The sequence below is a fragment of the Physeter macrocephalus genome, chromosome 11 (genome assembly GCF_002837175.3).
Source record: "Physeter macrocephalus isolate SW-GA chromosome 11, ASM283717v5, whole genome shotgun sequence".
NCBI lineage: Eukaryota > Metazoa > Chordata > Mammalia > Artiodactyla > Physeteridae > Physeter > Physeter macrocephalus.
Genome location: NC_041224.1, coordinates 5,944,338 through 6,003,713, shown reverse-complemented (window position 1 = coordinate 6,003,713; position 59,376 = coordinate 5,944,338). Strand labels below are relative to the sequence as shown.

At 46.9% G+C, this 59,376-nt stretch overlaps 2 protein-coding genes across 11 annotated transcripts in view; both read right to left on the bottom strand.

The window, feature by feature from the left end:
• Nucleotides 1–4,499: 4,499 nt before the first annotated feature.
• BAMBI (BMP and activin membrane bound inhibitor) lies at nt 4,500–11,288 on the bottom strand. Of its 6 annotated transcripts, none has more exons than XM_055087709.1 (4): nt 10,449–10,520; nt 8,425–9,716; nt 6,918–7,205; nt 4,500–6,489 (listed from the first exon to the last, which is right to left on the bottom strand). In XM_055087709.1, exons 2-4 carry the CDS (start codon nt 8,480–8,482, stop codon nt 6,071–6,073), a joined length of 765 nt encoding a protein of 254 aa, XP_054943684.1. In that variant the 5' UTR covers nt 8,483–9,716; nt 10,449–10,520; the 3' UTR covers nt 4,500–6,070. The 6 variants fall into 6 exon arrangements, with proteins under 6 accessions (XP_054943684.1, XP_054943685.1, XP_028351366.1 ...); XM_055087710.1 differs by having other exon boundaries at nt 8,425–8,782; nt 10,449–10,517; XM_028495565.2 differs by lacking the exon at nt 10,449–10,520 and adding an exon at nt 7,301–7,374 and having other exon boundaries at nt 8,425–10,288.
• A 34,532-nt stretch (nt 11,289–45,820) lies between these two features.
• Nucleotides 45,821–59,376, bottom strand: part of WAC (WW domain containing adaptor with coiled-coil) — an 86,474-nt gene continuing 72,918 nt past the window's right edge. For all 5 annotated transcript variants that reach the window (XM_028495772.2, XM_028495771.2, XM_024116420.3 and 2 more), the window contains 7 exons: nt 57,455–57,700; nt 55,943–56,065; nt 54,917–55,065; nt 51,961–52,079; nt 50,168–50,354; nt 48,831–48,958; nt 45,821–47,270 (listed from right to left, as the gene is read on the bottom strand). In XM_028495772.2, the coding sequence (XP_028351573.1) occupies nt 47,201–47,270; nt 48,831–48,958; nt 50,168–50,354; nt 51,961–52,079; nt 54,917–55,065; nt 55,943–56,065; nt 57,455–57,700 (1,022 nt within the window). In that variant the 3' untranslated portion in view covers nt 45,821–47,200. The remainder of the gene's footprint in view (nt 47,271–48,830; nt 48,959–50,167; nt 50,355–51,960; nt 52,080–54,916; nt 55,066–55,942; nt 56,066–57,454; nt 57,701–59,376) is intronic.

Here is a 59,376-nt window from a genome sequence, read left to right as displayed (position 1 = left end):
TCTCAACCACCGCGCCACCAGGGAAGCCCAATGCTTTTACTTTAAAAGTCAAGGGCTTCCCTGGTGGCGCGGTGGTTGAGAGTCCGGGCCTGCGCGTCCGGAGCCTGTGCTCCGCGGCGGGAGAGGCCGCAGCGGTGAGAGGTCCGCGTACCGCAAAAATAATAATAATAATAATAATAATAAATGAAGTAAAAGCATTTTCAGATGAAAATGCTAAACGTTTGAAGGGGGCAGGTAATTGATTTATAACTTTTGGTGTGTCCTTGAATAAAAGACACAGCAGACTATTCTTTGCTTTTATTATAGCATCTGTTCAGAGGCTCATTTCCAGGAGAAGAAAAAGAATTCGCTCAAGTTGCCCCAGTGGGGCTGAGACAGGCCATCGAAGATGAAACAGTGTATCCGCCTGCAAGTTCCAGATCCGCGAGCTGCGGTGAGCACACCCTCAGGCGCTTACTCTCGACTCCTCAGAGAAACCATATTTGATGGAAATCTTGGATACTGAAAAATACTAAGATGAAAGTACAGCTCTTGGTTTCATGGTGGGGGGAGGATATACTTTTTGGTGAGGATCCGTTTCCTTCAATTAACCTGGAGGCTGTGCTAACGTTAAAAGGTGGCTGAGCGGATTGGGCCGCGCCTCAGTGGTTGCTCCCTTCACTAGCAATCTGCTCTCCTTCAGGCTTCCCGTAGAAAAGAATTACACATCTGGGCAACAGTAGTTTGGGGTAGAGAAACAAACAGAACGACAATGTTTCTTTATTTACTAACAGTCTAAATTCGGATGCCTGTTGACAAGAAGCCTTGACCTGGCCTTCATCGCACTCTGTCCTTGGACTGTGGAAACCTACAGAGGTGACTGACGCTAGCTCCTCCCCACTAGGAGTTCACAGTTTAATCCCTAAATCCAGGTGAGAAATACCCCATTTGCCGAGGCAACAGTGAGTTCAAGTCTATGGTATCAAAATTACATCCACTGCACGTAGTAAAAAAGGTTTCCACCTGAACGTCTAATGCTTGAAAAGGCAGAAGCGGCTTGAAGTGTGGTGTTTCTCCACTGTCCCAAGTCCTTAGTCCCCAGGGAAATTCCAAGGGCAAGAGACCAGGGATAAGGAGTTTTCTGTATGCCTCTGGGTTTTGACTGCTAACACAATTTTTGTCCCGTTAGGTTTGTAACGTGAGATCTTTGAGAGTAAACCCACACGACAGCCTCTGACTTGATTAATTCATCACAACTAACATAGCCTTCAAGTGTCTAAAAACAAATCACTGACAAATTCCAACATCTACTTACACGCCCCCCTGAAATTTGTTAAATGTAAAATCATTCCAGGATTACAAAGGCCGTTTGGCTGGCATGGCCTGTGTGTATACATATGGCGTGTGATAAATAGTTATTGACTCCTCTTCCCAGGGCTCTGCTCAGGCTTAGTCCAATAGCAATCTACTCTGCAAGATACAGGCAACGAAATACAATTTGAAATAGCCCCCAGAGGCCATCTGGCCGCTGGCGACTAGGTAGACGGAATCTCCCTGAAGTCTTGAGGAATCTCCTAGATGCCTTGAGATGTTACCTAACTGCCCATTCAAAATAGCTCCAAGATTCCTCATCAATACCTATCTGGCTATCCCTGTTCATATTCACATAAAGGGGAACGTTTGCAGCTGTAAGGTTGGTAGCCCTCCCCTAGTAACAAAAACTTCTAAAGGCTACAAAGCAGAACCACTGGAAAACTGCTGCCTTGCTGTAAGTAAACCCTACTATCTGGTGAAACTCAGCTCTGTCCCCCTTCCCAATTCTATCTCCAGATTTCTGGAATGGCAGACAAGTGAACGATACCACCGCACTGCAGAACCATGCAGTGTTAGCAAATTAACAATTAGAGGCTCTAAGATTGTGGTTAGTCTAGAACTGTACCTCCAATAAAGAGTTGTCAAAATTTGCAAGAGCATTTAATTTCATTATTGCATTGGATCTCAAATTCTCAGATCGAGGGTCTGTTTTTTGTCAGCAGAGTGAGGGCAACATCCGCAGAATGAATTGGGTGGAAGGGAGTGAGTGAGCTGGTGTTGCAGCAGTCATTCTTCTCATGAGGGCTGTGACCCACAGAGTAACTAACTAAATTAACTTCATCCAGGGAAATTCAGTAGATTGTTTACTAAGTAGGGTGCCCCCCCGCCAAAATTCACAAAGTCCTCCAAACCAGTGGAACCACTGTATTTTGTCGGGAACACCTATGGGGCAAATTGTAATTGATAGCAGCACTTGCTCAGAATGCATCAGACACAAACTGTTCTAGCAATTCTGACTCTCTCTGTCACCTAACTTGGCTTTTGTGGTTTTCTCAATGGATTGACCACCTGGAGCAGCTGAAACTCTAAGAGAACTTCCTTCTGTCAAATATGCAACGGAATAGGTACACACAATGAAAATGTTCTTATCAGTAGCCATCTAGATTATTACAAAAGGAAACAATTACAAACCGACATGATTTGTAGCTAGGAGAGGCTACAAGCAGTCAACTGAAAGTGAATATTTAAAAAGTTAAATCCAGTCTGCAGGCAACTGAAGGGCTTGCACACCTCAAATATGCAAAGATCTGAAATACTAAAGAGTAAAATAAAAATATCCACTGTATAAATAATAGGTACCAGTTCTCCAATTTTGAGGATTTGGGGTGGGGGGACTTGAGTTCATCCAAGACTCGTGTATTAACAGGAATACCGCCTCCTACACCTCCTCACAACAATCACAATAAAGTGTAATCACAGCCCCCCCTGTGTGGGTAACGGAACTGAGTATCCAAAGAGCCTAAGTAATGTGCCCAAGTTCCCAAGTTCACACGTCTAGTGGGAACAGAGGAGCATAGGAACCCAGGCTGTGAGACCCCCAAGTGCTCTTGACTGCTACTTGGATGAGTTCAACCTCATCACACCACATAGCTTTTGTATGTTCAAAGTTATGTGGGCTAAGAGACACAGAAGAGGAACAATTAGAGGCTCTAAGGAAAAAAAGCTGTCCTGGCCCCAAAAAGGCTAGTTCCAGACTCATGATACTAGATGCCACTGCTTTCAAGCTTTTAGTCTATAATCAAGCCATATTGAAACCAGATTTACAAGCTCTTCAGAGGAGAGCTTTGTGATTTTCTAAAGCAGACATGTTTGGTATTTTAGGAGGGAGGTCAAACCCCCTATGGTGCAGTGTTTTTAATAAAATCAGTTCAGCAGAAATTAGAGACACACCAGTCAATTTCTAGGAAGCCTCTGAGCCATTCAAAATAAGGGAGGAAAAATCACATAAAAGATGTAACCACGGACAGATCAATTTTTTCAAAAGGGGCAGAATGTTTAAGGGGTGTACATACAGAAACATCATGGCAAATTTGGTCCCATTTGTCTCTGGTTTGGGCAAATTTCCACTTAGAAAGGGAAAATTACTTTTGGGGGTAGTTCTATGTCAATATTAAACAAGGACCGTTCCTGGTAAGCCCAGCCGTGTCCTGACACCTCAGAGTAATGGCAAACATCTCTATGAGGGAAAGACAAAAATCCATCACCATCCTTACATCACCGAATCAGCTAGGTCATTATTTCATGAAGGGTCCTTTATCTCCGCTCTTGGCAACCTCTACACTCTCGTAGGAAACCAAAAGTAGACACTATATTTAGTTCTTAGAAAAATCAAAGTGGAGAAACCTGCAATATTTTCGTCAAAAGTCCAAGTTATGCGCAGATCCGACTTTAAAACTGGTGGCAAGAACGTGTACAAATACTAAATAAAGAGATAGCAAAGGAAGAGGGTTCGTTATTACGGAAAGAGACAGGTCCCGCCTATTACGTGGCTACAACTTGAGGACACCCTGAGCACAGAGCCACCGTCCCACCAACAGGGAGGTGTAAACAGCCTCCTTTACGGAAGAAAGAACCGGAAGCAGCTCAGCCCAAACAGAACCACGTGGAGACACTTTGTATTCACCTGCCACTAAACTTCCGTGACCTCAGCACCAGCCCAGACGCAGGCCTTCCCGGAGGATGGAATTCACTGATTTCAAAGTGTTTCCAAGAGTATAAATTTCAATCCTTCACTGTTCTATTTATTTCCTAATGAATTCCTGAGTTCCTAGTTAACTGGTATTTGGAAGAAATGGGGTGAATAAAGAATAAGAGCAGGGCAAGCAAGGGGACAGGCCGCTTCAGCATCATGGGACTTGCGTGACGCGCTCCCTGACACGAGAATGCAGAAGGGGCAAGAAGTCTTTCAAAATTAGACTTTGTAGAAGGCTACAAAATTACTGTAATTTGATCTAAAGCTTGGAAGAGGCGGTGAGGGTGGAAATTTCACCAACTGGCCATTTTGATCCATTCTCTTCTCTTAGGTTTGGAGAGTTAGGCCCCAAAATTCTTTGGCTCCCTCAAAAATCGACACACATAAAACTTAATACCTTTTATAAATTGTAAGTCATGCGTGCAAGAATTGTCAATCTCAAAAAGCACAATACGAATGCCATTTATTAAAACGCATATTTATTCCATAGCCTAATTTGTTTGGGGCTGTGGTCCATTAGTTACTAAATAACCTAGGTATTCATTTTTAGACTAGTCATTTCAACTCAGATTCTTCCATCAACTGGGCGACTGCACCTGTCTTCTTAAGGGACCCAAATTATACTGATCATAAAATATCCCAGAAAAAAATGCAAAAAATCCTTTAACATTCGTAAAAGAAAACCCCACATGTACTCAAATATGCAGGCTATAGGTTAATTTTTAAGCAAAAGTTTCAAATATACAAAAGAACTGAGAAAAGAACCTACAAATTATTCTCACATTTAAGATAACAAAGACCCATCTGGGGGGAAAAAGTAAACAAATGTGGCATGGGTTTAAATTCAGGCTGGGCTATATTGCCGAAGTCCTCCAGGAGTGGAAACACTGTTATATAGTGTGTTAGTGGCTAAAATCAAGTCTATTTGATTATATTAAGAGAAGACTCATTTGGGGAGGAAATTGTTATTTAAATCTCGATATATAACGTTCACTCTTGAAACTCTTTCTAAAGATTGAGAAGTAAAAAAATAATAATAACACTGTGCGGAAGGAAGGCTTAAAAACTAGGAACATGGTACCATCATGTTTGGCTAATTTGAGGTCCAAAATATTTAATTAGGTTTGAGACAGAATAAACTGATGAATTGAGAAGTAAAAGTAGACAGTGACCTACTTTACCAAAAAAAAAGTTTCATTTAGTAAGCTTTTTTTCCTTTTTTGATTGGAGGTAGACACATTTAAAAACATATTCCAGAGCACCTAGATCAAGTTGATAAATACCACTCTTTGCTAAGGCAACTTCAGAAATTGATCAGTGATATCTGACCTGGTATAAATAAGTTTCTGATTTCTATTAGATGAAAGTTAAAAACCAGCATTATCCTAACAAAAAATTGTGGGTAAGACACTGAACGATGGGCAGTACACATTTAGAAATTCTCCACACTGTAAGAAAATGACACACGTGCCATGTAAGAAAAAAACAAGATCTTGGTCTTGTTTGAAAAAACAATAAAAATAAAAAAGTTAAGCCAAAATCTATAGTTGAGATCCTACTCTGGGCAATGATAGGTCTTCATTTGTATAATTAACATGTAGTTCCTTACCTTTCCTGCTTAGTTTTTAACTTATGACAAGACACTGCTAGATTTCAGACTATATATATATATATATATATATATATATATATTTCAATCTCTGTGATAAATCAAGATGTGGGAGCTTACATAGAGCACACTTCCTTTTATTTAGGTACTCAATTCCAGCTCCCTGTGGATGCAAATAACCCTGGTAACAGTGTACAGAGTCTTCTCTTTGCTTTTTATACTTTTAAAGCAAATAATACATTTTGACTGTATTTAAGTCTGTGCAAATAATCCTTCAGAAGAACTATCCAAGATTCTGTTTGCAGAGGTCATTCTATCCCTCGAAGGTCATGACGCGAGTTTGTTTTTCTTCAGATAAAGTGCTCCTGTCCAGCAGAACTCAAAGGGTCCCAGAAGGCCAGTCCCGTGAGGCCCCGTCATACGAGCTCCAGCTTCCCGCGCCCACTGTACACGCCCCAGTGCACAAGCGACAGGATCCGGTCGTGGCTGAGATCAGCCTGTCTCATCCTGTCGCAGGTCCGACAGCAGTTCTCATGGCCGCGCGCGGGCACCATGCACTCCAAGTCTAGCTTCGCCGCCTGCCCCTTTCTGGAGTGGTGCCCGTGAAAGCTGTAGTGCAGGCGGGACAGCATCTGCTGCCGCTGGCTCTGCAGCCTGTTGTTCTCACTCCGCAGCATCCTCAAGGCCAACATAATCAGCAGCACTAAGACCAGCCCCCCCGCGACGGGAACGGCAATCACTGCGGCCCGGAACCACAGCTCTTTGGAGGACGCCAGCTCCTGCACTTTGCTGATGAGGTTCCCGCTCCCTTCATGCTGGTACCCGCTCCCTTGTCCTAAAGGAACACAAGCAAAATCATCAAGCCCTCCTGGAGATATTCGCGAGCAGCCCTCCGTTTTCAACGTGGCATCCCATTAAAGAGCAGCTTACAGTTCAATCAGTATTAGAACAGAAACGTTGCCAGTGTGGCAGAGAAGCTTCCCAAAACATTTGTTTACCAACTGTCATTACCGATTAGTAATGGTCTCTTAGTGGCTTCGAAATGTTGGAAAAACAGGCAAAACCCATTATGCAGACAGACATCTAACGCTCACGCAGACACGAAAGCTCCCCAGCAGAGATGCTCCTTTGCCCCCAGCCACGCTTCTCCCTCTGCTATATCCCTAATTACACTAACAACAAAATCAGCAGCAGGCAGGCAAAGTCACGGCTGTCACAAGCCTAGAGACCAGGCAAGGGTTCGGTCAGAGGGCTTCTGCCTACCTGAGGCCTCCCCCTTGGGAGGGGCAAGGACGTCCTGCAGCCCCCTGTAATTGCACATGTCCTCGTGGCAGCACTCCAGCGTGGGCGCAGTGCTGCCAGAGTGGTTGTGGAGCTGTCTGGCTTGGCAGACATCTGCTGTGCTTGCGAGAGAGTCCAGGCAGCCATGCGTGAGAGGGGAATTTGTGTTCTGAGGATCAAGAAGTCTGGAGAAGCAGGCGCTCAGCTCAGATTTACACATATAACCAGTAGCCACGCAGTGGGCGGCATCGCAGTAGCATCTGATTTCACCTGAAAACAAGGGGAAACTGCATCAAACTGCTTCAGAGGCCAGATAAGGCATCCACTTAACCAACTGCTAAACCCTCAATCTCAAAGACACTCACTTTAGAGAATATTCAGCTGAGGGCTTCGAAGGGCAGTCCACGTGGACGGGGAAAGCCCTTTGTGCAAGCCGGTGCTTGAATCCCAAGCCAGGGAAATATCATGTTAGAAATGTATTAATCCACGTAGCAGAGAAAAGTTCAATTTAGGATAAGTTAGCAAATAATGAAAAATAACACTTTTGCTTCTGAAGCAAAATAATCATCCCCATAATTTCTCCTACCGTAAGGTAAATTACATTATTTACTCATTTAATCCTACCTGACCGTACAACATGAAACGCTTCACTTTTAGATTCTGTCAGTGTAAGTATTTGATCGCAGCTGCTGCATTGGTTACTACCTCAAAGGGCTGCACCGAGATGTAAGAGCTTTAGCTAACACCTCATAAAGCTACTAACTAGCAACACAGCAATCTAGAAGTTGCTCCGGTCAGGGGGTCTGAAAACTATGGAACTGGGTAGCTATTTGCAAGCTCTCTAGAAAAGGCAAACTCTGCCTATAAAGATCTACGCATGCAGGGGAGCTTTCAGTCAGTATATTGTAAAACAGGAACTAGGCAGTTTACAATTAGTGGTTTGCTTGCCAAAGTCAATTTCTTTCAGCCCAAATGGAAAGTCATAAAACTGGGAGCAGGCAGGAGGGGGTAAAACTGCAAGGCTCCCCACCCCCCACCCCCCCCCCCCCCGCCACCCCCGGCCTTCTCCCGCCCCAGGCTCCCCAGTTTTATGTGTAATTCAACATGGGATCTAAAAGGGGAAACATTGAAACGGAAAAGCCTCTGCTGCTTGAATGAAAAATCCTTAAGGAAACCTCAAATTTTTCTACAGGAAGTGATTAAAAGTTTCCTTTATAAAACTTAGTTTGTGAGTTGAAGTCACAGCTCAAGATCTGAGGCTTCCACGTCAACTTCTCGTTGAAATTCTCTGGCTCTGGGAGCGCTCGCTCACACGCTATGTGACCCGGTGGACCGCGGCCACTGTCACCTGCCACGGCTGAAGCTGCTGTGAACTGAACTCGGGTACACACCTCTCCCCAGCTTCCTCATCTGAAGTTCGGCCTGGTTACAGAAACCGCCGCCCTGAAACCGAACACCAACACCAAAGGGGCACTATGGCTTTACAAACCTCTTGCCAGCCTCGCCTGTCTCCCTCCTCCCATGAATGCCTGAGTAAGAGGTCTCATTTAACTATCCGTCCAAATTCCAGGCCACCGGACCGAACGCTCAGCTCTCACCAGCATGTGCTAAGGCTTCAGGTCTAAAAAACCAGCCAACTACACACAGATCTTCGGCAACCTGAGCGCCACCACGCAAAGCCGGGGGTCTTGCTCCTGTCCTGGTCCGGGCCCAGGTCCCTTCCCCAGTAAGTAGGACCTTCCAGTCAGAAGCCTGCTTTGCAGAAGTCCTCTACTCCTTCCAAGCTTGCTTGCTCCTTCGCATAAAGCTCACCGGTCTTAAGTGGAGATGACTGCAGACCCGTAAGTCTGACAATTTCCACATGCAGATTGAAGGCAGACATAAAACAGATTAAAAGTCAGTTTTGATCCCAGTCACTTCAGACCCCGTGCAGAAAAAAAAGCTGAATACAAGGAGAATGCTGCTTCAATGTTTACGAGAGCCTATTTGAAAGACGGTATTTTCAGTGACCTAAAACAGTCTAATAAAATTTTGACAGGTAACTAGGAAAGCTCTAACAACTTTTTTTTTTAATTGGAGCCACATTTGAGCAAGTTGAATGGACTTTTGTGTTACTGTATTAAAACTCTATTTCTGCCGTTTCATGAAGTTTCTTCCTGTGGCACGTGGAGGGCCAGGAGGGGACTGGTATTTTGAAACAGGGAACAATGCTCTTCTGTCTGCCCCCCTTTCTCGTTACTGTATGCGGTGATTACACAAAAATGTCTGCTTCAGTCCGGACGGCTACAGGAGAGACTGCGGGCTTCTTCCAAAGCTTTTGAAGTCCGCAGCAGTCAGAAACCTCTGATCCCCTAATTATATCATTATCAGGCACATAGTTTCGGTATCTGCGACTTATGTCAGCCGCAGTCCGGCCCCGTTCGGCCGGCCTTTGATAGGGCCAGGAGGCTCCCCTCTGCACGCCGCGAGGGCTGTTATTTAGGGTTGATTACAGCCTTCCTTGCTAAGTAAATAAATACTGTAGCACATCATCCTCGCTGGCCTGGCTTATCCTTCAACCTCATGCCTGCTACATGGCAATTAGAGGAAAGGGGGCGTGGGATGCGGGGTGGAAAAAGCTAAAAATGCTTCCTATTTTCTAAAAAAGTATCTGTTCGAAAAAAAAAAAAAAAGTATCTGTTCGCAGAGCAAACAGCAGGGAGAGTTCCTGGCGACCGAGGCTGGGGGACCTTGAAACCCAGAGGCAGTTGTTTGGGTTATTTCGACCTAAACGGCGAAAGCCTGCAGGGAAATAAAGAAACCGACCGCTGCTTTTTTTTTTTTTTTTTTTTTTTTGAGTAGCGTTTATAAAATATGAGGTGAGTGGGAAACACGACCGCTGACAGAGCCCACACCTCCCAACCCCTGAGAAGCAACACAGCCCACACTCCTGCACACACGCACACCCCTCGGACGGCACACACGCTCGCGGGCTCACAAGCACCCTCGCTCGGAGACACACACACACTCACGGACAGAGACACTGAAATACAGAGACACACACTCACGGACAGAGACATTGCAATACAGACACGCACTCGCAGCAGAGACACACTCAAATACAGAGCCGCGCAGACCACCGAGACACACACTCACGACGGAGACGCGCACACGCGGGCACAGGGCGACGGGGGCGGGGTCCGCCGTCCCTCCCGGCCGCCTCCGCCCCACACTCGGGCCCCGCTCCCCGGCTGCAGCGCTCGGAAGTTCACGACGGGCCGACCTGCACAAACACTGACAACTACTCGCCCGCAGGCTGTCACTCCACCTCCGCGCGTCAGGCCCGGGACACCCGGGGACGGCCGCGAAGCCACCGCCGCGACATCTAAGGACGAGCAACTTGTCGCGACCTGCGGGTCCCGCGCGGGAGGCCGCCTCTCCCGCCGCTAACAAAGCCCTGGCGGCGGGCGCCCCGGGATCCCGCGGCCCTCCCCGGGGAGCGCGCGCCCCGCCGGCTGGCCGGCGGGCACCCACCTTTGGTGAGCAGCACGGCCATGGCGCAGAGTTCGAGCTGCAGCCAGATGAAGATGTAGCTGGAGTGGCGATCCATGGACGCCCCCCACGGCCGCGGCGCCCCCGCCGGCTACCGGAGCCGCGGCGCAGCTGCAGCCTACGGCTCCCGGCGCGCGCAGGGCATGGGTGCTGCCCGGGGCGCGGGGCCGGGCCGCGGCCGGAGCATGGAGCGCGGCTGGAGGGCGCGCGGGGCAGGGTCCGACTCCGCAGGGTGCGCTCCTCCGCTCCTCCCGCTCGGCGCGGCGGTCGGGGTGGGCGCCCGGCTCCGCTCCCTGCGTTCGGCCGGCCACTCGGAGAAGGCGCGAGCGCAGGAGCGCGTAGACACCTCCCGCCGCGAGCTGCCGCCTGCACCCGCCCGGATCAGGCCGGCTCCTCGCCGTAAATAGCGCCCCGCGCTGGGAGCCGGCCGGCGCCGCCCCGCCCCGCCCCGCCCCGGCCGCGCCGGCGCCGTCCGATTGGCCTCCGGGCTCCAGCCGCTCCTCCCGCAGCCGGGGGGCGGGGCCGGGCGCGGGCTGAGGGCGCTGCCCCGCGGCTCCGAGCGGCGCCGGCGTCTGGGCTGCGGACGGCGCCGGCCGTCTCCCGCGCTCCCCCTCGCGGAGGCCGCGCGCCCGTGACCTTCGGGAGCGGCGGGTTGAGCCGGGCCTCAGGCCGTGCCTCGGGCCCCCGCCTCCGTGACCCTCACCGCGCTGCCTCGGGCCGGCGTGCGCCAGCGCAGGTCTTCCTCGTTCCCCGAAACTCGCGAGTGACCCGCGTGGCCGCCTTCAGACCCCTCCCGCCGCGCGGCGCGCCTCGGGAGCTCGGGGGAGCGGGGGCAGCCCCCGGCGTGAGCCCCGCGGGCCGGCGCGCGCCCGGAGAGGGCGTCCGGGCGGCGGGGCCGGAAGGGGGCGCGTTCAGCCCTCCCCCCGCCCCCTCCGCGCGTCAGCCCCGCCGGGTGATCAATAAGGCCCAGACAGACAGGCTGTCGGTCAGCAGGAGCCGCCGAGTTCTCCCGGGTAGCCGGGACGAGTAGCCGGCCACAGACACTTAACGAAAATTAGCAAATCCAAAAGCGCCCGGCGCCAGCGAGACGACACTGGCCGAGACTGACACTCAATTAACCACCCCCCCCCAACAGTCGCAGGCAAACACACCGGCTGACCCTGATCAGTACCAGCCCCGCGGGGAGCGCCCTTCTGAGATGCTAATTCACTTACTAGGACTTGGGGGGCGGCCCGCCACAAAGTGCCCAAAGGCGGTCCTGGGAGGGTTGCTGTTGTTTTTCTATTTTTGTGGAGAGGAAATTCAGTTTAAAACTCTTATCTGAGGGAAGCTCTTTTCTCCCCTCCCCCCCAAACCTGGGGTTAACAAAAATTCAACCATTTGCAAATTTCCTTTTAGGATCAGCCAACTTTTTGCGACCCGATAAAATGTCAAGGGGTGGGGCGAGGGGGAAAGGCGCATTTAATGCTAAGACTCCCCCCCCAAACCTGGGGTTAACAAAAATCAACCATTTGCAAAATTTCCTTTTAGGATTAGCCAACTTTTTGCGACCCGATAAAATGTCAAGGGGTGGGGCGAGGGGGAAAGGCGCATTTAATGCTAAGACAGGAGAAGCAGTCAAACCCTTGAGGACTAAAGAGTGCAGAAATTAAGACTAAGAAGAAAAATATATCTATCTCTATATATTTTTAGTATACATATCTTTTTTTCTGTGTATATATATACACACACATACATATATATGTCTCGACTGAAAATCAAGGCCAGCCTTGTAAATTAATGTTGTTGAAAGTCCACAGAGCTGCAGGATGTAGTTAATGAAATTGCCTTCGAAAAATAACGTGTATATGCAGAAAAATAAAATAATTTCATAAACTGATGTTCTTCCCATTACCTCACTGGATCAACACTGCATCTAAAAGGAGAGGAGCGCCAGCCCAGCAGAAGTTTTAAGAGGCAGTTAAACTGGTTAGGGCACCAGGTAAGCAGCAGCGGGCGTTTCTTAAGTGGGGGGCTGCCCAGCAGGTCCTGAGGGGAAGTTTGGTTGGTACTTCCTGACATGTGAGTATTTGACAAGTTAACAGCTCTAAGGGGTTTATGCAGACAATACTTGTAATGACACACTCTCTTTTAACTCTAGAGTCCATTATTAGCCAACAGGAAACTTTTCTGGCATATTCATTCAGCTATTTTGGAGCACCCACGGTAGGCCAGGCTCACAGCTTGCGGGGTCCAAAAGATGCCAGAACCTAAATAGTAAATCACAAACAAGGGATGATAGAGATTATGTGCACAGTTATGATGCATAAAGACAGCAGAGATAACTAGCCCAGGAAGGGAAACGTCCAGAAGGTCTGCTGGAAGCAGTGACATCCGCCATGAGGCCTAAAGGATGAAAGAACTGGGAGGGGACCATTACAAGCACAGAGGACCACAGGAACTTAGGCGTGAAATTCATTGATCGCAAGGGGGCATATGGGCGGTAAGTAGGAGATGGCTAGTTGGGACTACAAGCAATTCTTTGTTGCTGGAGCACAGACGGGAAGCAAGGAGTGGGCAGAGATGCACCAGAAAATAACCGAATCTACCTGCGATGCAGATAGAAATGCCTGTTTAATGGAAGAGGCTCTAGCGGGATGCGCTGATGAAAGTCGTATTGTAGTCAACACTTTGAATGCCTTCCCAGCCCCCTTCAGAGAACACCCCCTTTCGTCCCCTAGGCACGTCCCCTAGGGCACTGTGCCCCTCTGGCCATAACTAGTCACATGACCCCAGGTGGACCAATTAGGTTCTCTCTTCAGGGTCTTTAGACTGAGGTGCTGGTCAATCTCTAGAGGTCACTTCACGAGAGACAAACATTCAGAGTCCACCTGTCTGCAAAGCAAGAAAAGAAGGACAGAGATGTGCAGGGTCCAAATGGATCCCCAGTCCTTGGCTTAACTTCCGGTCCTGCAGTTCCATCTCAGGGTTAACTCAGGCTCCTCGAGAAGGTCCTCTTGTTACTTAAGGTTCTTTCACTTTCAACCCAAAGGGTTCATACTCTGATACTTACATTTTACTGAATTAACATCAGTTGTTGTTATTCCAAGATGTGTACTTTTTTTGTTCCAAATACAATTCAGAATAAGAACATCGTGATCAGACAGTGATTCCGCCTCTTTTGTTTTCATTATTAATTTAATGGGCAGGCTTTTTAAATGGCTAAAAATTCATTTTAAGAGAAACAAGTCTGCACCTTATCTAAGGGTTTTGGAGCAGACATGGACTTTTCAACTAAGTGAACAAGAGTGTTTGAATCAATATGGAAAATCAAAATTGGTTTAGGGATAATATGTCAACTATGAGGCCATATCAATAGTTGAAAGAATAAGCAACCGTTTTAATTCAATTTAAGGCTCAAGGAAAATTGCTTCTCTACAGAATTTTACTTGTGTTTTGTATGTAATTTGGTTATTACTTTCCCACAGGTAGGTTGATAAGTAGAGGGGAAAATAGTAAAATCTGTGGGATTTTTTTTTTTTAATCAACAAATGAAATCAATGAACAAATTCTTTTTACTCTTATGAAGGAAATTGTGAAAATATAAGCTGGGAACCAGCTATCTATACCCAAGAACAGAAAGCTGATTTTAGACCTAAAACCCGAAATAATTAAACATTATAATAGTTTTATTTTATTACCTTTGAACAGTGTTCTAGATATGATGTATATGAACATATATATACTATATAATCACAACATGCCACTATGATGCATTTTCATGGTTGTCCTATACACAGAAAAACTCTAAATTTTATTTTTCTTATAAACAGGAAAAAAAAAATACCTCATCGGTTTTTATGTCCCAAGTCATTTTGCTAACAAAGCTGTAAATACTCTAGCAATCTCTGCTTACCCAAATAATGCCATTGTTCCCCAAAATTATATGTGATACCCCATTTCAGCAATTCCTCTCTCCACGATACAGATGAAAAATAACTCGGTACATTTTGTTCAGAAGCAGTTGTGTTCAAGTTCCCAGCTAGCATACAAACTATTGCAGTCTAGAGACAGAATCTAACATTTCTCCCTGTTATACAAATCTTCTACCAACCAACAATCCACAGAGGTTAGATAACACTTTGAATTCCCAGGAGCAGTTTTGTTTTTTGTTTTTGTTTTTTTAAAATCATTTGTTCTCAGAAGTTAGGAGTGCAGAGCTAAAATTTACTTTCTTTGGAATACGGTCAAAGGTGAGAGATTAGCCCAGCCCAAAGGAATGAGTGTCTAGTGAAGTTTTTTCTTTTCTTTTTTCCTCCAAAATGGAAAAGGAGATAAAGGACAGAGTGCAGAGTCCAGGACATAGTGTGATAGGACCTAGAAGAAAAGGGGAAGACTGAAGCCCACGTTCCCAAATGCCCACCCTCCTACAGACTAGCAAAAATGCTATTGAGTTTTGCAAATACCACAGAGTATCTGTTGTGTTGAGACTTTTTAAAGCAACTGAGTTTAGAATACAGTAAGAAACGGATTAAAAGAACATCATGAACTTAACAATGGACATTATTTATAATCAAATAGTATCAAATATTTCTGTGTGATCCTTGATATAGCCTTTGTTCTATTGATTTATGTTAATGTAATCTCCAATTAAGCCAGTAGAACTTTTAGAAATTATTCAATAATTTCTGCTAGTTTTGCCTATCTGATGTCAAATAACGAGGTTGATTCTTTTTGTTCTTTTAACTAAAATGGTAAATTAATCTTTTAAAGCAGAGAAATTACCTTAAATTCCTGCTTAAAGGAACATCCTTGACCCAGAATGCTGTTCAGATTCAAGCAACGAATAGTATTTGGCGTTCTATCTCCTTAGCTGGCAATACTTGTCTTTTTTTGGATTTTTGTTAATGTTCATGTACAAACCATTAAAATTAAAAGCTTTGATATTTTCATTAGACAATCAAACATTTCGGCTCTTGCTTGATGTTGGCTGAAACCTCGCATCCTGGCCCACCGCCCAAAACCGGCCTGTGTCTCCACTGCTCCACCTTATCCAGGCTTACCGGGGGCTCTATGTTCCAAGACCTTCAGTGAGTGCCCGAAACCGCAGAGAGCACTGAACCCAATATATACTATGGGTTTTCTTCCTATTCATACATACCTACAAAAAGGTTTAATGTATAATTTAGGCACAGTAAGAGAATATCCGAATGCCAGCATCACTCTTCTTGCCCTTTGGGGCCGTTATTAAGTAAAATAAGGGTCACTTGAACACAAGCACTGCGGCCGCGACAGCCCCATCTGATAACTGAGAGGGCTACTATGTAACTAAGGGATAGGACACAAGGAACAAGGGGATGATTCACATCCCGGGCGGGACGGCGCTGGACGCCACGAGATTTCATCACACAGCTCAGAAGGGCATGCAATGTAAAACTTATGAATTGTTTATTTCTGGAATTTTCCATTTAACATTTTTGGACAATTCATCAGGTAACTGAAACCTCGGCTATCAAAATTGCAGAAAAGGGGGGACTGCTGTAATGACTTCTCCTCAATCCATTCTATTCTAACACTTGGATCTTCCAAACTGAAATCTCATTAACGGAACAGAATGAGGTCTTTTGCAGTGGAACTTTGAAATTACTGATATTTGCCATCATGTTTCTGTCCCTGCCACTGTTTTTATTTCGCAACAGTGTCTGAGGAAATAATTAGCTATACAATATTTGTTTTGCCATTTACAAAGTATCAAGATGCACATTAAATTTGATGTGTTCAACCCATGAAATGAAATGCCATCCAAATGAGCATATCTTCTAATATGTAATACATTTCAGTGGAATGTTTCCTGTGGACAGAAGTCATGAAGAGAGCCGCAGGGTTGCGCTGAGATCATCACTGACCAATTCTTGTTTTTATCCTTGATACTAAGGGAAGAACTTACACTGCATTTTCCCCCATATTCGATAATCTTCCTTTGTTCCATTTGGTCACCTAACACATAAGCTCCTATTCTGCTGTGAATTTGTTTAAACACAAGTAACCCTCACTGGCCCATTCATAGTTTGGTGTCACTTACCTATATTTTTAGCCTATCATTTCAAGGATATCATTTAAAATATGCACATTTATAGCTCAGTCAAACTTGTTTAATTAAAAGAATGAGAGACCCACTTGAGATGACTTAATTTAGGAGGGGTTTCTTGGGAGGATACAATAGGCTTATTGTAAGGATACAGCCAGTTGGTAATTTACAAGCATTACTTATCTTCCCGCGAAGCCAGTATCCCTGAAACCGGAAACTAGAACACTTGGGTCTCATTTTCCCAGGGTTCTCTTTGCTTCTCACCTCTCTACCAAACAGCTGGCATACTTTCCCTACTTCTAGTTTTTGCTCTTCATAACTTTTGCTTGCTTTTATACAATCATAAGCCCCCGTTACACAGGTTGCTGTTCAGCTTAGGGAGAGATCATCTCAGAATGCTCAGTTTATGGTCTGATCAGCTAGGGCAGGGTCCTGGCTGATATAAAACACGACTGCTGCCCGCCATCGAGGTCGTGGACCAGGAAGACCAGAAGGTGTGGGCAGGGCAGCACCGTAAGGCATTTATATATATGTATATATATATATGGCATGTATATGATACACACATAAAAACAAGGTTATCATTTAACTCGCCTTTTTATTTTTTATCTTTATGTATTTTTTGTTATTGTTAGAATTAGGCTTGAAAAAAAGATTCACACATTGTAATTGATTGATATGTCCTTAAAACTCTTTACATTTATCGGTTCCACCTCCCCTCTGTCTTTTCTTTTTTCTCTGCTGGTTACTTATGGAAACAATCAGATCATTTGTCCTATAGGGTTTTCTGTGGTCTAAAATTTGCTGATTGCATCTCCATGGTGTCACTTAACACGTTCCTCCTTCCTGCTATTATTTCCTGTGAATTGGTTGTTAGATCAGAAGTCTCCATCAGATTCAGACTCAGTTGGTAAGACTACCTCCCAGATGATGATTGTACCTCTCTCAGAAGTTCATTCTGTCTCTTTGCCTCTATTTGTGTGATGTGAAGTTATAGATAATCATTGCCTACATCCATTATTTCAGTGGGGAATGCAAAACCGTGATATTCTATTATTTTATGTTCATTTATTAGCTGGAACACTTCTATAAAGAGAAACTTTCCCCTCATCATTAACTCGCCATTTTATTTTATTTTTTGCAGTACGCGGGCCTCTCTCTGCTGTGGCCTCTCCCGTTGCGGAGCACAGGCTCCGGACGCGCAGGCTCAGCGGCCATGGCTCACGGGCCCAGCCGCTCCGCGGCACGTGGGATCTTCCCGGACCGGGGCACGAACCCGTGTCCCCTGCATCGGCAGGCGGATTCTCAACCACTGCGCCACCAGGGAAGCCCAACTCGCCTTTTTAATAAGAAAAGTATTAGTGAGTGGAATTAAGATCATTCCTTTAAATTATTAATTTAGTGTGAGTTTATCACTTGAGTGTCTGCTGCCATCAGGATTTTAGTTCCCTGACCAGGGGCTGAACCCGGGCCCCAGCAGTGAAAGCGCTGAGTCCTAACCACTGGACTACCAGGGAAGTCCCTCATCAAAAAGAAACTTAAGGGACTTCCCTGGCGGTCCAGTGGTTAAGACTCTGCACTGCCACTGGAGGGGGCATGGGTTCGATCCCTTATCAGGGAACGAGGATCCCACATGCTGCACAGCTCGGCCAAAAAAAAAAAAGAACAGAGCCTCAGTGCCCCTGTGGCTACTGTCAACTGGTCTAACACACATGTAATTGAAATTCCAGGAGAGGGACTCAGAAAATATTTAAAGAAATGAAAGTTGAAAAATGTCCAAATTTTAAAAGTAAAAAATAAAAAACTTAATGTAACCAAATGAAGGTGGCCCATCTTACGTGGACTAAAGACTCAGAACATTTCCAGAATCCTGGACTGAAAAACCACTTTGAACTTGGATTATTTTTAATAGACAGCCATCTTGAATATCCTGTCTTTTCAGTTGACGGCGGCAACTAAAAGAGCTTTTTTAATCAGTTTCCTGAGAGAGATGGGTATTTGGGGTAAATAATCATCTGGCTTTCTCCACACAGGTAGTTTGGATACCGGAGGCCAAGGTGCCTTCCAGTCTGTATGTAACACGTGAGCCAAATCCATCAACTTTACAACCAAAAAGCCAAAGTGGTCACTTGCTTCCTTGGAGTTCCACGGCTCTGCCCTACCCCATACCACTTAGCTGTTCCTCATAAAATCACACGGGTATGAAGACAGTGCTCTAAAGAAGCAGCATTGTTTTCATCGTTACTAAATTTTCCTTTTCTATCTGGCTCCTTATGGAGTTTATAAACCGTGAAAGACGAGAAAACCCATCTATCACTCCTTTATTCCCTTTGATGCGTTTCACAGTGTGGTCCTGAATACGTCGTATTATTAAGAAGGAGATGCCAATGAGTGCCTTTCCAGTGGAAAGGACGTAACTCCGTAGATGAGGAAACGTCACTAACCAGGAGCCTGGAGACCTGGACTTGCACCTAGGCTCCATCACTCAGTGTGTGATCACGGGAAATGAACCGGCCCCTCTGTGCCTGACCTCCCCCTTCCCGTGAGGGACAGCAGTGCCGCGTGGCCTAGCTGCCTCTGATAGTCCTGCAAGAGGAACAGGAGACCAGCTCATGAAGTTTTAAGTGTGAAACCCTATAGAAATGTCACATGATTTTCCTTAAAATCAAAGGCTTTATTCAAATCCATTTTTTAATCGTCTGGACACACTGATGATTGCTTCAGGGCTTTCCAGCTGGTTTTAGGAGTTTCTTCTCCCTGGAGCTGAGGATTGGAGGTACAAACGATGCCACGGCCACGCCAGGCTAGCAGGGTGACGTCTCTCTAAACACAGCAAGACTCTTGCCAACAGAGTTTACCTCGCATGAATGTAGGTGGTCCAAGAATCAGCCGAGACAAATTGGTGAGCTAACTTATCATTACACAAGAAATATAGCTGCTCCCAGGAGCCAAAATTCCTGCCTCTGGTCTTCTGGGAAAGACAAGAAGAATCTTCCACCTTAGCATAGGACTCCTCTGGATTCCCCATCTCCAGTTCAACAGCATTTTTCAAAAAAGTCTGATGCTGCGTACGCACTGTCAGAAGGAAGCATTTCCCAGTAAAACCCTGATTGATGACGGGTGTACTTGCCACGAACTGCTCATGAGCCACGCTCTTTTTCATGGATGATCGGTAAGATTACGGACGAGCCTCCTGCCCTCAAAACGCTTTCAACCCTGCCATCCTTCTTTTAGGTGACTGTCTAACAAATGTCTGGAGAAAGTGGGGGCGGGGGTGGGGGAAGAGGGGGTGCCGATATGCTGACGTTACTTTTTCCCTAACCCTTCAAGTCATCCCCGGACACCCTGCAACTTTTCTGGAAATAGGTGAGTTCAGGCCCTTGATAGATGCAGATAATGCAGAGAAAAGAACCTATGTTTTCATATTTTTGTCTCGAGGTGTAATCAAAGCCCTTTCAGGTGTAAAATCTTTTCGTTTCCATCACGCAGCCAGGAGTCCAGCAAGACAAGGGAGATAAGGGGGCAGGGGACGGGGGGCGGGCGGGGGGCGGGCGGTAGCCGCGGAGGGGGCGAGGGGCATCTTCCATCTTGACAGATCCAGGAAGTTTCTCGGGAGCGTTCACCCCAGGCTCTGCACATTTGTACTGGTTCCCGGTTTACTGGAAGCAGAGGAGTACCTGGAGATATTAGCGTGAGCAGAAAATAAATGCTAATGCAGGTTCCTCCGAGTTTCGGTTGCAAGTAGAGAAAAGTAGCAGCAGCATCGCCGTGTGGGCCAGTCGGTGGGACGTAGTGTCTGCTCTAGGGAGGCCTCGGGCCGCAGAGGGTGGGACAAGAAAAGATGGAGGAGCGCAGGGCGAGGCTGGGGAGGGAGCGAGATCCCTGGGGGAAGAGAACGCGGGGAGCCCCGCAGCCTCCTCCAAGGTACCGGCGCCTCGCGCGCCTCCGCAGGGACCCCGCGCACCGCCCCCGCGCCGGTCCTCCCGCGCCTGCGCCCCCGCGCCGGTCCTCCCGCGCCTGCGCCCCCGCGCCGGTCCTCCCGCGCCTGCGCCCCCGCGGCCGCTCGCCCGCCGGCTCCGGCCAGCTGTCCTCTGCCGCCCCGCCCCTCCCCGCCGCCTCCCCCGGCTCTTCCCGAAGTAAACAAGCGGCGGGCAGACTCTCCTGCTCTGGACAGATGCCCCCAGGCTAGAGTCTGCAGCGATTGGCGATGCGACCCTTGTGCCGTCGCGCCCCATCAGGCTGGAGTTCTCAGTCCTGCCCGCATCAAAACCTCCTTCCCTGTCCCCTTTAACGCAGGGAACGGACGCGGGTCTTCAGAACAAGCCCGGTGCAGCGGGGGAGTCAGGAGGGTGGTGGATGGGATGGGAAGGGGCTGTATTGTTGTCTAGCTCTTGGTCAAAACGGGATCCGGGAATCATTTAATTATTGCAGGCAGTCGAGGGTGCTGGAACAGACGTTCCTGACTGGCACCCTGCAGCTGTAGAGACGAGGCCAGGGGAGTTTACGTGTGTTTGGAAAAACCACTTTTTATATAAATATAGTTATAAAATATACATATTTTCCTGATTGCAAAAGTTATGCATCATTGAAGGAAACTTGGAACACACAGAAAAGAAGTGTGAAACTTCTGTGGCCAGGGCAGGTGGCAGGGCACTGTCCCTGGTCCACGTCCCTCAGGAGCTCCCAACTCAGGGAATAAGAGGGAGGTGTTCCCTGCTCCTGGGGCTCTGCATAGGGCTCCAGCCAGCAGTGTGTGGTTTGGGCCAAAAACATGGACAACCCTCCCCAGGCCTGTTTTGTCATGCATCAGGTATGACCAGTAGAATGATCTCTAAGATCATTTCCAGATGTTGTGGAAGAGCCTTAAAAGTGAAATCAGGGTCCAAAACAGCGAGGGCCACCTTCTCTATCAAGTCAAATAAAGTGGAATTACTACTTTTCAAGAAATGCTTTACGAAGGCCTCCAAAAAGCAGCCATCTGACCCTATCTATCACTTAGGAGCTCTGTCCTTTAAAAACAGATGCAGATAATAGCACAGGTATTTGACAAGGCAACTTGGTGCCAGTGCCAGTTTAAAAAAGTCCACCGCCAAATTATGACTGTCCTACTGGAAACTGCACTGATCAGACCATTCTAGAACATGAGCTTAATGCAGACGGAGCACCTTAAAAGGTCTTTGAGAAGTGATCAAGTTGGTAAAGGCACTCAGTGCCACGCTTAACAATAAATGTGAAGGGAAAACTTTCAATGGTAAAAAAGGAGACTTGGGCTTCCCTGGTGGCGCAGTGGTTGAGAGTCCGCCTGCCGATGCAGGGGACACGGGTTCGTGCCCCGGTCCGGGAAGATCCCACGTGCCGCGGAGCGGCTGGGCCCGTGAGCCATGGCCGCTGAGCCTGCGCGTCCGGAGCCTGTGCTCCGCAACGGGAGAGGCCACAACAGTGAGAGGCCCGCGTACCAAAAAAAAAAAAAAAAAAAAAAGGAGACTTGCTTGTATAACTGCAGAAGGCGCACCAAGGACCAGTGGGTGCCAGCAGTAAGCTGTCAGGAGCACTTAAAAGTAAGGAAGACCTTGCTAGCATGATTGCTCTTGGGAGCCGGGAGGGGCCGTGGTTCCCCAGCACTAGAGGAAGTCCGGTGAAGGACGTGTGAACCAGTGGTTGGATCAAGAGACCCTTTAAAATCTCTTTCAACACTAAGATGCTAGAGTTACAGCCACAGGTTCTGGTTATAGATGAAACGCTGTGTCATTTTGCAGCAGTAGGGAAAATGCTGGGCCCTGGAACTCATGAAGGACTAAGCACTGAAGAGTCAACTGAGACCGTGCCAAGCTGTTCCAAACCAAGGACGTCCTGCTGAGGGCATGAGTGAGGGCTGAGGTTCAGCTCCCATCCCCAGAACCACCGTGCACCCTGGGGTTTGCCCTGACTGCCTGAAAGGAGGTGCCTTTTTCTAATTCACAAAAAAAGCATAGTACGACCCAGCCCTTACTAACCTGGCAGGTCTAGTTCATCGGCAGGGAATCATAGCGTGGGCTGCAAAGGGTAGATGGACCACAGGAAGACAGCTGATAACTGGGCTGTTAAGTCAAGTTTGGGATCCACACAAGACCAAGGAGAAAATCTCAAAACCATTTCAAACTCATAGACATTCTCCCAAACCTGCATTGTGTGTTACCGAAAGGCACTTCCTCTCTCTCTGTCCTGACAGAGTCCATCTCTTTTCACTTGACAAGTGGACAGATTTAACTTTCTATGGGGATAAAGACTCAGCAGACCTTAACACGCCTCCTCCAAAATCATTTCATATCCATAGCATAATTCGAGACTCCCCCCAAAAAAAGGCAGAGGAGGGTGGAAGGAGAGATGGGGGAAGAGGAGGTGAGCTGGGGATCCCACATCTTTCTTCACGGTGGTGCTGTAGTTTATTTTCCCAGCTTTTGCTAACACGTTATTTTTTTTCCATTCTTTTTTTAAAATTGAAGTAGAGTTAATTTACAATGTTGTGTTAATTTCTGCTGTAGAGCAAAGTGATTCACTTATACATACACATACATTCTTTTTTTATATTCTTTTCCATGCTGGTTTATCACAGGATATTGACTATAGTTCCCTGTGCTACACAGTAGGACCTTGCTGTTTATCCATTCTCTATATATACTAGTTTGCATCTGCTGACCCCAACCTCCCAGTCCATCCCTCCCCTTTGGCAGCCACCAGTCTGTTCTCTACGTCTGTGAGTCTGATTATGTTCCCTAGACAGGTTCATTTGGAACATGTTATTTTAAATTCTTGATAAGTCTGCCTTGAGATGCTCCTGGGACCGGGCCCTGCAGAACCGGGAACAGAACCTCCAAGCCCAGGCTGTGCCCTTCCTGCTGTTGAAAGCTCTGGCCTCCCAGCGTCCTCCCCGCGAGTCACGGGCCCCTGAGGCCGCAGTAGCAGCGCCGGGAACAGGGCCTCTGCCCCAAACCACCAACTGCTCTTTTATCACACGTGTGGGTTCTTAACTGTGCATCATTCAAGCCATTAACTGTTCACTCTCTAGAGAACATAAAAAATGTTTAAAAATGAAAACGGAAGTGGAAAACCCACCAAGGTAACCCTTTATTCCTAAGCCAGCCCTGGAACATACACAGCCATTATCAGTTTTATTTTCCAGAGAATAAAGGCGCACTGTCTTTGCAGCCCAGAGCTTCCTCCTCTTGGAGGGGACACACCCTCTGGCCAGAGGGGGCCGGCCTGGGCTTGGGTCTTTCTCGCCCTCTAGTGACCAGAGCGAAGCGGCACCCACCTGGGAGGACGGGCGGCTGCCCTTTGCTGTCGACACAGAAAGCGAGGTCCTTCTAGGGGAAACTGAGGCTCAGTGTTTCAAGGAACGTGTCTCAGTGTCACGCGCTGACCTCAGTAAGAGGGCTGTGAGCCCTGTTCCCAGAAGCTTCCTAGGGCCTGGTTACGAATAAGCTCCTCTGGGCGTGAGGCCGGGGAAGCTGGTGGCAGCAGGTGAGGTGTGGACCACGTCTGTGACCGCCGTTCTGAACACAGCACCCTCCCCTGTGAGGGCCTGTGTCACCCGCCAGCAGGCCAGGGCGCCTCCCAAGGAGGAGGTCATATCCTGGGCCACCCTGGTTCATTCTTTGGTTTTTTTCTATTTTTGATGGAAATGCGTTTACTGAACAGAACCCCCGAGAGGCACTGCCCTAAACCTCTGAGAACTAAATGCGTGCGTTGTTCCTACAAATCCACAAACTCTTCTGGCCAGCTTCAACTTTCAAAAGCAAACAGAAAACCTCCAAACACGTGAATTAAACAGAGATCCCCTCCTCTCCTGATCCACGCAGCACCGAAGGAAGGTGACTGACATTCCCAGGCGCTGAGGGTGGCAGTGGCTGGGGCCCCACGCCCCGCCCTCACGGGACCTGAGAACCTGACTGTCATTTGGGTCGAGATCAAAGCCAAGAGGCTCACAGGATAATTCAGGCTCCAACTCCACATGAGCTGCCAGTCTAGACTGATCAAGTCGATCAAACAGTTCCTCTGGTGCTAAGGAAGAGCTACGTGGGGCCACGTCAGCCTCTTTTAAACTAAATCGTGGAGATGATCACTCCTGTCTCTGACTTTAGAGCTGAGGAAGCCGAGCGGAGGTTCACCCCCCACCGCGGGGCTCACAGCAGCCGAGGCTCCCGCGGAGACTCTAGGCTCAGGGCATCGCCGTCTGGCCCGTCGCGCAGGGAGAAGCTGTGGCGGGCCGCCACATCCACTGTCCGCTTCGCCTTGAACCGGGCTAGGCGTAGAAATTGCGAGCGTTTCTGGAAGTCCAGAGCAACGTTCCGGTGATGCTGAAAGGGCAAACGACCTCTTGACAGAAGGAGGAATTTGAGGGAGAGGGAAAAGGAGAAGAGAATCGGGCTGTTTACAAGGTGACGGAAGCACCGTCACACCCAGACCTCACTCGCCTCCTACGAGCCTGAAGTGAGGATTTCTGGGAGTGGGTCTGGGTCGTTCTTGGACTTCAGCTTTCGTCGCAGGAACCAGCCCGCCTAGGTAGCTGTCAGTGACCGTTTTCCCGGATGCCTGATTTCATCTGCAATCGTGCTCTGCTCCGACCTTGGCCTTTTCCTGTAAAAAAGGTTCCCTGACCCTGACCTCGGCGTCATTAGGTACATAAACCAAAGCAACGAGAATCGTGGCCTTCACACCGGCCAGGATGGCCACGCCCAGCAGGGAAGTGGTTTCCAGGGAAGGGACCCCTCAGGGCTCCTGACTGAGGTCCACACCTGACTTCCCTCTTGAGGAGGGGGGTGGGAGCCCCAGCGATCACTCCTGGAGATGACGTCTCTTCCAGGCCACCAGGAAGGCGGCCGCGAGCTCCCCTGGGGCCCTGCCCTCGGGGACCCAGCTTCCCACCTGACCTTGCCGCTCCGGGGGTCCCTCCTCCTCTGGGTAGCACGGGCTGGGAACTCTGTGATCGGAGGCAAGAAAGGCAATGTGGGAGAAGAGCCCCGGGCTGAGCGGCACCTTGACCCCAGCTCTGGGTTTGGATCGGCTCTCACTGAGCCCCTTGGGGCCGCAGAATCCTCAGCTACAGAATGGGCCAACCTGAAAACTGGCTTCTCGAGTCCCTTGAGGCTGTAGAATCCAGAGCCTCCCTTGTGATGCCGGCTCGTGTGGCGGAGGGTTGGTAACAGGCCGGCAAGGTGGGGTCCTTCAGGCAGAGAAAGACAGGTATCACCGCGTAGCGCTCACGCGTGGAGTCGAATTTAAAAATGATACAAATGAGCTTACTTACAAGACAGAAACAGACTCGCAGATTTTGAAAACAAACTTACGGTCACCAAGGGGGAAACATGGCGGGGAGGGATAAATTAGGAGCTTGGGATGAACATGCACACACTAGTGTGTATAAGGTAGGTAACCAACAAGGGCCTGCTGTAGAGCACAGGGAACTCTGCTCAGTCATCTGTGATGACCTACATGAGAAAAGAATCTAAAAGAAGAGTGGATATGTGTGTATGTATAACTGAATCACTTTGCTGTACACCTGAAACTAACACAGCATTGTAAATCAACTAGACTCCAATAAAATTAAAAAAAAAAAAAAAAAGTGGGGCCCTTGTTCTTGGTTTCTGCAAAGGCTCCAAGACCTAGTTCACGGTTCTCAAACGTGAGCAACTGTCGGAATCATCTGGAGGGCTTGTTAAAACAGACTGATGGGGGACTCCCCTGGTGGCGCAGTGGTTGAGAATCCGCCTGCCAAGGAAGGGGACACGGGTTCGAGCCCTGGTCCGGGAAGATCCCACATGCCGCGGAGCAGCTAAGCCCCTGTGCCACAACTACTGAGCCTGCGCTCTGGAGCCCATGAGCCACAACTACTGAGCCCATGTGTCACAACTCCTGAGCCCACGTGCCACAATTGCTGAAGCCCGCGCGCCTAGAGCCGGTGCTCCGCAACAAGAGAAGCCACCGCAATGAGAGGCCCGCGCACAGCAACAAAGACCCAACGCGGCCAAAAATAAATAAATAATTTTTTTTAAAAAAATTAAAAACCCCAGATTGATGGGCCCCAAGCCGGGCCTGGGAATTTGCATTCCTAATAAGTTCCCAGGGGCTGCTGATGCTGCCACGCTTGGAGAACCTTCGCCCTGAGCTTCACGGGAGACACCAAGTACCACCCCCCAGCCCCCAGCCCCAGAAGATGCGGTGAGAGACGGTTGAGGGATTGTACACCTGCTCCACCAGCAAGACGGAGGCTCCTCCAGACAGACACTGAGACTACACCTGCCGACAGGTTGCCAGATACCCTATGACCTGTCTGCTGGCGTTCGCCTCACGGAAAAGCATGTAGTGACAACGAATATTTAAGTGACGCTTTATGGTCTCTGAAGAGTTCTGCGTTACCTCATTTGTTCATCCTGACAATCCTATGATACAGAGAGGAGAGGTATTATTATCCCCATTTTCAGAAGAGGAAACTGCAGTTCCTAGTGGTCCCGTCTTTGATCTGCATCCCAAAGCTAAAAGGCAATGGAGCAGGGACCCAGGACCCACCCAAGGCTTTAGAGTCACTTTACCAAGCCACCCTTCCAGATACTCTTCTGGGTAATTGGGGCACTATTTCTAACCAAATCATTATTTCTTTGAGGTGCTAACTTGGTATCATCTTAACACAGGCAAAGCCAGATTATTCAGAAAGCCCTTCTCTCTGGCCCAACTGTCATAACCCAGTAGAAACCTGAGCGGGAAGCCTTACGCTTGCATTAGAAGGTCAGCCACTCTAGTGAAATAGTAAATTAATTTAGATCATATTTCAATCATCATTAGTATCAAATAGTTTTTCTGCGCTGCCCCATGTGCTAGAGAAGGGCTCCCCGGATAAGATTCCAGAGGGAAAATTTGATACTTAGATCTCAGTTTTGATTTTTAAAATCTCTTATCGCTTTCTGGATTCCTTTCTGTGTTCACTTAACTTGGTTAACAGCAAGTCCTCGGAGACAGTTGGCAGACAGGTGGTATAAAGGGACGGCTGCAACTGGAGGGAATGAAGGCACCCTCACCGGCGCACACCCTTCACCATCGGTGGTGATGAACTCCCCAAGTACGTCCATCATCCCTCCGGGGTGCGCTGCCTGTGATGAGTCTTTCATGCTGAAAGCTCCAGTGCAGCCACAGGGAACGTGGACCTATTTGTTAGGATAAAGGAGCCACACCAAAAAAAATCCCCCATCATCTTAAATGTTTCTACTTGAGGACCAATGGACTGTCTTACAGGGACTGGACTGTGCTTGTTGTGTTATGAAACACTGACTCGGGATAGAGCTTTTGCAAAAGAGATGCAAAACCTTGCTCCTCCTTCCTGAGATTTTCACGCCTTCACAGGGGCCTGCACCCTCATTAGCAACGCAGCAAGGCCAGTGGAGCCTAGGTTCTGACCAGTGGGATCTCCCAAGCCACACGGTACCGAGAGAGTTGAGCTCTCTGTCTTACAATCAAATCCCTGTCCAAGCAAGCCTGAGGCCCTGAGACAAGATTCTAAGCAGAGAGGGAAGGACAAATATCGTTGGCCTCCTGGCCGACATGAAGGTTGGACAGTCTCCAAGCACCAGCTGGAGAGAGATGGGCCTGGGAGAACGGCAGTGACAGAGCAGAGGAGGGGAAAGGCTGGGTTGATGTGTGGCCTGGGGTGTGAACAGTGCTAGCCACAGGGAAAGGAGCAAAAATAATATTAAAATAAGTGTTTAGTAAAAGCTTATTAAAGAAGTTTCAGCAAAACGATTTCTAGCAAACTGGCTGAGAGCCGCCCAGAGATGCCAAGTGGTCTCTCCCTTGACGTCTTCCGAGCCTGGGTTTTACAAACTCAACCAACTACCTTCTCACCTAAATTTGGTAGCAGCTATGCCTCTTCTTCAACTATTACCTTGGTTTAGGATACAAAGCACTGGCTTCTGAGTTAACGGTTCAACGAGGATGCTTTTCTGCCTGTAAACCTCCCTGGCCTCACACGCCCTAAGTGTTTCTCCCCCAGGGTTTTGGGGCAGTGGACTGGGGTGAGGAAGGCACACCTGGACCCCAAACGCCACCTGCACCCTGGCAACACCGTGACGAGGTCTGTGATTCCTCCAGTCTTTTATTTTTCTTAATAAAGATGGATTTAATGGAGCTGTTTGTCATACACTTGGTGGCAGTCTTCACGTCTTCCTAAGCCTTTATTTTTTCATTTTGAAAATGGGAATAAAATAACCCTTTCATAAGGTTACTGGGAGGAAAAATAAGACGTTACGTGCAACGCACGTCGCACAACGCCCGTCGTGGAGGACGTGCTTCGTCGTCATCTGATTACCTGGTGAGGGCAGCCCTAGGGCTGCGAGGGTTCTGGCCAGGAGCTGTGTGCTGCACAGGTCATGTGACCTGAGAAGTGACGCCCAAATGTGTTTCCTGCTTCGATGTCTCCCTCCGTTTTCTCGCTGACCAAGTGGAGGTCCCGATGATAATTGCTGCTGCCTGGGAACATGGTGAGGGTTAACTACAACACTACATGAGGGACGGTCTCCTAAGCTGTAAAGACTGGTTCCTAGTATTCTAAGGGGCTGACATGTGAGGAGGGGCCGTGGCCAGGAGAATGAGGACGAAGAAAGAAGAGCCAGGAAGACACTGAATACAGACCTTTCCCACCCTGCACCACACCCAAAGGCTACCCCAGCTGTCCTGGGAGAGTCCGGCTCCCCAAATGCGACGAACGGGCTTGTGCCAGAGGCAAACAGCTTAGCATCGCTTACTCTTTAGATTGAGAGGTTCCGGACTCAGTGCTCATATTCCTGGGTCAACAGCACGCAGGTAGCGCCGGAGCTCCGGCCTCCGGGATGCGGGCCGTGGGGCTGCAGAGCTCCCCCCCCACTCCTGCTACAGGATCGTCCTTCCCTTCCCACGCCCACCAGCACCGGAGAGGCGGGATGGCCAGGCCGGCGTGGACTGCCATTTCCCCGAAGGCACTTCTGTTCCACCAGCCAGGGCCCACCAAGCAAATGCAAAGTATATGGACACTTGCTGTCCTGCCCGGACTGACCTCTGAACACATGAGAGAATGAATAACCACAGAAGAGTTAGGTCATCACAAGGTCCATTCTCTTCTAAAGTAACAAAAGTCACAACCAGTGTGTTGAAGTCTGATACCCTCTCCCCCTCCCCCTGCTACAGGGTCCTCGGTAATAACATTACGAGCTCAGGCTGGAATGTCAACTTGAACTTTAGCATTTGCGGCACGACCAGCCACAACTCCGTTTAAGCAGACTTTTTTAAATTTGACTGAGCGTATTCCAATTTACTCTGCACTTCCTGAGGCCCTTGGGTTAAAACAACATGATCGAATGCAGTGAAAACCAGCAAGAAAATATATTCCTTACTGCCAGTAGCACCAGGCCGACTGAATCCACCCAGGCATGCTTCAACGGTGTTAATCAGCCTGGAGACGAAATGGTTTTCTCTCCTTTCTTTATGTCCACACATTCAACTCAGAAGCCCGCCCCGCCATCCTACTCAGTCTTTTGATGGTATATAAACGTTCAGTTTCAGGAACAACCCAGCATCTCTTGGAGCTAAAAGGTAGTATCACTGAATAGTTTTGAGGCATATTAGACCAAGAAGAAAAGAAGTTCAGCCTTCAATAGTTAATTCTAATTCTATAACTCCTGCCAGGAGTGTGGGGTATAAGAACTTTATAATATTCTTTTTTTAAAAAAATATTTACTTATTTATTTATTTTGGATGCCTCGGGTCTTAGTTGTGGCATGCAGGATCTTTCGTTGCGGCACGCAGGCTCTTCAGTGTGGTGCACGGGCTTCTCTCTAGTTGTGGTGTTCAGTGGTCGTGGCGCGTGGGCTTAGTTGCCCCGCAGCATGTGGGACCTTAGTTGCCCAATCAGGGATCGAACCGGTGTCCCCTGCATTGCAACGCAGATTCTTAACCACAGAGAAGTCCGAAACTTTATAATATTCTTGAGGACATAAAACCAGGAAAGGGATCAGGGAGATGTTGGTACTGACTTGGGCTTTAAAGCAAAGACAGGACTTGGTAGATGAAAAGGAGAAAAGAGGATGAGCTGGCACACGGGGCCACACGGTGAAGGCAGGTAAGCACGGCACGCGTGCACTCAATAAGTGTTAATAGGGCATGTTCCGTGTGCCAGGAAATGGGCCAGATCCGGGAGCCATCGATGAACGCAAGTATCTCCTGGAATCTGGACTCTCGTGAAGGCAGACAGACAATAAAAACTAGGTGAGTAATATGTGGAGATGCCAGATGGTAACAAGGGCTCAGGTGAAAGGACAGAGCCAGGAAGGGAGAGGGGAGCTTGAGGCACGGAGTCACTCTTCCCACACAGTGACCGAGGGATGCCTCTCTGAAAAGTGACCGTCTCAGTAAGACCTGGGGGAGGTGAGGGAGTGAGCTCGACAGCTCGATGGGGGAAGAGTGTTGTGCACAGAAGGTACAGTAGGTGCAAAGGCCCTGAGGTAGAACTACGTGCAAAGAGAGAAAGCACGCATTCTCAACAGGGAGACATCATCCAAAGGGGCAGAAAATTCACTCTTGGAGGATGAAAAACACTTACTCTTTTAATGTGTAAAGCAGGGGTCCCCCACCTCCAGGCCATGGACTGGTACTGGTCCGCGGCCTGTTAGGAACCAGGCCGCAGAGCAGGAGTTGAGTGGCGGGCGAGCGAGTGAAGCTTCATCTGCCTGCCGCTCCCCGTCGCTCGCATGACCACCCGGACCAACCCCCCAACAGCCCATCCATGGAAAAACCGTCTTCCACAAATCCGGTCCCTGGTGCCAGAAAGGTTGGGGACCGCTGGTGTGAAGCACAAACATAGAGACGGGAGATAATCAAATGTAGTATATTTATGGCATTAAGATTTCATGGGGTGGTGTAAGAGGGTCATTAGGAAAAAAAAATCTAAATAGGCATTTCCCCTCTGCTGCCGGCGGAGGCAGTAACGAAAACAAGTCAAGAAACAGAGTTGAGGAACAGGAAAGGGGCCGAGATGGCTAGAATGGAGTGATCAAGAGAAGGAGGAGAAGAGGACAGAGCAGTTACGGGAAATGGTCTGATAGGTCATTGTAAACCCTCTGACTTTTACTCCGAGGAAATGAGAGACATGGCATCACAGAGGAGTGATGCGACTTCGCTTTTAAAAGAACCCCTCTGGCTGCTGCGTGGAGAGCAGACTGTGGGACGCCCACTGCGGGTGGTCGCCGTGGCCCAGGTGGCAGGTGATGGCGCTCCGTCTAGGGTGTCCAGGTGAGGTGGCGGGAAGCAGTGGGTTCTGTGTCTGTTGAAGATGAGACAGACAGGAGACGCGTGGATTGAACGTGAGGGTGAAAGAAGGAGAAGAGTCGAGCGTGACTCCAGGTTTTGGCCGGAAGGCCAGGAAGGATGGGGTGAACGGTGGGCAGGAGAAGGGAGATGAGGGGGGGCTGCCTCGTCTTCGGGGGGCCCTGAGAGACGGGTGGGAGAGGGCCGTCAGGAGACTGGGCTCGGTGTGAGTGTGAGACGCCTGTGAGGTGCCCAAAGACACACGTTGAGGAGAGACTTGAATTTCGAAGTCTGGGGTCCAGGGGAGGGGCCCGGGCTGCAGATATAAATCTGGTCCGTGAGGCCTGGCGGTGAGATCAAGAAGGCTGTGAGGTGGGCAAGAAAAAGGTACAGAAAGAGAGGAGACAAAGCGAAAAGAAATTCAGCGGTGGATCCAAACGCAAGCATGTCAATAATTACGTTAAAGATTGATGGATTAAACGCTCCAGTTGAAAGGCAGAGACTGTGAGAAGAGAGATTTTATATAAATGCGCTGTCCAGAAGAAATGCAGGTTTATATAACAACCCACGTAAGCTGAAAGTAAGTGGATGGAGAAGGAGACATGAAGCAAAGAGCGGGCATGAGACGGCTCAGTGGCTGTCTTACTACAGAGAAAACAGACTTTAAGACAGGAAGTACTTCCAGAGATGAAAGGGGACATTTCATTGCGATAAAATGATCAGCTCATCCAAAGTCATAACAACCATAAATGTGTGTGTCTAACTACAGAGATTCAAAACCCAGGAAGCAAATATTGCTGTAATTAAAGGGAGAGGGAGACTTCCCCACAATTCTAGTGTGAGATTCTAACAGCCCCCTCTCAGCAACTGACAAGATTGCTAATAGAATAACTAGGCAAAAATCAAGAAAAACAAGAAGATCTGAACACTACCACCTACGTTTTTAGGTACCTGACAAGGGCAGAACACCGTTCTTTTCAAGTACTCATGGTACCTCTACCAGCATAAACTATACGCTGGGCTATAAAAAAGTCTCTATAAACTTTAAAATATTGAAATCCTATAAAGTATGCTCTCTGACTACAACGAAATTAAATTAGAAATCAATAATAAAAATATAACTAGGAAAACCCCAAATATTTGAAAATTAAACAACACACTTCTGAACAACCCACAGATTGAAGAAGAAGTTAAAAGGGAAATTAGAAAAGGTTTCAACAGACTCACAGACACAGAAAACAAACTTATGGTTACCAAAGGGGAAAGGGAGTTTGGGATGAACAGATACACATGACTATATATAAAATAGACAAGCAACAAGGACCTACTGTATAGCACAGGGAACTATATTCAGTATCTTGTAATAAACTATAGTGGAAAAGGATCTGAAAAAGAATATATATATGTAACTTAATATATTTATATATATATAAAACTTAATCACTTTGCTGTACACCTGACACTAATACAACACTGTAAATTAACTAAACTTCAATAAAAAAAATAAAATAAAAATGAAAGCAAACAAAACAAAGAAGTTTTCAAACGGAAGGATAATAAAAATACAACGTATTGTAATTTGTGGAAGGCAGCCAAAGCAATACTTAAAGAGAAATATACAGACTGCAATCTCTTAATTTAGAATCTAGAAGTCCAGCACAGGTCACCCCATGCTATATTTTTAGTGCTTCTGACCTTTCAATCCTGCCTCAACAAGGGAGAAGCTCTCACTGAATGACTGAAGGTCTGCAGGCTTATCACATGGTCCTACCCCCAACTCCCAAAAGCCCAAGTGTCTCCAAGCAAGATGCCTGGGCTACAGGAGAAGTCAGGGCAGAAGGCAACCCTCCAACACCATAATTGCGGGCTTGCTTTGATACAGATTTCTGGAAGGCTGGTGAATGAAGGCCATGAAATACAGGAAGTTTCTGCAAAGTCCAAGAACTTTAAACATCACCATCCCAAATAAACTGTAAATGAGGAGATGCCACCAGAAGGCTCTGCACACTGTGAGGATGTTTTCCCAGCTCTGGTCCAGATACGTCCCAGTTTTTGGTTTTAGGTCCAAGCCTGATTCAGTTTTCTAGATAAATAAACCCTCCCCAGCCCTGATCCTGCAGCTTTGCTTGCGCAGAACTGGTCTGGCGTCAGTGGAAGGCGTCCAGAGCAGGACTTCACAGCTGAGGCCGGGGCTCGTGTTTAATCAGGCGCCTACGAGCCTCTGGGAGAAAGATCAGGCCCCGTCAACAGGTCTGCTCAAGTGGCACCGGTGACAATGCTGGCCAAGGCACAGAGAGTGTCTAATTACAGTATCATCACAAAACTCATATTTCTCGCTTCTCCTTTGAATCAGACAGCGACAGCGCTGGATCTCATGCCGCCCCTGTGCACACTTTGCACACCCTGCACACGCCCGTCTCCCAGCTGCCTGCTGGTCTGTACAAGCTCTTCTTCCCCCTGCACCCACTTCTTTGTTAACTCAGATCCCAGCGCATCCCCAGGCTGGAAGAGGCCTCCACACTCACACGCCGCCTGGCCCCTCGGGCTGCCCCAAGCAGGCCCTACCTTTTTCTGCAGCCCTCCCGGGGCTTAGAGACCCTCCTGCCTGGAAAGTCTTCCTTTGCCAGACCTACAAACTTGACAGGATTTTAAAAATTACACGTCCCCTCGGAGCATCCTCAGCTGAGGCGCCAGCCCTGCGGGGACGCCCCTTCACCGGTCTGGGGACCACTGGACGTCATGGCCCGAACCTCTCCGGACGTGACCCGGTCCAGGTCTCTGCAGCTCTGAGTCCTGCCGGGCAGGGCCCCGGCTTGCAGAGCCCAGGGCTGGGCACCACGCGGGCCGGAGACGGTGTGGCAGGGACGGGACACAGCAGCCGCAGCGGCACCGCGGCCCCCCTGCCCGACGGCCTCCCGGCCCGCCCCGGCCCTGGTCGCAGAGCTGGGGGCAGAGGTGGCCGGGGGCGGGGGTCTCCGTGTGACGGACCACACGAATCCGCTGCCCTCACTCCCGGGCGCCCCTGCGGGGAGACGCCTCGCTGGCTGCCTCCGTGTCTCTAGCAGGAGCCGCCGCCCAGGCCTGACCTCCCGCGCACAGCCCCCAGCCCCGGCCGCCCAGGGGCCGCTGGCCTGCCCGCAGGACGGCTGAGCGGGCAGCTCCCCGCTGCAGAGGCCACGACCCCAGGCGTCCCGTGGCGCGTGCAGGGCGCTCGTGACCCCTGGGCAGGAGGGCCGGGGCCTGCGACCAGGCCCGCCTCTGCCAGCCTCCCTGAGGGCCACCTGGCCCCGGAGGGAAAAGCGTTCCTTCCAAATGTTTATCTGGCACCTGGCAGAACAGCGGGCGCCGAGGGGTCAGGAGTTTCCCGCACGTCCTGCAAACCTGGGTTATGAGAGTGCGGTCAGGTATCTCGCCCTCGTGCGTGGCGGCAACGTCCCCCTCCGCGTGAACGGAGGGTTATTCACACCGGGAGGGGGGCCGGCCGCGCGGGCGGGGACGCCTCCCCGCCTCCGTTTGCTCCTTCACTCCCCTCCTACCTTCCGGCCTTTTTATTTTATTCTATTTGACTTTAAATAGTATTTATTTGTTTGTCTGTTGGGCTGCGCCAGGTCTTAATTGCGGCGTGTGGGATCTTTAGTTGCGGCGTGTGGGATCTTTAGTTGCGGCGAGTGGGATCTTTAGTTGCCGCGTGTGGGATCTTTAGTTGCGGCGAGTGGGATCCAGCTCCCCTGCTGCGGATGGAACCCGGGCCCCTGCCCAGGGAGCGTGGACCCTTAGCCACCGGGCCCCCAGGGCAGTCGCCCTTCCTGCCTTTCTGGTGGGCTTCTGGAGGCTTCCGTGCGCATGCCCCGCGTCCACAGCCCTCCAGAAGAGGCCTTCCTTTCCCCCGGGCCCCGACCCTTCTGGAAAGGCGGGCTGCGTTCACGGCGGGAAGCACTCGGCTGCTCGGACTGTGCTAAGCGGCTGCGGACGCCGTGGAGAAACAGACCTTGAGCGGGTCAGCGAGCCCTGAGCCCCGCTTCGTTCGGCTCTCCTTGCGGGCGGCGGGGGCGTCTGCTCGGCCGGCGGGGCCCCTGGCTCAGGCAGCGTCGGGCTGGCGGCCCCACAGCCCGTCACCCACACGGGGGCGGTTCCGAGAGGGAAGGTCGCGGTCCCCGGAGGCGCCCGCGGCGGAGCTGAGCCGCGCTGCCCCGGGCCGCCCCGGGCCGCCCCGAGCCGCCAGCCCGGCCGGACGCTGAGGTCCCGCAGCCAGGGCCCAGCAGGGCCCACAGCGCCAAGGTGGGCTTTTGTTCCCTCTGGCGTAACAAACCTCGCTGGGCCTGGTGGGCAGGTGCACGGGGTGCCTGCCTCCCCGAGGGCCTGGGGCCCTGCCGAGGCAGCGCCGCGTGACCACGCCCCTGCCCCCACCTGCCCAAGGCAGGACCCCTCCCTGGCACACGCACGCACGTACACGCACGCGTGCACACGCGCACGCACACGCACTCGCACACGTACGCGCACGCACACGCACTCGCACACGTACACACACGCGCACGCACGCACGCACACACACTCACACTCCACAGCGGACCCACCTCACCCGCCAGCATCGTGCCCCCCTCAGGGACTGAGCGGTGGAAATGGGGTCCTTCCACCCGGCACACGCACTCGCACACACACGCACGCGCGCGCACGCACGCACACACACTCACACTCCAGCATCGTGCCCCCCTCAGGGACTGAGCGGTGGAAATGGGGTCCTTCCACCCGACCCCGGGCCCTTCGTGGAGGCCACGTCCCGCCGTGCCAGCGCTGCAGGTGCCCAAGCGGCCCTGCGCCATCCGCAGCCGTGTCCTGGGAGCAACCGGGGCCACCTCCCACCTCTCTCCTTCACTCTTCCCAGGACCGCGGGGTCACCCCCCCGTCCCCCAGCATCCGGCACCGAGCAGCGAGGTCGGCCGCCTTCCCAGTGCCCCCGGCATCCTGTTCCCGTCGCCGCCCAGCCCCCAGCACCTCGCGCCTGGACCTCGGCAGTCGCTCCTAAGGGCCGTGCTTCTCCCCTCACTGCACCCCCGTTCGGTCTGTCCTCGGCACACAGCCCTCTAAGACGTCAGCGTGATCTGCTCCAACGGACCCGGCTCACTCCTCACATGCCTCCAGGGCCCCACGTGATCTGGACGCGCCACCCATCCAAGCTCATCTCCTGCCGGTGCCCCGGCCGATCACTCCGCCCGCCCCACGCCAGGCCCGCTCTAGCCGGTGGGCCTTTGCCCGGGCTCTTCCTCTTCGTGACGTCCCCCAAGTCTTGGCTCCGTGTCACCGCTCGACCATGCTGACCCCCCAACACACTATTAAAGTGGCAACATGGGGCTCCCCAGCGGTCCAGTGGTTAAGCACTCTGTGCTCTCACTGCTGGGGCCGCGGCTTCGATCCCTGGTCGGGGAGCTCAGATCACCCTTCCTGCAACAGCCCAGCACGTCCTTACTGCAGGTTCTGTGTTGCTCAGGCGACTTCCTCCTGTGTCCTTCCCTCCATCCCAGGCACTACCCTAGACTGCTCATCTCCACATGGACAGCTAAGTGTTTTGTCCATAGGGACATCAGAATAGTGCCCTCGAGGATGTTTTCCAGCTCTGAAAACTCCAACTCTATGATTTAAACGCCAAAGAGTAAACCTACAGCTAAAGAAATAGCCCCAAACAACCAAGGAACTGCTGTGCCCAAGGCAGGCATCTCATAGGATGCAAATCCGAGCTCCTCTCGTGGGCACTGCTTACCATCCCGGCAGCTCCAGAACCAAGAGAGCCAACGCGACGGAGAGAGTGCAGATGAAGGGGGAGAGAATTTAGCAGAGGGTGCGATTGCTTCCAGTTAAGGGGTAGGGGGTTTACTCATTCCACAGACCTTTATTAAGCACTTACGTGCCAGGCCCTATTCTATTCTAGGCGCTGGGGACGCTGCCGGAAACAAACGAGACACATACAGGCCCTGCCTTTGTGGGGTTTACTCCTCAAGTGGTGGGAGAGAAGCCACGAATACATGCGACTAAAGCTCATGAGGATGTGCAGGCCTGCTCTGAACGCGAGGCTGCTGTCCACCTCCTGAACCTGAAGCGGAGTCCACTGTCCGCCCAACACACAGGTAGCTCTGGAAAACAGGCGGGCTGGAGCAGAGGCACGAGGTTTTCAGGAGGATAGAGCCAACGGGGACTCGACGCTGGGGAGAAATGAATGACCACGGCTGCAGGGCGCGGCTCGTGCGTTGTGTCGGGCACATGCTAAGGACTTTCCGAGCATCGTCACGTTTGTCCCGCGCAGCGGGTCCTACACGCGATCGGCAACATGGAGCCTCCTCGAGTCTATGGCAAGTCAGCTTTGAAGGGGCAGAGCCTGGATTTGACTTCAGTAGGTCAGACTCGGAGCCGGTGCTGACTCAATATCCCCGCAAAAGAAGTGTGTTCCTTAAAATAAGTTCTCCGCCATTTCCCCTTTCCTGTCTCTTCAGGGTCTGCTCTCAGTTCTAGCAACTTCTCTGAAAGCGTAACCATCCTCCCCTCCCGCCCCAGCCCTAAAGTGTCTGGGGGACCTTCCTGCGGGTTTGGATGATCTGCCTGAAGGCAGCCCAACACCGCCACCTAGTGTCACCAGCGGGACGGCCCAGCCCGCCCCGTGCTGAGATCTGCGGGTCCTGAGGCCGCTTCAAACCCTTTTTTTTTTTTCCTGACTGCAAAAGAAGATGCTTATTGTAAAACTTTCAAGTATGCTTGTAGAGAATGAGTCTAAAAGCCCATGTACACAGTGGAAAGCCAAAGCAGCCCTGATTTGACCTCCATATGGACGTTTCTCTAATTTTCCTTAACTCCCAAACTCCACCAAATGGTATCTGTTCTTGTGATACAGTGTTATTGGTTATGTGAGGTGCTATCCTTATCTGCGGCGGAGTCCCGCTGGAGTGTGGAGGGTAAGTGCTACAATGTCTACAACTGACTTCCAGATGGTCTCGGGGGGAGGGAGGGAACGGGGCTATGACAATGTTAGTGACCGATTCCGGATGGTAGCACACAGGTGCCCGCTGGACAGTTCTCTTCACGTCTCATATGTCTGACATTTTGCAAAATAAAAAATCACAAGCATCACTGGGACGGGCGAGGAGAGAGGCCAAGCGTGTTCCCAATGTCAATATCCACATTCAGGAATGGGGACCGTGTGTGCCCTTGCGTGGGACTCCTCGGGGCCTGTGTGTTGCTTACGGGCAAATCGGACCCTGGGGGACTGGATTCCAGCCAACAGCCTCAAGGGCAGCCTTGCGCCTTCTTCGAGATCAGTGACTTTCCCTGCTTGGTAAGTTCGGTAAACCCTGCACGGCATTAGACAGAAGATGATGGACATGACTGACTGTTTGGAAACAGGATGCAGGGAGAGGGGTCTCCCGCTGGCCTGCAGCACAGGCGCTGGCTTGAGTTGGCTCGTCTTTTTTTTTTTTTTAAGATTTATTATTTATTCATATTTGGCTGCACTGGGTCTTAGTTGTAGCACGCAGGGTCTTCGTGGAGGCACACGGGCTTCTCTCTAGCTGTGGCGTGCCGGTTTTCTCTCCTCTGGTTGTGGCGTGTGGGCTCTGTAGTTTGCGGCACGCAGGCTCTCTAGTTGAGGCGCGTGAGCTCAGTAGTTGAGGCGCATGAGCTCAGTAGTTGTGGCGCGCGGGTTTAGTTGACCCGTGGCATGTGGGATCCTAGTTCCCTGACCGGGGATCCAACCCACTTCCCCTGCACTGGAAGGCGGATTCTTTACCACTGGGCCACCAGGGAAGTCTCAGACTTGACTGTCTCTTGAGCTCAGTTTCTCCCTCTCCCGGTTGGTACACAGGTGCCGCTCCGTCCCCTCTCAATGCTGGACACAGTTTCCCTTGTAGATGTGCTCACTTTCCGTTCTTGATCAGCTGACATTCCTTTTCTGTTTCTACACTAAAGCAGGAGAGGAGTCAGAAACAAAATGGAAAGTAACAATAGTTGAAGGGACTCAGGGAGGGGCCCCGAAGGGTAGGCTGACCCCTTCTCCGGTGGGGTTTGGGGCACAGGACACAGCACGTGTGGGAGAGGAGAATCCTCCAGGCTCCTGACGGGACCACGTGAGCCAGAGGTTCCGTCACCCCTGAAGTTAATCGTGCCTGTCACCCAAACATTCTTGCTGTGCACAAACCCCGAGCTAAAGTAAAGGGTTAAAAAAGTGTGCCACTTCTTCGCGTAATTGGAAGCACCGCCGAGGGGGGACACAGAGGCAGGGAGAGGGCACTTTGCAAGCGAGCTTCATGCCTGGATCCCCATCCTTTCCCTCCAGGCCTGCAGCGCGGCTCCCCTAACTGAGGTCATGGACGGAGCCCGTGAGGCGCAGGAGGCCGGTCCTGGCCGAGAGAGGGTCTGGCCCAGCGGCCTGCCCGCTGCCTGCCCTTCCAGCCGGGGCCGGGGCAGGGGAGACTGGCCCGGGGACTTGTCCACGCTTTTATTAACTAGACGTTTGGTAGGGCGATGACGCTAGTCAGATCTGCGGAAGTGTGCTGATGAGTACCGAACAACAGGCCCGGGGAGGGCGGGGGAAAGCCTGGTTTGAGGGTTAGTCCATTTCCATGGTGTCCGTGTTACCACCGTGGCCGACTTCGGGCTGCCCACGTGCAGTCATTAAACAGAGTTGGGAAAAACGCGCACGGTGGCCCAGGGAGCGCCCCTGAGCGTGGCTTCGTCGCATCACTGAGAACCACAGCAGTAGTTCCCAGGGTACTGGAGTAGCAGAGGCGGTGTATCACGAGGCTGTCCGGGATGGCTTCCCGTGTTGTGCCGCCGAGCCTCACGTGGCGTGGAGCCTGACATGCCGCCTCGTGCCCCCTCCTCGCGGCTCAGCCCGAAGGTCACGTCTTAGGCGAGGCTTTTCCCGGCTCCCCTGGAAGCCTGCGAGTGCTAAACCCCTCGCCTCCCTCCCTTGTGGGTCTCTAATTTATCACCGTGTTTCGTTTCTTCACAGCAACTATTGCTGTCTGTATGAGGCATTTTGTATCGAATTCTGAATTTTTTGTGCGTTTACGTTTTCACATTGTTTACGATTGTTCTGCCTTGGCTGGAGCAAGCGCTTGACCTGCCCGTACAGAGCATCTTTCTACTGATCAGCCTCCTGCTTTCTCCCTGCTCGGAAGCCAATGACTGCACTCGAGCCTCCTCCCATTTCCTCATCCCGACGTTGCCGCGCGTTCCTACATCACGAGCCTCGTGCCCGTCTTCTGGGGACGCAGGTCCAGGTTGCTTCCACGTCACCAACGGTGCCTTCACCACCTTCTCCCTTCAGCTCTTGGTTAGATTTTGTCAGTTATTGCTTTCTTCAAGGTCTCTGACCCTTTTATGTTTGGGAGTGTCTGCTGTCTTTATATTTGAACAACTTGGTAACTGTGACATTTGGGTCACAATACAGTTTCTCAGACATTTGTCAGAACTTCACAGACGGAGCTGCATCACGTCCTGCCAGGAAGCGTTGCTGAAATTGGCACACTTTCTCTCGTCCCTTGTTCTGCTGGAGCTGGTGATTTGCTCGCTTGCTTTGCTCTCAGGTCCGTTTTCCTCCCGTTTCTTCCCGTCTCAGGGCTGCAGAGCATGTGCCGGGCTCTCTTGCCGTCCGGCTTCTGGGTAAGCTCTGCCGAAGTGGGCCGAAGCCGAGGTGGGGAGGTGGGCCTTCTCCCTCTCCGCACAGCTGGCATCTTCGTCAGTGGGCTCGCCTTTGCCTTGGACCCGGCTCCCCGGGCGGGAGCTGCCCCTCTGTCCGCCCTCCAGGCCGCCGCCCCGCTGTTCCCTCCAGTCAGGCCTGCCTTGGTTTACCCTCCGCCAGCTTCAATTTCCCACCTTTGGAAATACCCAGGGTGACTTCTATCTTCTGGCTGGGCCCTAAGTCAGGGGTGACTGGATGTGCTAAACTCCACCAAAATTTTCTATCCGCTTTTCTCTCCAGCCGTCACCTTTCACAGATTATAGGACAGGTTTGTGCTTTTTTCATTGTTTTGAGGTTTGTGGAGGAATATTTTGGCTCTTCACATACTTTTGTTAAGCATCGGGCGATATTTCATCAGCTATCTTATGCTGTATCCATCATCAGTATTTTATATAATATCTTTGCAACCCTTGTGCTCGTCAAACAGCCAAAGAGAGATGGAGCCTGAGATTCTGCATTTGGCATTTTAAAAATTAGAGCTTCTCCAACCATGGAACGATCTTCTGCTTTATCACTTTTAACAGTTTTAGCTCAAAAAGATGATAAAATATCAAGTATCAGAATGGAAAAAAAAAGTGAAATTGAAGGAAGTGGCCTGTTGATATTTCACAATGACTCTGTTCAAGCTCTCCTCTTTAATCGTGAATTTTTTAAAATAAAAATGTTTGAATGCATTACATTTAAATATTAAATCCAAATTTGAGCAATCCTACAAATAGTTAAAAATGTTTACTTCACTCATTCATGCAAAAATATCTGCGCATACACTAGGTGCTGATTTTTCTAGGTGATGGGAATACACGAGAAAGAAACAAAACATAGTCCCTGCATTCTGCCTTTTTCATCCAAAGTAATAACCCTGGGACCACCTCAACAGGATGAGAAAACTCATTGAGGCCGCAACACGCCCGCAGAGGCTGGTCAAACGGGGCAATTAAACAGCAGGCCCAGGAAAAAGAAGAAAAAGACGCCTGTCTCTGAAGGGCACCCAGTCGCAAAAGCAGGGAATTCTCAACCCCAGCTGTTCTCTAGGGTGGATGTGTGTAATAAAGATGCTCCTCCACCAGTGACACATCCCAGAACGTAGTGTGTGCTTTCTGCCTAAAACACCCGTCCTGAAAGGATCTGGTTGGATGGCCAGGCATCATCTGAACAGAAGACACGGGCCTAGCAAACCTTCCCTCCCTGTGAATCCTGGACCCGGTCTCCAACCCCCTCACCCAGCCACGCCCTGCAGAAGCAGGGCCACTTTCTGCTGGCCCATCTCCCCAGGCTTATCCCATCAGAAGTAGCGTCTTGCTTCTCAGTGGCTTATTTAATCGTAAAATGTGTTCAAGTTGACTAACCTTGCTGAGAGAGAGAGAGCGCGTGCACATTTCATAATGCTAGCAAATAAAATAGGTTTGGAGTTCAGTTTTGGTAACCAACCGTCATTTCTTAAAAGGAAAACAAACAAAACTAGCTGCTGTTCCGTTCCTGTCTCCCAAGGTGAGGACCAAAATTATTAACAACTTGAAGAAAAAGCTCCGTAATCTTTGTCAATCAATCCTCTTAAATTGATTCTGTCCATAGCCCTTTAACACTCATAATTCATTAACTATCTTCTGAAGAATAACAGCGGGCAGGCATAGAGAGTGGTGCTCTGATTTGGATGGGAGCTCGGGGAAGGCCTCGGAGAAGAGACTGCATGGGCGGCCAGCTAGCTGTGCAGGCCTCTGGGAACAGGGCTTTCCAGGCAAGAGAACGGAGGACCCTGGGGGACTGACTGCAGCGAGTGAGGGAGGAACCAGACACGACACAGCGCTGACGTTCGGGGCTTGAACACAAAAGCCACGGGGGAGCGCTGGGTTTTGTTCTGAGCGTGACGCCACGGAGAGCGGGCTGTGCACATGTGCACGTGTGCGCGCGCGCGGACAGGAAGGCAGGAGGCCGTGGCAGCGCCGGGTTCAAAGAGGACCGAGGGCTGGGCTGGAGGGGCAAACGTGGGCAGGGGCTCTCGGGCCCAAAGCACACCGTGAAGGCAGAGCACGTGTGAGAACAAAAACGTCTGGGTCTTGAGCAACTGCGGGAACCGCGGTGTCGGCCCCTGAAGATGGGGAACCGGGGAGGATAAAAGTCTTAAGCGCAAGAGCTCCTCTTCTTCTTAAGAGAATTTGCCATGCATGGTAAGGCAAGGGTTAAACTATCTTGTTGGGAGCTCAAGGAAGAGACCAGGGCTGGAGATAATCTGGGTGAAACCGACCTAAGAGTGGGATTCTTAAAAGCCAGGGGCCTGGACGAGCTCACCTAGGCAGGATGCACTTTTAGGGTACTCCCAACGCAAGCTCAGAATCAGGGGAAAAGGGTACAGCAAATCATAACAGGATCTAAAGAATCCCAACTCTAAGCCAAGTTTTTCACTAAAACAGTGCAATTAAGAAATTGTATGAAACATGACTGGAACACAACTATTTAAAAATTTTGTAGTAACCTATTTTAAGTTTTCTTCTTCAAACGCATAAAATTATGCACTTTCAAAACAGACTGTTCTGAAATAACTGCACAATGTAGTCAAAACATATTTATTACTTTTCAGTGTCATTTTGTACACTCCAGTACAAATACAAGAATATAGCCATATTTACAGGTATTGAAAAGAAATCCGTATATTCAAACCCCACATCTAAACACAGTAGCTTTAAGTCCTGAACTACAATAGTTCTGGTTTGCAGTGAATTACTTCACGCCCTGCCCCCTCCCCTTTGAAATAATCCCTTGAAGTTAAGGTTGTGTTTAAAGACAACAACAGATTGTTTCTGAAATGGGTTCACAATTAATTCTTTGAAAAATTTTAAGCACCTCCTTTCCAAGATTTTACAACTGTGAAGCAGATACATAAAATCTGGAAGATAAAATCACTCATTTGGGCTATTAAAAGCAGCATAATGTCTTTAAAAAGGGCTGACAGAGTTTTCAGTGTGCTTAAAATCTGGAGATATAGCCCAAGTTTTAAAATTAAGTTAGTCAAACTAGTTAAACAGAAAACAAAGGGGAAAACGGTAGGGAGGCTGGCTCCTCGGGGATAAGACTCTTAACAGACCCACCTTCACAAAATACATTTTATTACAACATCAGTTTTTAAGGTTTGAATGTAACACCACTCATGTCCCTTTTAAAACAGAAAAATAAAAACCCTGAGGTTTCCCAGGGGCTATTTGTATTTCTATTTGCAAACTATCTGAACCAAGGTGTCCACCAAAATGAGATACATGCTCAAAGCCATGGCAACAGGACAACTAGATAAAGAATATTCTGGGATACTATGCCTATTTTAATAAATATTCCCTGGTTACCTCAAGAAGGTTAGTAGCTGGACACCATGTGTGTATTAAAGTGCAGTATTTAAAGTAATTCACTACAGAATAAGTGAATCAAATATTATAAAAATATTTCCACAAAATTTTTAATTGTTTAAAAATTCACCGGGAAAATTTCAAATTAGGCATCACATATGTGTATGTGAGCAGTTCCTTTAGGGATATAAACATTTTTAAAAGTCAAAACAATAAGGTGACATAGATCAATAAACAATTGGCAAATCAAGTTCAAAGTTAGCTTAAATCACAAGTTGCCATCTGACTGGGAAACATCTGCCTACTACATCATCTCTCCAGAAAAGATACAGCACTACATCAGTAAGGGTTCTAACTTAACATAGTTCTCCGGAGTTTCATTTACATGCACTAATCAAGTCCAGCAAATATCAACAATTTCACAGGTATTAACATTCCATGGCGATATAATTTATAACATTTGTTTTTTCTTACATTTTAAAAGTATCCTCAAAGTTACAATAAAAAAAATCAGTTTCCAGTATGACTTTAATTCTTAATTACACTGGAACATTTTTGGATTTTAGAAAGTATCATCCATACTACTGCTTACAGTTTACCTTTTTTAAATTTGTTGAAAAATCTGAGCATCATCTTCTATGCTTTAAATATGCTTAAAGCACAAGAGCAATTTGGAATTTTAGCATCCCAGAATGTAGTTAACAATGTCTAATATCACAAAATAAGCCCTTGGTGCTGGCAGTTCTGAAAGCACATGAATACATCTGCCTCGAGAGGAAAAAAAGTCTCTAAATTGACTAAGTTAAGATTTTGAAATTAGGAGGTTTTTCAGCATAAAGAAACCCTTGTGATCTGATTTAATACTGGCAGTGTCATGCTATGGCCATGTGACCAATATTTTAGCAAAGAAAAAAAAAGGCCAAAGTAATTTTATAGTAGCAATAGTTTCTTTTTTTATTTTAATATACTTTAGGAAACAATATACAAAGCTGAGCTTTCCCACCATTTCCAGGTAACAGCAGGAAGCTCCAATTACACAAATTTAGCGTTTTGTGATGGCTAAGAACAGCAGTCAGCACCAGACTTGAACAGCTAGCTACAACACAAACATCCTTCAAAATGAAATGTCATTAATAGCAAGACAGGTAAACCAGGGTTTAACAAATGACAACCACTTGGGAAGTGACTTAATCATTCTTGTTGAATTTCATATTTCATTAAATATTCGTATACACAATTACCTGTTAATTGCTTTAAACAAAACCTCCCTTAAGGAATTACTTCAATTAAGTATAAATGTTCAACAAGAATAGTTCTGACAAAGAATCCCCAGGTAGTTCAAATTCTAATATGCATTGACCGAAGGTAAAGAAAAATAACAATTTTTGTTTGTTTTAACATGTTTATTATAACAGATACAATTCACATCTGACTAGCTGTTTCCTCTCCCCGCCCCCAACCATGTTCATTGGGTCATTTCCTTATATTTGAGCCATCAATGTACTTTCAGCACACATGCCCAGCAGTACTTTTAAGTCCATTCTTACAGGGTGCAAATGGATTTCAATAATTTACACAAACAAGTGGGTTATGCTCAATCACTGCAATTTTAAGCTACTGTACACAGGAATGAAAAGGTTATAGAAAAGTGCCATAGCAACAGTGCCTTAAGAAAGGAGAAAAAGAGGAGCCTTAAAAAATGGATAAAATCAGATCAAGGATTTCAGAGGGAAATGGAACACACGGGAAATGAAAAACATTTCTCTGCAAAACAAATGGAGAAGCACTGCTCTTGATCAGGTGCAAGTGTGGAAACAGTTGTTTCATGGTATTTTGTACACTGCCCATATGGTTCAAAATTGTATCCTTAGACACAGATCGCCTGGCGCTTGCACTGGATTTTTTGAAAATGCAAGATTTCTGAATGATAAATTAACCCCCCAAATTTTTCTTTAAAAAAGCTAATTTTGCAGACAGGTTTACATGTAAAAGGCTAGGTATTTAGCCACCTCAGCATTGATTAGTTTTGGATGTCTAAGCTCTGTTACACATGGCTTCCCATGGCTTCACTCTACAAAACATATTTACAACGTGAAGAATACATCTACAAGAAATCTACATTTCAAGGGTTTTACAAATCAATCTTGTATCTTTCCCCTGAATTGAATCTCACAGACCCCCCACCCCTTGTCATTTCCTTTGCCCAGCTTAACGGTCCAAAGTCTACTTAAATGCAGCTCAAAAATGTTAAGACTGGGCAACAGATTTACAGTCCTGTTCTCAACACCATGTGCAATTATTCACATCTTCACACCATGAAGGAATTCTGATTTTTTAGCTTTTCGAGTTCCTTAATTTGTTGTCTCAAAAATAGTATCCTGAAATATAAAAGAGGGCATTAGAACCCATGTGGTCATTATAAATGTTACAGAAAAACCAGACTTTTAACTATAAAAGTAACTTTACAAAGAAAATGAGTAACCTACTAGTTAAGATGAAGTAATTTAAAACTGATTAGTTAGGACAAAATCACCATTTATTACACATATTGAAGTATCAGGATGACAAAAGTTAGAAGGTTTCCTAGTTTTCTAAAACCCGTTCTCAATAATTAGCTTGAATATAATGACTGACTTAAAAGGTAACTGTTCACTGTATCATCACCAGACACAAAAGGCAGCAGATAACAGGAGAAAAACTTACACTGCATGTTTTCTGGACCACAATATATAGTAAGCCTAGAATTAACTAGTGGCAAGAGGCTAATCGTTTCTGAAGAACAATTCTCAACATAAATGTAGGTTCATAAAAATGGAGCAAAGTCCAATTGACATGTGTATCTAAAACAAAAACTAAAACACAAATTCCACAGCTAACTCGATTTCCATGAACTCTGTTAACACTGTAACTCTTCTGACACCTTTCTTCTGCGAACTATGACGATTACTGCTTTGATATGGCATGGTATCTGTGTACAGTCAAACATGATACGTGACATGTGACTGATATGATACGTGACTGTTTCAGTAAGCTGCTGTAACGAGTATCGCCTGCCTAGCAAGCCAAAATAAAGTTAAGTTTATGTACGTTAGAACTACTTTCAGAGCAATCCTAGAGTAGAAAATTCCCAACTGATATTCAACAAGTACCTCCAGACATTTTAGTAGTTGAAAGGTTAGATAAAAACTCACTTTTCCAAGTTTACTATAAATCCCAACTTGGCATTTATTAAATTTTTGTGATTTCATGACAAGATTAACTACTTATTGACCCAGTCACTCAATATAGACAGGAAGTGAAGCCGTTGAAAGTTACGTCCTCGATTTTGTAATAGGCATTAAAAAAAATCTATACTATTTAACACGATATAGAAATCCTACTTGAGTAAGATACTAGATTAAGAAATATGAGACAGAGTTTAAGTGAAAACAATTAAAGAAAGCAGATATATATCATTAAACTTCCTGGACAACTAAGTTCTTAATGTAATTGCCACGGCATCTACTGATGCTGCGAGGACAATGTAAACAGTGATTTGAATTTCCACTGAAATACGTACCCTCAGCAAGAGAGCGCTGCTCTCAACCGAACAGGGGACTCCTGGTAACTGGTTGCTGTCAACACCCCGCTTTTTAAATAAAACATTACTGGTACCGTATACTGTCATAACGCAAGAAAAAAGTCTAATAATGAAGCATTTACCATGGGTTAAGAGAAATAAAATCTAGATGCCACTACCATTCGCCAGGAATATTATTAAATTATGAAAACACAGTTTACAGTATCATGGAATGTGATATATCAGAGAACTTTAAATTTCAGAAATGAAATTCAACTTACCTTCTTTAGTCCAATTTAAGATCTAATTATTTTAAGATATATAATTTTTAGCATTACCTAAAAAAACAGAAAAAAATTCATTTCAGTGAAAAGCTTACCTTTGCTCTCGCAAAGTTGCTTGAATTTCACATACTCGGACTAAAGATCTTAAATTTTTTAATTCAGTACAAATTTCTGACATATGAACGCTTCCCATGTTATGGGCTTCCTCTCGCAATCTTGATGCCTATAATGAAAGAAATGAATATCTCATGAAATATAAGTCATATCCACATACAAAAAATAAAACATTAAATTTGAGTGTAACTTTATACCAAGGTTACAGAATAAATCTTTTCCTTTAAATCCACCAAAATTCTCATGAATCTAAGGGGGAAAATGATTTTCTTTTAAAAAACTGTCTCTAATGGTGGAAGGTGTTCATTTTAAGATTTCCCCTTCAGGTTTCCTTGGGAGGATAGTATTTCCCATCTCACAGTAGTTTAGTGCTGGGATAGAAGAACTCATGATTTGTGGTTAAATAAAGATGCTGGATCAGCCAAAGTAAAGTTCAGGTATTAACAATGATAAAAAGGGCCTACTGTATCCCTGTATCAAGACATACACAATGTATTTCTGTGAACTTACAGAACATTTCAGATGGTTAGTGATTTGATAAAAGGGAAAAGCCAATGGCAGTAACTACAATGTCCTAAGGTCCCTCATCCCAAAGCAGAAGTGTTTCCTAACTCGAGTAGCTAGCTAGTCTGGAGGGAGAGTCATAAGATTAATAGTACAGCTGAACCTTAAACAACAGATTTGAACTGTGCAGGCCCACTTACACGTGGATTTTTTTCAATAAACACCACTGTACTACACGATCCACGCTTGTTTGAACCTGAGGATGACGGACTCCAGACATGGAGGGCTGACTATAAACCATACTCGGATTTTCGACCACGTGGAGGGTTGGCCTCCCAACCCGAGTTGTTCAAGGGTCAACTGCACTAACAGGTTCTAAAACTACCAGAGTGGCCGGCGGAGTAGAAAAAGCACAAGGCTTTGAGTCTGAACACTGCAGTAACTGGGTGACCCTAGTATAAATCTATTTGGTCTTAAAGGCCTCATTAGTAAAATGGAAAACTCATTATCTGCGCTGGTTAGTAGTTTTAGAAAGTGGAGAAAACAAACATAAAGCACTTAGCACAGAGCTAAATGCTGAGCACTTGATAATGGGAGCTATACTGATAATTAAAATATTTTATGTGAAACCACAAAAAGTTACCTCACAAATACCCACATCAAATATTTTAAAAAGTGACCAGAGACAATCTAATTAGAAATTAGTTATTTTAAATACAGCTTGAATCCGCTGGTCCAGATTAGATTTTCTCAAAGTAGAATTAAGCTGCCAGTCATCCAAAGGCTAAACATCTGCTGTGATCATGTAACATACCTGCTTCTCTGCATGATCTGCAGGCCATCCTTGAACATGTTTGATGAGATTTTCATTGAAGTGTGCTGCTAGCGTAGGTGTTAATGAACACGTAGGACGGGCAGATGAATTCTGTGGTACAACTGTTGCATTTGATGCATTACTACTAGAAGTATGATTTGGACCAGGTGACGGACTTCTCTGGCTACTAGAAGAGAAAACACAACTGAATGTGTAGTATGTTTACAAGTGGTCCCTGGGTATCCTAGACCCTGTCAATACCTTTCATTAATTTAAAGGTACACAAATTCCTAACAAAAATTTATTATTTTAACATCAAATAAATAGAACTTGAAATTCGAAGTATACTTATATCGTGTATTCCTAATACACTTTTGGAGGGTTAAAAGAGCCCCTTTAACACTAACTTCAGAGTTGAATTTAAAGTACCAGTACTCTCCCAAATTTGACAGCAGAACCTGTTGACTTTGTATACTACAAACACTAACAAGAATGTAACTAAGCAATGGTCACATTTGAACAGTTGTAGATAGAAGGCACATCATTCTACCTTAAGTACATGAAGATATGGAAGGGGAAAAAGTACACTGCCTTTGACTGTTTAATATCAGAATGAAGTGCCGAATCAAGAGGGTGAAATTATGTGAAGCAAAATACTTTTAACTGCAAAACAATGAATGAGTTTAGTGGCAAAATAAGACCAAAAAAAGCAACACTCTGAGGTTGCTTATCTTCTTCTAAAACTGTATGGCTTGGGCTAGGATTCGGGGATATAAATAATCACCCAAGTTGATTTCCTACCTGATTCACATAAGTTATTTCCAAAAACTAAGTCTCCCAAAGGATGAAGCGTTTTCACCACTGAGGATATTTATAATTATACTGCAGCCTCTAATATGCCAATTTAAAAAAAGAATCTCCCCCAATGCTCTGAGCAATGGCAACAATGCTGAAGTAGATAGCTGGGCCCCAAAGCGATCACTTTAGGGGACACTCTCATGTGGATGTATGTGCTCTGAAACGCTTGTTCAGAAAACAACAATAAAAACAACAGTTGAATTATGTTGCCACCTCATAACAAGAAATAAAAATAGGAAAATCAATCAAATGAAAATCATTTAAAGTTAATTAACAAAGAAAACCGACAACACAGTACAGCTCTACACAATACAGCTCTATATCTGACAAGCAATCCGTACAGGGTCAGAGTTGAGGCTATTAGGAAAGAGACAGACACGCGCGCGGACACACACACACACACACCAGTTGTAAAACATACACACACACACCCCAGATGTAACACACACACACACACCCCAGATGTAACACACACACACACACCCACCCCAGATGTAAAACATACACACACACACCAGTTGTAAAATACTGGCCCAAGTTTTAGATGTGAGATATTTGGCTTTATCAATACATTCAAATCTAAAACTGCTATTAGGAAGTTAAAAATGGTATCATTTCCAACTAATGAAGTAGTATAAAATCATGTGCCCTCTACAAGTATCACATATTACTACTCCCATCATATTTCACCAAGTAAAATTCTAAAGAAAGAGCCACTTTCTTCAAATTAACCCAGGATTCATTACTAGAGACAAAGATGTGCCTTTGTAAATTTTATAATACACAAAACCATGGTTAAGCTATTCATGGATTCTTCCAAGATCAAGTTCTACTATACACACACACACACACACATAAAATAATATCCAAACAATATGGCAATAGGCCACAGTAAGGAAAAAGCAACGTGGCCCCACCACACAATGCCAACTTACTTGGAGCGCTGAAGACTTCGAGGAGAGGCAGGCTCGTGGCCCTGCTGCCTGTCAGCAGTCACGGGCTGCTGCGCGGCTGACTGTGAAACTGGTCCTTGCTTAGCTACTGGAGTACTGACCTGAAACATCAAAACCTGGTGAGACAAGGCTTCTGCCACAGAGACAAAAAGCATGAAAACTAGATAAGAACGAAAGTTCTACCAATGAAATTATTTCTATTATTATTCTATTATCTTCCCAATTATTTCTATTCAGTGATTTTTAAGGTAACAAGAGTAGTCCTAACTGTCCTTACCTAGTAAGATCAGTATAAGTGATACAGCCACATTTAATTGCGTAAACTATTGTCATTGAGGGCCGAAATCCACATACTCCTCTAAGTCTAGTTAGTAATCTTAAACACTTTATAATCTAGAGATTTAAAGAAGTAGAATCAAATGAGTTTCCAAAGGTCATGTAGTTAGAAGAAAGTCAAGTTTTGAGACTTAGCTCTAATTTCATAAAACAGCCCTGGGTCAAAAAATTACTTAGCAAACCAGCGTAAGAAACTAGTTCTCCTGATTTTGAGCCCAGTTTTCTTTCCAGTACACTATAATACCTCTTCGGATTTACTGTTATTTCTGTATCAATAAAAATAAATACGTTACCACATCACAGAAATACAGCTGCTCAAATTTCAACCACATACGAAGAGAACGTATACACCAGTCTATCTGAGAATGAGCTACGGCCCATACACAATTCTACTGAGTGGGCTTCAAAGAGATGTCACCCTATACAGGCAGACCAAGAGGTCCATGACTGCAGTGGGAACACATACATTAGGGTGGCCAAAAAGTTCTTTTGGGTTTTTCCGTAAGATGTTACGAAAAATCCGAACGAACTCTTTGGCCAACCCAGTATCATTCACATTCAGATACGACAGAGAAAACAAGGAGTCAAAAATGGAAGCCCGAAATTAAGGCACAAAGGCAGACGGAGGCACCTGTGATTAAGTCACACCGTTCAGCAGCAGAGGCTGTTATGCGGAGAGTGGCGGGGGGGGGGGGGGGGGGGATAATTAATATTGCCCCAAACAACTCTGGTTAGCACTGCTACTTCTGAATATAGACGAGCATGTTCTTTTATAAAGAATATTTTTGTGAGATCAAATGTCCACTTACTTTTAAAAACTTGTAAGTTTTTAATGCAAAAAACTCAGAGCCATCTGTTTAAAGGATTTGAAGTGACAATGTCAGGACCTACGGTAAAGCCAACACTGTCACTCACGCCACGTACTATCAGAACACCACCGCAAGGTGAGCTGTAAGCTCTAAGAATAAGGTCTCTTTTGCTAAAAGTCACCTTTTAATTCTTCTCCCATCAAAATACAGGCAAACAATAAGGAACTGCACAAAAAACTAACAATTGTAACTCAAAATTTAAAAACTTAATCTAGACTGACCCCAAAACACACACAGACAAATGGCTAAAGTAGGGAAGATGAGCCAACAGAAGACCTAAGAGCCAGCCCACCATCAATTTCAAGCTGTTTCAATACATTTTTATTTTTAAGCTTCTGCTTATGATTTTATTTGAATAAAGAGTTCTTTGGCACAAAAGTCTGAAACAGCCCACTGTTTTACAACTAAAAAGAACTTCCTCCTATAGTTACCAGTAAGAGTTAAAAAAAAAAAAAAATTAAACCTGTACATTCCAACTTCCAAACAGCTCAAGTTTTACTGGCGGTAAAACCACACGGCCAAGAGTGAGCGCAACCGGGAGCCGCTTCTGAACCCGCGCGCGAGGCTCAGGGACGTAATACAGGACCGGCTGTAGCACGCCAGGTCCTGTTCACGGTCCAGTAGAAGAGAGACCGCCACCTTCCAGCTGTGCTCTGAGGAGCCAGCCGTGCGCGATTTCGCTGGGACAACCAGGCAGTGTAGCTCAGTGTTAATGAAATGGGTTCTGTGCTAAGACCTAGGTCTCAAAATCTGACTTGACCACAAACATCAGACTTAACTGAAAATTTCATTTTCTACTAAATGAAGCAAGTAGTAGCTGATGTGAAAATTAATATAATACATATAAGGCTCTTAGCACAGAAACTGACTCATTTCTATAATTTGTAGAGGAGAGATGGATGGACCTAAAGTCTGTTACACAGAGTGAAGTCAGTCAGAAAAACAAATGCCGTGTGCTAACGCATATACATGGAATCAAAAAAAAAATGGTTCTGATGAATTTAGGGGCAGGACAGGAATAAAGACACAGACGTAGAGGATGGACTTGAGGATATGGGGAGGGGGAAGGGTAAGCTGGGACAAAGTGAGAGAGTGGCATGGACATATACACACCACCAAATGTAAAATAAATAGCTAGTGGGAAGCAGCCGCATAGCACAGGGAGATCAGCTCGGTGCTCTGTGACCACCTAGAGGGGTGAGGTAGGGAGGGTGGGAGGGAGACGCAAGAGTGAGGGGATATGGGAATATATGTATACGTATAGCTGATTCACTTTGTTGTACAGCAATTATACTCCAATAAAGATGTTAAAAAAGGGCTTCCCTGGTGGCGCAGTGGTTGAGAAATTAACAAACTCCTCCCCGCAACATCTTCCAAAAAAAAAAAAAAAAAATTAAAAAAAAAAGTATGGAGAAAATTACTGGAAAACATGTTCTCTGATATCTCAGTCTAAAAATTCTACAAATATTAAGACTCAATTAGTATACCTTCTTTATCCACAAAGCCACTGAAGAGAAGAGAACCAGTGTATAAAAGTGGCACAGACGCAACTCCCTCCTCCAAGCCATCAACCGAGAGTCTAACCTGAACCCACTCTCGTTCACCTGTCATTCCTCCCACCACTACCTCATTCCCCAAAGAGGGCTTTTTCTCCAATACGTATTCTAAAACATTATGCAACTTGCTTTAATCAGAAGTGGTTTCTTTCCCAATTTCCCTCAAAGGCGACATACCTTTGGCTGTGATGAAACAGGAGGGGTACTAGTCAAAGGCTTGACAGGGACTGCGTTAGTCTGAGGTGTGCTTATTCTCGGAGACACATAGGATCTCGGGGATGATGCGTCAGACGTCAAAGACATCGGTGACTGATTAGACGGCTGGGCTGTGAAGAGTGAAATAAACCAAAAGCCGCTGTAGTTTATGTGCAGGAGATCTTCACATCTCTCCACATGCCCCACAGCCCCAAAGAGAACAGCTATCTGAAGAAGTCAGAATCTAAGCACTCGCTGGGGTCACACTGACCAAATGAGCTGCTAAGCAAGACCCGCACACCCAGTGCGGCCCCCACTACGTCTGAGAACATGTTCACCCGGAAGGCCTCACCTCACCCTCGCTGCTTCCTTCTCACCCTAAAAGTAGGCCTGACAGTCCCCTCAGGTCCCCGCCCCATGAGGCCACCCAAGGGCTGGCGGCCCTCACTGCACGCTGCGTCACTAGGCCAGATATTCCTGCTTGCTTCAGCGGCTTTCTGCGCCGGGGCTGGGGGCAAGCCAGGCAACCCTTTCACTCCCCGCTTGCTCCTCCGTGCCCCTTCCCCACTGGGTACCTGCATGGGGAAGAGGGTTGGCTAACTCAAGGCAGGGCTTGAGCACTTCTGCATCCTCTGGTCAAAACCCAACTAACACCAACTGGAAGCAAACTTCAGCTCTTAAAACAGATCCAATGATTCGCAAAGATTGAGGGTATATCACAGTTTATTTTAGCTTTGGAGTAAAATAGCTCACTAACGACTTAAATGCTGAATTAAATATAGACTATATTGCAGATATGATGGCAACAGCATAAGATATATGTCAAAAGCTTGTTTCATCTAAAAAGGTAAAAAAAAATACTACTCGTACACAGCAGTGTTAAAAAATCAAAATAAAATCAATATCATAGCTACGCTCTCTTCAAAGACTTAAAAAAAAAAATCTGCTACGAATCCCACCTGCCCCCCACCAAGATACAATTCTAGAGGTATCTAAGAATATAAATACCTTGTGTAGAGAGCTGAGCAGCTTGAGAAATCAGAGAAGTTATGTTGAAAGCAGATGGTCCAGCAGTAAGAAACTTATGAATGATAGACTGCAATGAGGCTTGGGTCACAGCTGCTGTAAGAACTATAAACATATTATATCTTAAATTCAAATAAAAACACAGTGGCATATGTGGTATTAGTTACAACTTGAAAACTCAAAAGGAACCCAGAAAAAATCTGGAGTGTTTCCATACTAGAACTCCCAAAATAAAAGTCTAGAAGATAGGAGTAATACAATGAACCTAGAGATGTGAAGTGATCTGAGGCAAAGAAATTTAATGGGTTTATATAATAAAACAGTAGAGTTTCCTTTACAGTAAAGTTTAGGTGTCCAGTTAAAGGAAACTCCTCTATGAGACTTTTAAAACAGCAAAGAGTATTCACCGGAACTTCTGATTATACCAGAAACCTATCCGTACACAGGCAACGGTAACTTAGTACATTACTTGGAATTAACTGGATAAACAGCACTCATTTCATGTGATTGCATTATTAGACCAGCTGAGCACTCAAACCCTACATCAACACTCACCCACAACAAGCTTTCAAAAATGGATATTAAAAAGCTAGGTACTTTGGAATACCATGTATTTTTGAAGCATAAGATCTTTTATTATTGACATTTGCTTAGGCTATCATTTCTTCAAAATGTTTAAAAGCCCCACTTTGTCCAGTAAAATGTTTACCTATCAAACAAGAAAATACAGAAATGCTGAAGAGAATAAGAATGGAAGATTAATGACCAACTAGCCTAAGATAGCTCCATTTTTAGGATAAAGGAAGAACTTAACCACTTATGTGGAAGTGTATACAAACAGAAAATTTTGCAATGTTCATAAGGCTTAATGTTTCAATCTGAATGGTTTACGAACTAAAAACTACATCCACTTTTATTCAGACTTCTTTGAGGTGGCTGCCCAAATACTTTAGCAGTACACTGAAAAGCAAAGTTGGAATTAACAATGCAATTAACTAGGAAAAATAGCATAATGTTATCCATTACTTCCCTTCTCAAAAGTGTTTAAGTAGTTTAAGAACTACCGCTACCTGAATTCCTCTTCTTAGTAATTAGCATATTTTAAATATTCCAAATTATCATTTACCGATATACATGAGATTTCTTGAAATATGTTAGAAACCAGGTGTTTTCATATCAGTTTTAGCAAATATTCTTTTTTCTGTTTTCACTTAAAAAGAAAAAATTCGCCATATACATTAAGCTGACAGAACAGTATATCCAGTAACTACCAGGTACACAGCAAGTCTTGAAAAATATACAGAAAATCCAAGTATTGCTAATTCAATTACAGTAACAAAGACCTTAAGGGAGGGATATAAACTCCAAAGCATGAAGTTCAAATGTGAATTTCAAAATGAAACAAAGACCATTCCTATATTGGGGATTTTACTAATTACATAATTTTGCACAATGCAGATGAACTTTGTAGAAATTATCACAATGAAAACTTACCTTCATTTATCTTGGATATGTCCACATTAGAATTATTGAGTTGCAGCGTGGCTTGCAAAGCAGGAAGCAACTGTCTGAGCAGATTTGGGTCCTGCAGTAATGGAGGTATTGGTGACTGTGGGACAGGAGAGACAGGCATTGCTGAAGCAGAGGCTGGAGGGGCAGGCGTGGGGTTCAGTCCAGAGGCAGAAGACGTGGAAGGAGTTGTGCAAGAGTGTGACACCGATTTGTCTCCTGATGTAGATTCTAAATAAAAAGGAGATAATAAAGCTGAAAAACATTACTTCAATAGAGGAAACCGCAACCAACATCAAACAAGCAACACCCACGTGGCAGGCACCTAACCCAAGTAACCTCATTTAATATTTACAAGGTAGCACAGAGGGGGCTCAGTAAATATCTGGCTGACCAGATATGAGGCAGACATTTCATATCCTGATTTCACAGATGAGAAAACTGAAAAAGATTACATAACTTGCATGAAGTCACAAAACCTGGCAAGGCAGTGACTCTACCATACCCAAGTGTGAGTCTCACAGTACCACACTCTATTAGTAATGCTGTCTCAAACACATGCACAAGCACACCTTGTATTGCGTTTTGCCTTTATTGCATTTTGCAGTTGCTGCCTTTTTCTTCCCCCTGCCCCGCCCAACAAATTGAAGGTTCTGCAGCAACCCTGTATTGGGCAAGTCTCTCCGTGCCATTTTTCCAACAGCATTCTTTTTAAATTAAGGTATACTTTGTTTTTTAGATATAATGCTATGGCACATTTAATAGACTAGTTTAATAGTATAGTGTAATTTAATAGTATAGTGAAAACACAACTTTTATATTACACTGGGAAACCAAAAAAATCGTTTGACTTGTTTTATTGTGAGACCTGCTTCACTGTGGTGGTCTGGAACTGAACCCACAATATCTCCGTGGTATTGTCCTGTATTAACTACACTTTCAAATAAGCTTCCATTAGGATATAAAGGGACAATACAATTCTCCAAGACTTAATTTCTATGCATCATAAAATAAGGTGAAAATGCTTATGACCACAAAAACAACCTACTTAAACATGACAACAGCCTTAATACCGATCAGGACAGGCACGGCGGGGTAAGCAACCCCAGAGTGGACTAAGGATGCGATGCCTAAGAGGAGACACTCCTACTTTGAACTTTCGTCCTTACAACTGAGTTTTAGAATTACATACTCCTCTTTCGGAATTAAATATATAAAGTGATGAACTACCTCTATTTGTATCACTTAATGATTATTAGCACTAAAAAAGATACTTTTAAAAGCAAGAAACTCCCACAAGACCCCAATCTCAGTGTTTAAAAAGTATTAAACATGCATAAAAAATTATCCTTTGAAGCCATCCCTGCAAATTACTTATATAGATTCAATGTAACTGAAATTAAAAGCCCAATAGCATTTTGGTAGCATTTGACAAGCCAATTCTATAACTTATTTTGAAGACGTATGGGCTAGTAAGAGCCACAAAATTCTTTAATAAAAAGAACACAGCTACTGACGTGCCTTGCCAGACATAAAAATTTTAACATTTAAAACAAAACCAATTTAAGGCAGGTTAGACTTCTGTATATACATTTAACTCTTTAGAACTAGTGGATGAAAACACAGGAAAATAACTTTGATGTGAGGATGCAGAAAATAACAAAGAGCAAAACAATTACATCCAAAGTACTGGTAACCAAAATACTTTAAGGAACTCCTACAAATCAAAAAAGACAAACAATAGAAAGGTGAACAAAAGACATGAAGAGACAATTCACAGAAGAAACGTGAATGGCTTAAAAAACACAAAGGGGGCTTCCCTGGTGGCGCAGCGGTTGAGAGTCAGCCTGCCAGTGCAGGGGACACGGGTTCGTGCCCCGGTCCGGGGAGATCCCACATGCCGCGGA

Bases quoted from the DNA above. Each gene is read 5' to 3' on its own strand.
- BAMBI (XM_024116412.2), bottom strand. From the start codon at position 10,524: ATGGATCGCCACTCCAGCTACATCTTCATCTGGCTGCAGCTCGAACTC. The intron at 7,206-10,448 runs GTGGGTGCCCGC...CCTTGTTTTCAG, and splicing joins GGCCGTGCTGCTCACCAAAG to GTGAAATCAGATGCTACTGC. The intron at 6,490-6,917 runs GTAGGCAGAAGC...GTGTTCCTTTAG, and splicing joins TCCCAAGGGGGAGGCCTCAG to GACAAGGGAGCGGGTACCAG.